Source organism: Somniosus microcephalus, chromosome 18 (assembly GCF_052327205.1).
Source record: "Somniosus microcephalus isolate GS21.2 chromosome 18, FLI_Smic_1.0, whole genome shotgun sequence".
NCBI classification, from domain to species: domain Eukaryota; kingdom Metazoa; phylum Chordata; class Chondrichthyes; order Squaliformes; family Somniosidae; genus Somniosus; species Somniosus microcephalus.
In genome coordinates, this window is record NC_141004.1 from 11555596 (window position 1) to 11627684 (window position 72089).

Sequence of the window (72089 nt, forward strand, 5' to 3'; positions counted from 1 at the left end):
GGGTGATTGGGCAAAAGCATGGCAGATGCAATATAACGTGGATAAATGTGAGGTTATCCACTTTGGTGGCAAAAACAGGAAGGCAGATTATTATCTGAATGGTAATAGATTGGGAGAAGGGGAAGTGCAACGAGACCTGGGTGTCCTTGTGCACCAGTCGCTGAAGGTAAGCATGCAGGTGCAGCAGGTGGTTAAGAAGGCAAATGGTATGTTGGCCTTCGTAGCGAGAGGGTTTGAGTACAGGAACAAGGATGTCTTGTTGCAGTTATACAGGGCCTTGGTGAGACCACATCTTGAGTATTGTGTGCAGTTTTGGTCGCCTTATCTGAGGAAGGATGTTCTTGCCATGGAAGGAGTTCAGCAAAGATTCACCAGGCTGATACCTGGGATGGCAGGAATGACGTATGAGGAGAGATTGGGTCGATTGGGCTTGTACTCGCTGGAGTTTAGAAGAATGAGAGGGGATCTCATTGAAACTTATAAAATTCTGACAGGGCTGGACAGACTAGATGCAGGAAGGATGTTCCCGATGGTCGGGGAGTCCAGAACCAGGGGTCACAGTCTAAGGATAAGAGGTAGGCCATTTAGGACAGAAATGAGGAGGAATTTCTTCACCCAGAGAGTGGTGAACCTGTGGAATTCTCTACCACAGAAGGCAGTAGAAGCCAATACATTAAATATATTCAAGAAGGAGTTGGATATATTTCTTAAGGCTAAAGGGATCAAGGGGTATGGGGAGAAAGCAGGGACAGGGTACTGAATTTGGATGATCAGCCACGATTGCATTGAATGGCGGAGCAGGCTCGAGGGGCCGAATGGCCTCCTCCTGCTCCTATCTTCTATGTTTCTATGTTTCTGTGATTACATTCAGACACCGACTCTATTTTAACTCTCAGTAGCTGTGTTTGCTGCCCGGTGCCAGGCTCGGCAGGGATGCCAAGGGAAAGTCGGCCCAGAAGACAGCCAATAAGCTAAGTTTTGTTAAAAGGTTTCCTTGTGGGGCAGGAACATGGGAGCAGGAGGACACCGTTCAGCCCCTCGAACCTGTTCCGCCATTCAATGGGATCACGGGCGATCTGTATCCTAACTCCATCCACCTGTCTCGGCTTTCTATCCTTTTATACCCTTGTCTTGTAAAAATCTACCGCTCTCAGATTTAAAATTATTAATTGAGCTAGCGTCTGCTTTTTGTGGGAGAGAGTTCCACACTTCTACCACCCTTTGTGTGAAGAAGTGTTTCCTAACTTCTCTCCTGAATGGCCTGGCTCTGATTCTAAGGTTATGTCCCCTTGTCCTAGACTCCCCCCACCAGCGGAAAAAATTCTCTCTATCTACCCTGTCAATTCCTTTCAAAATCCTAATAACCTCAATCAAATCACCTCTTAACCTTCTATTTTCCAGGGAATACAAGCCCCGTTTATGTAATCTCTCCTCATAATCTAACCCCTGGAGCCCCGGGACGTTCTGGTGAATCTGTGCTGCCCTCCTTCCAAGGCCAAGATATCCTTCCTGAGGTGCGGTGCCCAGAACTGTGCACGGTGCTCCAGATGTGGACTAACCAGGGCTTTGACCAGGAGGAGCAGCGGTGCTCCTAACTGGCCCACAAGGAAACCTAGGGCCCCAAAGCTTCCCTCTCCCTGACCGTGATCACTCTACCACTTACCTGACCGTCGGGGTCTAGTCCCCGTGGGAACTGGCCGCGGCTTCCTGCCTCAATGACATCAGGCTGGTGGGCAGGCTTCAGGCGGGAGTCGGTCCTGGTGTATTTAAATGAGGCGCCAGAGTTCAAAGGTCCCGGGCCTCATGTCGCCGAGCTTGATGCTTGCCCTCACCCCAATTATAATCAGGGTTCATGTTTTACTTCTCCCTGAAAGATCAGCGGTTGTGTGTTGCAGGAAAGAAAACTGAAGAACCTTTGCTTCACCGTCGCTCTAACAACAATAACGACTTGCATTTATATAGCACCTTTAACATAGAAAAAACATCCCAAGTTGCTTCAGAGGAACGATTATCAGACAAAATTTGACAGTGAGCCACATAAAGAGATATTAGGGCAGGTGATCAAAGGCTTGGTCAAAGAGGTAGGTTTTAAGGAGTGTCTTAAAGAAGGAGAGCACGAGGTAGAGAGGCAGAAGGAATTCCAGAGTTTAGGACCTATGCAGCTGAAGGCACGACCACCAATGATGGAAAGATGGCAATCAAGCATGCATAAGGGGCCAGAATTGGAGGAGCGCAGAAACATAGAAACATAGAAGATAGGAGCAGGAGTCGGCCATTCGGCCCCTCGAGCCTGCTCCGCCATTCAATGCGATCATGGCTGATCATCCAAACTCAGTACCCTGTCCCTGCCTTCTCCCCATATCCCTTGATCCCTTTAGCTGTAAGAAATATATCTAACTCCTTCTTGAATATATTTAATGAATTGGCCTCAACTGTCTTCTGTGGCAGAGAATTCCACAGGTTCACCACTCTCTGGGTGAAAACATTCCTCCTCATCTCAGTCCTAAATGGCTTACCCCTTATCCTTAGACTGTGACCCCTGGTTCTGGACTCCCCCACCATCGGGAACATCCGTCCTGCATCTAGTCTGTCTAGTCCTGTTAGAATTTTATAAGTTTCAATGAGATCCCCTCTCATTCTTCTAAACTCTAGCGAATATAAGCCTAATCGACCCAGTCTCTCCTCATACGTCATTCCTGCCAACCCAGGCCTCAGCTTAACGCCTCATCCGAATGACGGCACCTCTGTACTGTCCCCCTGGGAGTGTCAGTCTCCCTATGTGCTCAAGTGTCTGGAGTGGGGTTTGAACTTTCTTTCTCTATTACTCGAGACACCGGAGCACAGACATGGATAATCAGACAATTAGATCAGGACTCATGTTTACTGTGTGTGTCTTTATTAAACAGCCAATTGATATTCCTCTTATGTCTTAGCCTGGTCTCATATCTATAAATCCCACACACCGCTGACAGTGATGGGGATTAATGCAAATTCCTACAAGGTTGTTTTAAAGTTTGAGGAATTAGATTTTGAAAGAGATACAAATGCTGCATTTAGGATCCATTTTGATCCAATATAATGTGACATTCAGACAGGCTCTGTGTCGTCAATTCCAAGATGTCAACCCATTAAGCAGGACCTTCTCCATCACCACTCAACTTGCACGTCAAAGCATTATAAAGAATTCAGCTTCACTTGAAAATCGTTCAAGTTTTTTTCCATTTCTGTTCTTTTTCTTTGATGCTGTGTATTTTGCTTCCTCCAACGGTGATCTCAATGAGGGTGCAACATAATCGGTTATTCTACAGGATAGAATCTCGTGGAATTGGTGGGGAGATGAGAGATTGGATTAAGAATTGGCAGCATTCCCGCAGAAAGGCAGTGGCTGTGGATCAGCTCGCCGGCTGGTGACTCATGGTGTCCCTCAGGAATCTGTCTTTGGGCCGTTGCTTTTTTACGACCTTCATTAATGACTTGGTCGTAGGTGTTAGGGGAGTTGTCCTCAAGTTTGCAGGTGATACAAAGATCTGTAGCAAGTATTGGGGCCACGGACAACAGCGACAACTTGTATTTATACAGCGTCTTAAATGTACTAAAAATGTCCCAAGGCGCTTCACAGGAGCGATTATCAAACAAAGTTTGACACCGAGCCACATAAGGATTCATTAGGACAGGTGACCAAAAGCTTGGTCAAAGATGTAGGTTTTAAGGAGCGTCTCAAAGGAGGAGAGAGAGGTAGCGAGGCAGAGAGGTTTAGGGAGGGAATTCCAGAGCTTAGGGGCTAGGCAGCTGAAGGCACGGCTGCCAATGGTGGAGCGAAGGAAATCGGGGATGTGCAAGAGGCCAGAATTAAAGGAACGCAGAGATCTCGGAGGGTTGTGGGGCTGGAGGAGGTTACAGAGAGACAGGGAGGGGTGAGGCCATGGAGAGATTTGAGAACAAGGATGAGAATTTTTAATTTGAGGTGTTGCTGGATTGGGAGCCAATGTAGGTCATCACAGGGGTGATGGGTGAAGGGGATTTGGTGCGAGTTAGGACACGGGCAGCAAGAGTTTTGGATGAGCTGAAGTTTACGGAGGGTGGAAGATGGGAGGCCGGGCAGGAGGACGTTGGAATAGTCGGAATCTGGAGGTAACGAAAGCATGGATGAGGGTTTCAGCAGCGGACGAGCTGAGGCAAGGGCGGAGACGGGCGATGTTACAGAGGTGGAAGTAGGCGGTCTTGGTGATGCAGTGGATATGGGGTCGGAAGCTTAGCTCAGTGTCAAATAGGATGCCAAGCTAGCAAACAGTCTGGTTCAGGCTGGGACAGTGGTGGGGAGAGGGGTGGAGTCGATGGTGTTGGGGAAGTGGTCCGCAAGTTTCTGTGCGAGCGTTAGGACCACACATGGAATTAACCTACTGCAAGTGGATCCTGATTTGTTGGGGGAATGTCCCCAATAACAACAACAACAACTTGGATTTATTCATCCCCTTTAATGTAGTAAAACGTCCCAAGGCGCTTCACAGGAGCGTTATCAAACAAAATTTGACACCGAGCCACATAAGGAGATATTAGGGCAGAAAAGAGGTTGCTTTTAAGGGGTGTCTTAAAGGTGGAGAGAGAGGTAGAGAGCCGGAGAGGTTTAGGGAGGGGTTTTCAAAGCTTAGGGCTCAGGCAGCTGAAGGCACGGCCGCCAATGGTGGTGTGATGAAAATCAGGAATGCTCAAGCGACCAGAATTGGAGGAGTGCAGAGATCTCGGGGGGTTGTGGGGCTGGAGGAGATTACACAGGTAGGGAGGGGTGAGGCCATGAACGGATTTGAAAACAAGGGTAAGAATTTTAACATCGAAGCGTTGCTTAACCAGGATCCAATGTAGGTCAGCGAGCACAGGGGTGATGGGCGAACGGGACTTGGTGCGAGTTAGGACACAGGCTGCAGAGTTTTGGATCACCTCAAGTTTACGAATGGTAGAATGTGGGAGGCCAGTCAGGAGTGCGTTGGAATAGTCAAGTCTAGAGGTAACAAAGGATAAGGGTTTGAGCAGCAGAGGCAGGGGCAGAGTTGGGCGATGTTACGGAGGTGGAAATAGGCGGTATTCATGTGGATAAATGCAGTGTTATGCATGTGGGCACAGCCAAAGCCAAGTCCACTTATCTAAAATAAAAACAGAAGCAGGTCAGGCAACATCTGTGCAGAGAGAAACAGAGTTAACGTTTCAGGTCGATGACCTTTCGTCAGAACTGGAAAAAAGCAGGAAATGGGACAGATTTTTAAGCAAGTGTAGGGGCTGGGAAATGGGGGAGGGGATGAAAGAACAAAAGGTAAGGTCTGTGATAGGATGGAAGGCAGGAGAGATAGAGAGACATTGAGAAATTTTCAAGGCAAGAGGAGATGGTAATGGGACAGGTTAAGTAACAAAGGATGGCTCTAGATGAAGTGTGAATTTCGCTGGCAGAATGAAAGACAGCTGCCATGTGGGAGAGAAGAAAAGACACAAACAAAAAGTGTGGATAAAAAATATATATATGATAGGGGCTGAGGTTATGATCTGAAATTGTTGAACTCTATGTTGAGTCCAGAAGGCTGTAAAGTGCCTAATCGAAAGATGAGGTGCTGTTCCTCGAGCTTCCGCTGGGCTTCCATTTATCTAAAGTCTGTTGATAAACAAAAGTAACATAGTACATCGGTTTTCCACTAGCAAAGCACAGCTCAATACTCAAGCTGTGATCCCAGATTCCCAGACTCTCCCCATTCTCATCTCAACTCCTCTCTGGCTTTGAAATTGGCGACTCTTCCAGTGAATGAGATTATGGCCACTGTCACGTATACCCTAGCAATCAAAAAATCCAAGTTTGCACTTGGCATATGCTACAGATCACTAGGTCAGGTATCACTACTGCCCTGTAGACCATGAGCTTAGTGCCGTGTTTGAGGTCCTGGTCTTCAAACACTCTCTTCCTCAGGAGACCGAAGGCTGCATTGGCACACTGAAGGCAGTGTTGGACTTTGTCATCGACTCAAATATAACAAAACTATGGTCCCACCTTTCCCAGCATTACATGTACCTCATAACAAAAGCTCCTGGCTTTTTTTCTTTTAAATCAACTACAAATCCTACAAATGAACTACAAATCCAGTTTAATAACAGGTTTGTGGAGCCTTCCTGATCTCCTACTTACAGAAGGTTTTGGTGTTGAACCAATTTTCGGGCAGTTTTGTTTTGGTTCCTGTAATGTATATACCTTTAAGGGGGGAACTATGTTTTACAGCTCATGTATACTGCAGTACCGGCAGTGACCACACCGGTATATAGCCCTGAGTAGTAATCTGTACAGATCAGTTGCAGTGTGAGCCACGTTGAGTAAACACCTGTTGTACCGTTCTCCGCAGTCTGTGTCTTATTATACACAGACGCAACAGTTCTGAACTCAGAGATGTAGGAAGGTGCCACCACTCTGTTTCCCCACTTGATACAACCTTGTTCACAGGACAATTCAGTTTGACAGTTATGGAATGGTTTCAACTCTGTGTCCAGACACTGATCAGTCCATCCATTCAGGGTGTTTTCATACACTCTTTTCAGTACTGAGTCCTTTTGAGTCTGATTTGCATTCACGGGAAAGTCTTTGTCAACTGCACCTAGCGTGAAAATCTCAGCTTCACTCCCAACACTCAAGTCCTCATGTGGCAACCTGGACAAGGCGTCTGCGATTGCATTTTGCTTTGAAGTGTGATATTCAATCGTGTAGTCATATTGTGACAACAACACTGCCCAACGTTGCATTCTTGATGTGGCCATTGCAGGGATGGCCGATTTGGGCCCCAATATTGCTAGGAGCGGTTTGTGATCAGATATCAGGGTAAAGTTTCTGCCGATCAGGAACTGTTGAAATTTCTTGATTCCAATCACTATGGCGAGTGCTTCCTTTTCAATTTGCGCGTAGTTACTTTCGCTCTTTGTGAGGGTTCGCGATGCGAAGGCGATTGGTTTCTCTTGGCTGTCATCCATTACGTGGTTTATGACAGTTCCCACATCGTAGCTGGAAGCATCAGATGCTAACTTAAGCTCACGCTCTGTGTCGTAGTGCACAAGTAGAGCCTCACTAGAGAGACTTCTCTTACAAGTGTCATAATCTTCCTGTTGTGCTTTTGTCCACTTCCACTGGACATCCTTCTGGAGGAGCTGGTGTTGCCGGTGGTATCATAGACACTGTAGATGCCTAGGTCTTCAACATCAGGTGTGTTCACTTCAATATTGTGAACCCCTCCCTTTTGTTGTCACTGCTTTGCATTGCCACGAGAACGGTTCTTACTTCCTGCTTTCGATCTAGCTCTGCAAGCTGTTGAAATATGGCCTTGCTTCTGGCAGTAAAAACACTTCGCATTTCTGTACTGGCAGGACTGTGATGAGTGATTTCCATTGCAGCAATAACAATTCACTGAACTGCTCTCACCGACATGCTTTTGACTTGGTCTCACAGCTTTCGGTTTGTTGGTGGCTTCGAGACTGTAGGCCTCAGCTGCACTAGTCACTTGAGTTGGACGGAGCTCCTGAGCATTCTTAGACGCCATCTCCATAGATAGGGTAACTTTGCATGCTATGTCAAACGTTAGGTTCGGAGTGTTGAGTAACTTGGACTGTGTGCGCTCATCCACCAGTCCACACACAAACTTATCTCGCAACGCACGATCCAAAAATGTGCCAAAGTTACAATGCAAAGACAGGTTGTTAAGAGCTACAATGTCCTCACTGATGGTTTCACTTTGTTTTTGGTTTCTGGTACCAAACTTATAGCTCTCTGCTATTTTTAATGGATTTGGGTTGAAATGTGTTAGATCCGTGTGTTAATGGAGACACGGAATGCAGGAGTTGATTTAACAAGTGTTTACTGAACAAAGTCTGGAGGTGAACTAACTACACAAGCCGCTACACAGGCTTATATACCCGAGTGGTCACTACTGGTACTACAGTATACAGGGGCTTCAAAAACATAGATCCTCTTAAAGGTACATATACTACAATTCCTCCCCTTTTAGATAAATAGTACATAACATTTTAAGTAATCATTAAATAACATTTTTACAAGAACAATAATATACACATTTGTTGAAGTTAATCAATTACAAATTCAGTCTCTCTGGAGGCTTCCTGACTCGGTCCGGATAACGCCTCGGTGGTGTAGTAGGTTCTTTTGGCAAGGTCGATCCGGCTTCAATGCTAGTGTCGGGTTCATCTGGTTCCAGTATCACCGGATCGGAGGTAGATACTATGGGTATCTCTGCTTCATCACTAGGCATATAGAGTTGTGGTGTAGGTTGTCCTTTTTCGGATGACTCTATGATCTGGTCAGCATGGCGCCTTATTATGCTTTCTCCAATGTCCACGGTATACATCAGCGGTCCTAGTCGTGTGCAAATAGTTCCAGGCTGCCATTTCTCGGTACGGTAGTCCCGGGCCAAAACTGGTTGACCTATCTGGAAGGTTCTAGTTGGCCTTTCATTCATGCTTTGAAATTGCCGGTTCTCTACGTCCCTTCTGACGTTTGGCTTGACCAAATCCAGCCGGCATCTTAGTCTTCTATTGAAAAACATCATGGCGGGGGTTTGGTTTGTAACCATATGTGTTGCATTCCTGTACGCAAACAAGAAGTTATCTACCTTATGTTGTAGATTTATGTCTTCATTACCCATGGCCTTTATGGCCTTCTTGAAGGTCTGGACAAACCTTTCAGCCAATCCATTGGTGGCGGGATGGTATGGGGCGGACGTGTAGTGCTTAACCCCATTGTTTATTAAGAACATCCTGAATTCTTCGGATACAAATTGCGGTCCATTATCAGAGCAGATCTGTTCAGGCAGCCCATTCCTGGCGAATATGGTCCTTAATACTGTGATGGTCTTTTCCGTGGTGGTGGAGGACATCTTTATTACCTCCGGCCACTTGGAGTGTGCATCCACCACGATTAAGAACATTGAGTCCATAAATGGACCAGCAAAGTCGATATGTACCCTTTGCCATGGAGATGAGGGCCACTCCCATGGATGTAGAGGGGCTTGTGGTGGGGCGTTTTGGACCTTCTGGCATACTAGACAGCTCTTGGTCATTTCTTCGATGTCTCCATCGATACCTGGCCACCACACAAACGCTCTGCCTAAGTTCTTCATTTTCACTCCACCCAGATGACCCTCGTGAAGCTCCTTTAGCACTCTATCCTTGAGTTTGGGTGGAATCACCACTCTGGATCCACACATCAAGGTTCCTCGGCACACTGACAGCTGTTCTCTTCTTTGCGAGAATGCTGGCAACAGTGGTTCGCCATGTGCTGGCCATCCCTTCACCGTTAAATCGTAGACTCGTGAGAGAGTCGGGTCATTTCGCGTTTCCTTTTCAATGGTAGAATTTGTCACCGGTAGACATTCCACTATGATCGAGTGGAATATCTCCACTGTGTCCACTGTAGGCGCCTCTTCCACCGTTGGCAACGGTAGGCACGATAACCCGTCAGCATTCCCATGCTGTTTTGTTTCTTTGTACTCTATGTCATATTGGTGTGCCCCTAGGAAAAGGGACCACCTCTGTAGCCTTTGCGCTGTCATAATGGGAACGCCCTTTTTAGGGTTGAATATGGAGACGAGGGGTTGATGGTCAGCCAACAAGGTAAACTTTTGTCCGTGTAGGTAATGGTTGAATTTCTTCACCCCCCACACCAGGCTGAGTGCCTCCCTGTCGATCTGGGCATAGTTACGCTCAGCTGAGTTCAATGAGCGTGACGCAAAAGCTATCGGCCGCTCCGAGCCATCAGGGAATCTATGCGATAATACCGCTCCCACGCCGTAAGGGGATGCATCGCACGCCAGTCTGATTGGCAGTGATGGGTTGTAATGAGCCAACACTTCCCTGGACGTGATCAAGCCTTTGCATTTATGGAAGGCACATTTACAGTCTTCGTTCCATTTCCAAACTACTCCCGTTTGTAGCAGTGCGTTAAGCGGGTGCAGGACCGTCGACAAGTTTGGTAAAAATTTATGATAGTAATTTACTAATCCCAGGAACGACCTTAATTGTGAGACATTTTCAGGCGCTGGGGCCTTTACGACCGCTTCAATTTTTTCAGGTGACTTATGCAACCCTTCTTCATTAATGACATGGCCACAATATGATATTTGTTTCTGGAAAAATTCGCATTTGGGGCGATTTGCTCGTAGGCCCCGTTCTCTCAGCCTCGTGAGCACCTGCTCCAAGTTGGCAAGGTGCTCGTTGTCGTTTTCTCCTGTTACAAGGATGTCATCTAGGTAGCATTGAGTCCCCGGAATCCCTTGCAGGATTTGCTCCATAGCTCTTTGCCAGATAGCCGGAGCTGATGCCACTCCGAAAACCAGTCGATTGTACTGGTACAGGCCTTTGTGTGTGTTTATCGTGAGATACTTTTTAGAGGCCTCCTCAACCTCCATCTGTAGATATGCCTGTGCTAAGTCAATTTTGGTGAAACTTTTCCCTCCGGATAGTGAGGCGAAAATATCTTCTATCCTCGGAAGAGGATACTGTACCATGTGAAGAACCGGGTTTACAGTCACCTTGAAGTCCCCACAGATGCAAACTTTTCTCTGATCTTCAGATTTATCATTATTCAACGTTTTCTTCATGACCAGAACGATGGGTGTTGCCCACTCGCTCCAATCTACCTTGGAGAACATGCCTGCTTTTTCCAAATTCTCCAGCTCTGCCTCGACGGCTGGACGAATTGCATATGGCACCGGCCTTGCCTTAAAAAACTTGGGAATTGCCGCATCTTCCACTTTTATTGAGGCGGTGGCGCCTTTCAGGATTCCTAGTTCCTGTTGAAACACTTCTTTGGCGTTAGCCAAGATTTCTTTTAATCATCCAGGTATGACATCATCATCGTTTTTTTTCTTACTGGTCACCGTCAGTGCCTGAATGGAGTGCCAGTCTAAACGTATCTTTCTGATCCATTCACGTCCCAACAACGGCGGACCACCATCTTGCAGAACGTATAAATACAACTTCTGTATTTCCTTGCCGTTGTATACAACAGGCACCCTTATTTTCCCTCTGGTGTATACTTTCTGCCCCGTATATGTCTTCAAGACAATGGATGTGTCTTTCAAAGGTATATGCGGAAATAGCCGCTCGTAATCCCGTCGACTCATGACCGTCAGAGCTGATCCTGTATCTAGCTCCATTTTGACTGGGGACCCCGCTATCGTGAGGTTAACCCAAATGGTCTGGTAATCTTCTTTGGCAATTACATTATGTAATTTGAGACAGCTTAGTCTCTTGTTTCCGGAGTCGCTATCGCTCTTCTGGTCTTCGGAGCTACTGTCCGTCATCATTTGTACCTTTCTGTACTTTTCCATATTGACCTTTTTACTGTCGGCGGATTTCTTTCCAGATCTGCATACACATGCAATGTGTCCCATCTTTCTGCATTGCCTGCATGCTTTGTCCTTGACCCAGCAGTCCCTCTGGTCATGGGTGGATCTGCCGCAGCGATAACATCTCTCGAAACCCTGTGTCATTTCATGGGTGCCGAAGTCCTGTGGCTATTGCTGTATCTCTGCAGCTCCTCTTGCTGCTGCTTCGTATGATACAGCCACACTGAAAGCCTTGTCCAGTGTCAAATCTTTCTCAGAAAGTAGTCTTTTCTGTGTTCCTTCGCTTAGGAGACCGCAGACGAATTTGTCTCGTAGAGAATCTGCCAGTCCTGCCCTGAATTGGCAGTGCTTTGACAGCTTTCATAATTCGGTGAGGTAATCAGCGTTACTTTCATTCTTGTGCTGATTCCTCCTGAAGAATTTGAATCGTTCCGCTATCAGCAGTGGTGTTGGGTTTAAGTGCTCCTGTAAGGTATCAACAATCTCCTTAAAATTCTTGTCCATCGGTTTGGCTGGAGTGATCAAGTTTCATAACAGCCCGTATGTCCTTGCGCCCATCAGATTTAGAAGTACCGATGCCTTTTTATCATCCGCTACTTCATTCGCCTTGCAATATACCTCCACTCTTTCCACATATGTGGTCCAATCTTCTATATCACTATCGAAAGCAGTAATATTGCCAGTCTTCGGCATCTTGAAAATCTAAAATGGCGCTTCCCGCGCTTTTCTTTCTTCCCTGCCGAGTTAAGATGGCGCCTCCGCTGCCGCTGCTGCCAATGCTGTTCTCCGCGGTTCCCATTGTGACCTGCAGCTTTTCGCGGTATTTCTATTTTTTTTAATATATCGCTTCAATAGTTTCTCCGTTACTTGGAGAACCGTTCCCGTCGTGGAGCGGACCCTCTGGGACTTTCCCCTCCCTCTGCTTGGTCCGAACGCCGACCTGCTTTGCAGCACCGGCGCGCCTCTCTCTCTCTTTGCTTCTGCTTCCCGACTCGCTGCCTGGCCCCGTTGCAGAGCCACCCGATCGAGCTGTAGCCCGCCGCAGCCCAGGAAGGATCAGTGCACTACCTGCCACCAGCCCGTTTAGCTGGGGAAACCACAGACTGGAGACCAAGCCTGGCCCTCGTTTTCGAGTTTCTTCGAGTTATTTTTTTTAATTTATTTATTTATTTATTTATTTTCTTCTGGCTTCGACCTTCGTCTGAGGAATCGATCCCCTTGAGGTGTTGCCGAATTGCAGGTAAGTTTGTTTCTAACTCGTCGCCACTGTTAGATCCGTGTGTTAATGGAGACACGGAATGCAGGAGTTGATTTAACAAGTGTTTACTGAACAAAGTCTGGAGGTGAACTAACTACACAAGACACTACACAGGCTTATATACCCAAGTGGTCACTACTGGTACTACAGTATACAGGGGCTTCAAAAACATAGTTCCTCTTAAAGGTACATACACTACAAAATGGTGCTTGGGTTTCTCAACAATGTCTTCAAATGACACATCCTTCGCTTTCCCTGGTGCAAATAGGTTTGTCAACGTCCCGTAGACATTTGACATGATCTCTATTAGAAAAATTGCTTTTTTATGTGTACGAATTTACTTTATTTTGAGCTTGAACATTCTCATCTGCACCGTCGATCTCAATAATGTTATTGGCCTTAAAAAACATCTCCATCCACTTAATGTAAGACCTGAATGGTTCGCGAGCTTGGTCATACAGGCCGAGGCTTCCGATGAATCCCGTAGACGCGGCCATGATTGTCCCGATCCCGTCGAACAGTGACTCAGCCGCTACCTGTGTACCTTAAACTTTTCCACTCAAAGTTTGAACACTATGTCCTTCCATGATCGCTAAAAATGGCTTTGGGATCCCATCCTCATCGCCAAAAATTTAATATATGTGGGTAGAACAAATGAAGGACAGAGGCAGGATGAGTTGCTAGTCAAGGTGCTTGTTTACGAGGCCAGAGCGAACTGAGAATGCTCATACTAAAACCATGTGACAAACCATGTGATAATACATTACAACCACCTCCTCCAAGTTGCCCCTCTAAGTCACACACCATCCTGACTTGGACATATGTCAGCTGTTCCTTCATCGTCGCTGGCTCAAAATCCTTCCTAACAGCAGTGTGGGAGCACCTTCACCACACGGACTGCAGCGGTTCAAGAAGGCGGCTCACCACCACCTTCTCAAGGGCAACTAGGGATGGGCAATAAATGCTGGCCTTGCCAGCGACGCCCAGATCCAAAGAATGCATTAAAAAAAAAAATTGGTGTTGACACAGGGTGGCTAAAATGATGTGGGTTTCCTTCGCCAGCTCATTTTTTGACGAGCAGAAAATTCACAAAGAAAAGTAAATTGCTGCTTTTCAGAGTGCATCACCTCTATTGAATTCTCTCATCCACATTTTTCTTCAAAGTGTTTTTTAATTAAATACAGCCAGAAATTTGTTTCCAAGTGATACTGGCACACCATTGGGTGGTTAATTTCCGATGGGTGCAATTAACTTGAAATTGACGAGTGGACCATGGAAAATGGAATACCGCAACTCTGAATGATATATAATTGATACATATCGCAATCCAGAGGTGCTAAAAACAGAGAAATTGTCTTGTAATTACTTGTTCAAATGGATCTCCTCACTCGGTAATGGAGGCATTTGGTGAACTATTGATATTTCAGTTATTAATTTCAGTGGTTTGATCATTGTAAATGAGTGATTTTCGCGATTTAATGTGATGGGCGTCCCATCTGCGTGAGTGATGCGTGTGCGCGGCAGACATTGTTTCACAACTGATTGCAACTTAAGTGCCCAGATTGGTGGTGGACAGAGCTCCCGGGGTGGTGATGATTTCCCACTCTAAAGCCTTTTCGCTTTCATTGCAGATTGTGAAGGTGACCCTCTGAGAATTTCCGGGATAGTTCTCCAAAACTAAAATGTGCACGAGAGCGTGGAGGCAGAACTATAGCAGGAGTCCAAAAATGCTGTGCGGGACAGATAAAGACTGATGACTTATTCCCCATCTGTTGAAGCAAAGGAAAGAACTGTGCATTTCTATAGCGGCCTTTCACAACCTCAGGGCGTCCCAAAGCGCTTTACAGTCATTTAAGTAGGTTTTGAAGTGTAGTCACTGTTGTAATGTAGAAAACACGGCAGCCAATTTGCGCACAGCAAGCTCTCACAAACAGCAATGCGATAAATGGCCAGATAATGGCTAGGAATAAGGATGTCTTGCGGCAGTTGTACAGGGCCTTGGTGAGACCACACCTTGAGTAGTGTGTGCAGTTTTGGTCACCTTATCTGAGGAAGGATGTTCTTGCCATGGAGGGAGTGCAGCGAAGATTCACCAGGCTGATACCTGGGATGGCAGGAATGACGTATGAGGAGAGATTGGGTCGATTGGGCTTATACTCGCTGGTGTTTAGAAGAATGAGAGGGGATCTCACTGAAACTTATAAAATTCTGACAGGACTAGACAGACTAGATGCAGGAAGGATGTTCCCGATGGTCGGGGAATCCAGAACCAGGGGTCACAGTCTAAGGATAAGGGATAAGCCATTTAGGACAGAAATGAGGAGGAATTTCTTCACCCAGAGAGTGGCGAACCTGTGGAATTCTCCACCACAGAAGGCAGTAGAGGCCAATTCATTAAATATATTCAAGAAGGAGTTGGATATATTTCTTAAGGCTAAAGGGATCAAGGGGTATGGGGAGAAAGCAGGGACAGGGTACTGAATTTGGATGATCAGCCATGATCTCATTGAATGGCTCGAGGGGCCGAATGGCCTACTCCTGCTCCTATCTTCTATGTTTCTATGTTTCTATAATCTGTTTTTAGTGATGTTGGTTGAGGGATAAATATTGGCCCCAGGACGAACTCCCCTGCTCTTCTTCAAAAATAGTGCCGTGGAATCTTTTATGTCCACCTGAGAGAGCAGACGGGGCCTCGGTTTTACATCTCACCTGAAAGACGACACCTCAGCACTGGCACTCGGAGTGTCAGCCTGGATTTTGTGCTCAAGTCTCTGGAGTGGGATTTGAACCCGCGACCATTCTGTTTCAAGAGGCGAGAGAGTGCTGCCCACTGAGCCACGGCCGACACTGTACACTTAAAAAAAAACAGATTATGTGATCATTATCACATTGCAGCTTGTGGGAGCTTGCTGTGCGCAAATTGGCTGCCGCGTTTCCCTACATTACAACAGTGACTACACTTCAAAAAGTACCTCATTGGTTGCAAAGCACTTTGGGACGTCCGGTGGTCGTGGAAGGCGCTATATAAATGCAAGTCTTTCTTTCTTTACATTGCAGTGCAGCTTAGTTACTTGACTAGCAGTTTGTGTCTAAGAGGAGCCTTATCTACCTGCCGGGCCTATCTGGGTTGTGGACAGAAGCAGCCCATTACTTTCCAATGTTCACTGCCTGGGGGTGCGGGAGTGTGAGGTTCCCCACTGGCAATGCAAATTTATAAAATGATGCCTGGATAGCACTCACCATGGTGAGATTTTGATGCCCTTTTGCCTGGCGTTAATGGGGTGGTAACGGCCTCAAAATGAGGATCGTCCATCTTATCGCTCCCGTTAACAACGGCGCTGGGGCCGCTGCCATTTTGAAAGGGGCTTATCGTTGGGTGTCCTAAACACCCGCCTGTTTCAGGCGACAGGGCCCCTTTTAATATGGAAATAGTGGGTCCTAAGACATCAAAAGGACCCCGATTGCAATTTTAGGTAGGACCTGGACTTGCCTACACTCCGACCAGTTGGCACGGGCGATGGAGGAGAGGCCCGGCAATGGTAAGCGTCGAATTATGTTTGCAAGCCTCTCGGAGAGGCAGGAGTTCACTGGGGCCCACAAATATAATCCAGGCCGCTGCTACTGCCGATCTGGGACCCCCACCCTCCATGATCGCGGCCATCAACCGCCCTCCTCCCCCATGTTGCATTGCGTAGGAATATACATAGGCCATTCAGCCCCTCGAGCCTATGCCGCCATTCAATTGGATCATGGCCGATCTGTACCTCAACTCCATTTACCCGCCTTCGCTCCATATCCCTCGATACCCTTACCCAACAAAAATCTATCAATCTCAGTCTTGAAAGCTTCAATGGACTCCCAGCCTCAACAGCTTTTTTTGGGGGGAGCGAGTTCCAGGTTTTCATAATGACAAACAAGCCCACTGACTCCCACAGCTACCTGGACTACACTTCCTTCCACCCCGCCTCCTGTAAGGACTCTATTCCATTCTCCCAGTTTCTCCGTCTCTGCCGCATCTGCTTCGATGATGCCACCTTCCACACCAATGCTTCCGACATGCCTTCCTTTTCCCTCAACCGAGAATTCCCCTCTACCGTGGTTGACACGGCCCTCGACCGTATCCGTTCCATTTCCCGCACTTCTACCCTCACCCCTGCCCTCCCTCCCGGAACTGCGATAGAGTTCCCCTTGTCCTCCCCTTTCACCCCACCAGCCTCCACATTCAACAGATCATCCTCCGCCATTTCCGCCACCTCCAGTGTGATCCCACCACCAAACGCATCTTCCCCTCACCTCCCCTTTCAGCATTCCGTAGGGACCGCTCCCTCCGCGACACCCTAGTCCACTCCTTTATCACCCCCAGCACCCCTTCCCTTTCGCCTGGCACCTTCCCGTGCAAGCGCAGGAGATGCAACACATGCCCTTATACCTCCCCCCTTCCCACTGTCCAGGGCCCCAAACACCCCTTCCAGGTGAAACAGTGATTTACTTGTACTTCTTGCAATTTAGTATACTGTATTCGCTGCTCACGATGTGGTCTCCTCTACATTGGGGAGACCAAACGCAGATTGGGTGACCGCTTTGCGGAGCACCTCCGTTCAGTCCGTAAGGGGGACCCCGAGCTTCCGGTCACCTGTCACTTTAATTCTCCGCTCCATTCCCACTCAGACCTCACCGTCCTCGGCCTCTTGCATTGTTCCACGGAAGCTCAGCGTAAGCTCGAGGAACAGCACCTCAGCTTTCGATTAGGCACTCTACAGCCTTCCGGACTCAACATAGAGTTCAACAATTTCCGATCTTAACCTCGGCCCCTGTCATATATATACTTTTTATCCACACTTTTTGTTTGGCCTTTTCCTTTTTCTTCTCTCCCACATGGCAGCTGTCTTTCATTCTGCCAGCGCAATTCACACTTCATCTAGAGCCATCCTTTGTTTCTTAACCTGCCCCATTACCATCTCGTCTCGCCTTGAATATCTCTTAATGTCTCGCAATGTCTCTTAATCTCTGTTCTGACGAAAGGTCATCGACCTGAAACATTGACTCTGTTTCTCTCTCCACGGATGCTGCCTGGCCTGCTGAGTTTTTCCAGCATTTTCTGTTGTTATTCCAGATTTTCAGTACCCGTTGTGTGAGGAAGATCTTCTTGACATCGTGCTTTGCGGAACAAACCCCCATGATGCCAGAGCACCATTTGTTTAATATTATTTTGCTTGAAGTTCTGTTGGCAAAATTAAATCTACTGAAACACTCCAGTGTAAATGGAATGATGAATTGATTAATTATGTATTATGACTTTTCTTCCAAAACAAACAATTTGCTGTACTGGATGACAGCCCTCAATCAAGCAACGGGTTTGCGAGTGCGTGTGTGGGTTTTTTTATTTTCATCCTGCTGTCGGAATCCATCTGAGCATAGCCTGGCCTGTTTCATATTCTCTAAATGGTGTCAAACAGCCAGCGGTTGATGGAAGGCTTTTCTCAGATCCTGACAGAACTCCAGCGTACACACCAGGCTCAACGTCAATTTAACAATTCAACTAAACGAGTCAGGCTGCTGGACCCAGGGTGCCGAACAGTCTCCAGAGGAATCAAACTCTACCGAGTCCCAGGCGGGTCACTGTTGGGTTTAAATAGGATATTGCCATGTAATCCTATGGCCCTAATGTGGGGCATTATGGGATATTGCCATATACAACAGCTAATTTGCACACAGCAAGATCCCACAAGCAGCAATGTGATAATGACCCGATAATTTGTTTCTTTTAGTGATGTTGGTTGAGGGACACTGGAGAGAACTCCCCTGGTCTTCTTCAAAATAGTGCTATGGGATCTTTTACATAAGAACATAAGAAATAGGAGCAGGAGTCGGCCAAACAGCCCCTCGAGCCTGCTCCGCCATTCAATAAGATTATGGCTGATCTTCGACCTCAACTCCACTTTCCTGCCTGATCTCCATATCCCTTGATTCCCCTAGAGTCCAAAAATCTATCGATCTCAGCCTTGAATATACTCAAAGACTCAGGGCTGGATTTTCATTGAGGAGGCGGGTAGGAGGCGGGACTACAACTTTTGGGGTTGTAGTCCCGACTCCATCGAGTTGTGGCCAACCCACGCGATTTTCCCTTGATTGACCTTATTGAGCCCACCCAGCGGGCTCAGCAGGCCAATTAAGGGCCACCCGACAACAGGTGACGTCACAGATTGACATTTCATCTGTCAAGAGCTTTTGACAGATGAAATATCAGCGTTTGACAGCTCTTTGAAGCTGTCAAACACTGACAATCTGTACACTAAGTTAATTCCTTCCTCTCAGGATGATTTAGAGATCTCTCCAGAACAGAAAGCTGAATGCTGGAACTTTTGACAGCTCGCGGCCATTCTGCTTTCTGTGCCGGTGAGATGAGGGACTCCCGAGACCTGAAGGAAGGAAGGCTGTAAAGGTAAGTAAATGTAAGTAAAACTTCTTTAAACACTTTACACACACCAAACACACTTACCTCTGCACTCATGCACCCATCACTCACCTGAACACCGGACATCTCGAACCCTCCAAGTCCTTCAGTCCGACGGTCCGCCTCGCTAACTTGGCATGGTTTGGAGCCGTCGGGGATCCCACACTTCAGGAATAAAAATAGGGATTAGGCTAAAAACTGCCTGTTAACTACCTGTTAACAGGCAGTTAATTGGCACTAATCCCTTCCCGCCTCGGGGAGGCGGCTCCCAGCACAGGTTGGGTACCCGCCTCCTGTGAAACGGGCATGGAGGCGGGTTGGGGCGGGATGGGTTCGTGCCCCCCCGATTTCGTAATTTTAACCCCCCACACGCCTCCAATCCCGCCTCAACGGCCCAATGAAATTCGAGCCCTCAGCATCTACAGCCCTTTGAGTCAGAGAATTCCAAAGATTCACAACCCTCTGAATGAAGAAATTCCTTCTCATCTTAAATGGCCGACCCCTTATCCTGAGTTTAGTTCTAGACACTCCAGCCAGGGGAAACAACCTCACAGCATCTACCCTGTCAATCCCCTTCAGAATCATTTACGTTTTAATGAGACCACCTCTCATTCTTCTAAACTCCAGAGAGTATCGGCCCATTCTACACAATCTCTCCTCATAGGACAACCCTCTCATCCCAGGGATCAATCTCGTGAACCTTCGTTGCACTGCCTCTAAGGCAAGTATATCCTTCCTTAGGTAAGGAGACCAGAACTGTGCACAGTACTCCAGGTGCGGTCTCGCCAAAGCCCTGTACAGTTGTAGTAAAACTTCCTGGCCTAGAAATTCAGTATAGCCACTTTTGGGGCGGTAAAGTCGGGCGGCCGCTAAAGTTTGCGCCCGGTGCAAAGTCGAGCCCCCTTCGCCGATATTCAGTTGCATCGCCCTAAGAGGTTGCTGCTGCGCTAAAACAGGCGATGCACGACTATCATTAGGCGCTAAGCCGGCAGCCCGGGGCGCTAACACCGGAAGTTGGGCGCAGGGCAGGTGCGGCACTCTGGCTCCGGTGAGCTCTTAAAGGGGGAGGGTGGATTTGTTTTTTTGAAAGGCCGAGACTAGTGTATTTGTGTTTTTGGGGAGGGCTTCTCTCCATCAGTTTGTTATGTGGTACCGTCCTCCTCCTCCTCCTCCTCCTCCTCCTCCTCCTCCTCCTCCTCCCCAAAGAAGGAGTGTTGCAAAACGGCTGCCTTTTCTACTGCAGGAGTGCCCTTTAATTTGCGCTCCCCGCGGCCCGCCTCGGCTGTGTACCGTTCCACTTCACAGTCGTTCGGGCCGCCAGGCGCACAATGGGGCGGCGCGAGTGAAGTTCCGGTTCCGGGCGCACAAAGGGCGTTGCACGACGAAATGACGTCATGATCTGCGCGCGCAGATGAGCGCGCGCAATGACTTTGCACCGGCGCTAAATGTCTACTGAAGTTGGGGCGAGGCGCAGATCGCGCTGCGCCCGGGCGCTAAGCGCCTAGCGCTCGAGATCTACTCCTCCTAAGGCGCTAACGGCTGGTGCAGCCAACTGAATTTCTAGGCCTATTACTCTTATACTCCAACCCCCTTGCAATAACCAACATGCTATTTGCCTTCCTAATCACTTGCTGTACCTGCGTGCTAACTCTCTGTGTTTCCTGTACGAGGACACCTAAATCTCTCTGAAAACCAACATTTAATAGTTTCTCACCATTTAAAAAATATTCTGTTTTTTTATTCTTCCTACCAAATTGAATAACCTCACAATTCCCCACATTATACTCCATCTGGCACCTTATTGCCCACTGAGAGGGCCTCGGTTTAACGTCTCATCCAATAGACGGCACCTCCGACAGTGCAGTACTCCCTTAGTACCGCACTGGAGTGTCAGCCTGGATTATGGGCACAAGCCTCTGGAGTGGGACTTGAACCCACGACACCGTCTGCCCTCTTGGTGATGTAAAAGATCCTATGGCACTATTTTGAAGAAGAGCAGGGGAGTTCTCCCTGCTGTCCCTCAACCACTATTGCCCTTAATTGGAGGTATTATACGATATTGCCATATATCCTTTACCTCTAATACAAGTTCGAGGACTAGGAAACACTGAAATATCTGATTAATACTTTTAATTAAATCAAATCAATGATATAATAAGACCAACCCCTTACATACAGTGTAGAGGAGACTGGCATCGATTTACACTCACGTGCAAAGGACTCATCAGGAGATCGCTTGCGTGTCACTCACTTATTTATTTGGTTATTACATTCCGAACATTCCACAAATGGGTACTCATTAGTGCTCAGTAACATACATAGGCCTAGAAATTCAGTTGGCTGCGCCAGCCGTTAGCGCCTTAGGAGGAGTAGATCTCGAGCGCTAGGCGCTTAGCGCCTGGGCGCAATGCGATCTGTGCCTCGCCCCAACTTCAGTAGACATTTAGCGCCGGCGCAAAGTCATTGCGCGCGCTCATCTGCGCGCGCAGATCATGACGTCATTTCGTCGTGCAACGCCCTTTGTGCGCCCGGAACCGGAACTTCACTCGCGCCGCCCCATTGTGCGCCTGGCGGCCCGAACGACCACCCTCCCCCTTTAAGAGCTCACCGGAGCCAGAGTGCCGCACCTGCCCTGCGCCCAACTTCCGGTGTTAGCGCCCTGGGCTGCCGGCTTAGCGCCTAATGATAGTCGTGCATCGCCTGTTTTAGCGCAGCAGCAACCTCTTAGGGCGATGCAACTGAATATCGGCAAAGGGGGCTCGACTTTGCGCCGAGCGCAAACTTTAGCGGCCGCCCGACTTTACCGCCCCAAAAGTGGCTATACTGAATTTCTAGGCCATAGTCCCATAATGTAGAATGAGTACTGATGTGTGGATATATATTTTAAAAGCTTACTATGGATATTCTACCTGCTCCACCTATACTTACAATCATGGCTCCCTGTCCAAAAATCATCAGCGCCGATTTTAACTTTTCACGGATTTCGGGCTGACTGCCCAGGCTCATCATTTTAATGGTCGTGCCTCATTTCAATCTCATTGGCAAGCCGCCCATGTATTTTCAGTGATGATTAGAGAGCGGGAGTTCAGAGTGCTCGCACCTCTTAAAGCCAGGTGTCGTTTTTATTCTTGCCGGAACTGTTGTCGCAATTCCGAGATTGGTGGCGATGGTCACAATCAAGGTCTAAAGGGTTCAGTGCCACAACTGCAGCGGAGGGTCCTTGCGGAATGAGTCAGGGTCCTCCGATCCTCCAATGACCCGGCAGCTTCCGTGGCAGGTCTGGACGGAGGCAGCAGAGAATCAGAATGCAAGAGGCATCACCCAGAGGGCATGAGCGCAGTACCGCAAGAGTTTCAATGACAGGGGGCGAGAATGATGTTCTGCTGTCTCTATCAGTGCAGTACTGAGGGAGCGCTGCACTGTAGGAGGTGCCGTCTTTCGGATGAGACGTTAAACCGAGGCCCCGTCTGCTCTCTCAGGTGGACGTAAAAGATCCCAGGACACTATTTCGAAGAAGAGCAGGGGAGTTATCCCCGGTGTCCTGGGGCCAATATTTATCCCTCAACCAACATCACTAAAACAGATTATCTGGTCATTATCACAATGCTGTTTGTGGGAGCTTGCTGTGCGCAATTTGGCTGCCGCGTTTCCTACATTACAACAGTGACTACACTTCAAAAGTACTTCATTGGCTGTAATGTGCTTTGGGATGCTCTGAGGTCATGAAAGGCGCTATATAAATGCAAGTCTTTCTTTTTATGGTGGGTGATATGAAAGCCAAAGAGGGAAAGGTTCAGTTTTGGGGAAGCATCAAAAATGGGCACAAAACATGGGCTGTTGGTAACCCCATGTGCCACACACCACAAGAAAGATATATACACACACAGACACATAGAGCTGCATTCTTAGGCCAGCTTTGGCCTATAAGAGCGGAGGCTCCATCATTTTCAGATGCAGGCTCTCATCATATCTCCTTTTGATGCAAGGGAGACCATCTCAATATTCAACACTAAATGGTGGAACTGTGATTACCCACAATATCTTTTTATTGTGTCATGTTTAATTACCCAGGTCTCTGTGGTGGGAATAAACTGCCTCAATGTTCACGCTGACGTGTTTCAAGTCCAGTTCTGAAGACGCTCAATCACCCCACCCGGGTAGATTTTGGCCAGCAGACTGCACCCCACCTCCACCACCCCCCTCGATCTGGTGGGAAGAGATCTTTAAGATTATAAAGGAGTTCGATAGGGTAGACGTAGAGAAGATACTTCCACTTGGCGGGGAGTCTCAATCTAGGGGCCATCAATATAAGATAGTCACTGATAAACCCAATGGGGAATTTAGGAGAAACTTCTTCACCCAGAGAGTGGTGAGAATGTGGAACTCGCTACCACAGGGAGTGGTTGAGGCAAATAGCGTAGATGCATTTCAGGGGAAGCTGGATAAACACACAAGGGAGAAATAAATAGAAGGGTATGCTGATGGGGTGAGATGAAGAGGGGTGGGAGGAGGCTCGTGTGGAGCATAAACACCGGCACGGAGCTGTTTCTGTGCTGTAACTGCTGTATAATTACTAGCCGATTTATCTTGTCTTCTCTAACTATTTTCAGCCTCAATGGAGCCCTGCACTACGAGCCTTGACCTTCACATTAGCATTCTCAACAAAAAAAAATCCTTGTCATTAATATTCAGAGAATTTGAGACCGGGGAGGAGGCCAGCCCGACAGAGAAACCTTGAGAGATTGCAGGAGAGAGTGGCCAGAAGAGGCCACGGTAGGTAAAGTTTTTTATTCTTCGGGTGGATTCCTTGTGGGGGTGGGGGGCGCGTGAGGGTCAGGAGGGGTCCCAGCCCTCCCCACACCGGCATCTTTTTGGAGCCCCTCCCCAGGTAGTTGCCTTGTGCCCCGGGAAGCGTTTCCTTGGGACCCCAGCAGTGGACTGCTCGTGCCCCAATTCCAGCTCCCGCCTGCTGGCCTTTGACATTATTCCCGCCGGCCTGGGGCAGGTCGACCGATTTCAAATATTAAAATGAGGCCCGGCCGTTAAAAATTGAACTGGCCTTGCTGCTCACTGCTCGCTGAAGTTGCGAGTGCGCTGCCGACTTCTGGCCTCCCGCCCTCCCGCTAAGATCTCCCTCAGTGGATCTGTAGTCACCTGTGTTACACAACACATCCGTCGCCTTGTAAAGAGCTGGAGAAAAATGAATGGGAAATTCTACACACAGTGTTGAAGATTGCCCGTTGATTCCATATACAGGTAGTTGTGTTCTGAACCAGCATGTTTCATCTGCATTATAAATTGTGATTAATAGCACAAGAAACTCTTGCGGGACTCAATATGTGGCAGTAAAATAGAGCATAGTGGATTTAACATGTGGCTGAACCTTTTATCTTCACAATATGCCATCGCAGTTGTTGGGTAGTTGGCCAATTTGCGCACAGCAAGGTCCCACAAACAGGCATGAGATAAATGACCAGATAAGTGATGTTGATTGAGGGACATATATTGGCCAGGACACCAGGGAGAACTCCCCTGCTTTTCTTTGAAATACTGCCGCGGGATCTTTTACATCCACCTGAGAGAGCAGACGGGGCCTCAGTTTGACGTCTCATCTGAAAGACGGCACCTCCGACAGTGCAGCACTCCCTCAGCACTGGAGAGTCAGCCTAGAGTATGCACTCGAGTCTCTGGAGTGGGACTTGAACCCACAACCTTCTGACTCAAGAGGAAATGCTACCCACTGAGCCACGCTTGGCACCGGGAGTTGACTGATTCACGCAGTAGGTGGGTTTTTGAAACACATGCCGTTCATGTGATGCTGAAGGCAAGTAACTTTAGACAGCACAACCTGTGCTAACTGGTTCTCAGTCAATTCAATCTCTAGTGACCAACCTGTGTATGAACTGGATCAATAATGTACATCAAACAGACAGATCCGTGGAATGGATCGATACGTTCCAGGCTCACATTTATATTGGAAGGGGGATTTTGGCGATGGTATCAAACCTGCCTATTTTGTTCCCCATGCCCTGGTGCCTCCAGGCTACACACCACCACCAACAACAACAATTTATATATTTATATAGCACCTTTAATGTAGTAAAACGTCCCAAGGCGCTTCACAGGAGCGTTTTAGATCAAAGAATTTGACACCAAGCCACATAAAGAGATATTAGAGCAGGTGACCAAAAGCTTGGTCAAAGAGGTAGGTTTTATGGAGCGTCTTAAAGGAGGAGAGAGAGGTGGAGAGGCTTAGGGAGGGAATTCCAGAGCTTAGGGCCTCGGCAACAGAAGGCACGGCCGCCAAGAGAGCAATCAGCTCGTCCACTTCTACACCTTTTGCCAACAGAGCTGGACTGTAGCAGCGCCACGCGAGTTAATAATCCCTGCAATTTCCACTAGAAAGAAAGAAAGACTTGCATTTATATAGCGCCTTTCACGACCTCAGGACATCCCAAAGCACTTTACAGCCAATGAAGTACCTTTTGAAGTGTGGTCACTGTTGTAATGTAGGAAACACAGCAGCCAATTTGCACACAGCAAGCTCCCATGAACAGCAATGTGATAATGAACAGATACAGGAAACTGGTTTATCCGGAGGTTGTATGTCCGGAAACCTCGATCTACCGGCAGAAATCAGGAGCCGTTTTGTTAGGTTTTTTTTCTTCTCGTGGCTTTTTTTTCAACAGTCAGGCTCTGCAAAGTCTTTCTGAAGCTGTTGCTAAGCTACAGAGACGCTTCTAAGGTACGGGCTGACTGTTTAGAAGCTGTTGCTAAGCAACAGTGTTTGTTGTTAGATACGGAGATGAAAACCTCCGTATGCTTCAACATTAACGCTGGTATGTCCGGCAGTTTTGCTAGATCGGCAACAGCTCAGTCTCGTTGGTGCCGGATATAACAAAGTCTCCTGTAATGTGTTTTAGTGATGTTGATTGAGGGATAAATATTGGCCCCAGGACACTGGGGAGAACTCACTTGCTCTTCTTCAAGATAGTGCCATGGGATCTTTTACATCCACCTGAGAGGGCAGACGGGGCATCGGTTTAACATCTCATCCGAAAGAAGGCACCTCCGACAGTGCAGTGCTCCCTCAGAACTGCATTGGAGTGTCGGCCTAGATTTTTGTGCTCAAGTCTCACTACCTCCTGAGTCCTCTTGTGGGAAATCACCTGCCTACAAGACAGATGAGATTGATAATTATCTGGAACAGGGCAGAAGCATGAAGTCCATGGGGTAGAATTTGCACAGTGCCAGCGCGAACTGGGCACAGCGTTGGAACAACTAGGCCCGAGACCTAGATTGAATTGGGCCTCATCTAAATTAGACCGGCGAGCTGAGGATGCCAGCTGCACGCCCGCCCTGGGACGGCGAAAAAAATGGGCCCCACACATTTAGCCGTGGGACCAACACCTGCGCAGATTGGATACAGGCCGTCCCACTGCTAAATTGGTATGCTCCACGCCCGTTTTACACCCAAACAGATACAACGTATACCAATTTTTACCCCCACATTTTAGGTTATCTTGATGTGAGCTCTGTTATACCATTAAATCGCCCCTTGTGGTTTGCTTTAACTCTTTGAACATGACATGATTAATTACCTTGTGATAAATAACTGTGAGCTTGTAAAGGAAAAAGCCATATTCCAAGAAATACACCATCCTATGAACAGATTCTGATAATAATACATGACATACTGGGGGGAAAATTCAGTTGTTTGCACCTCCCGTTAGTGCCATAAGAGGGCGCTAATGGGGCGCAAAGCAACAAGCGCCCGGGCGCGGCGATGCTTGCGCCGCTCGCGAAATTAACTAGATATTTTGCAGTGGCGCTAAACACTACTGCCACGATCTCCTGCGCCGGCAGATCGTGACGTCAGTCGAGGGCGCAACGCCCCGGTAGCGCCCCGGACCGGATATCGAGTGGCGCCCCCTGCCTTACCGCCTGCCGCTAGCAACGAAAGGTCGAGGGGAGCGTTTTGCAGTCAGGAAGGGACTGGGGGAGCGCTATTTAAAGGCAACCCCTTCCTGCCTTTTTTTGTTGGTGACATTTTTGCACCACGCATTCTGAGAGAGAGAGAGCTGTGTGAAGGAGTTTTGGGTACTGAGCAGCACTTTGCAGCTTAATTTTGATTTGCCCTTCCTTGTATCGATTAAGAAGAGTCTGGTGGATGCACTCTGAGCTCTTTCCCTGGGTCTCTCCATTGTTCTTTCCAGCAGATTTGATGTACAGGTCTCTCCAGGCCGAGATTCAAGGCTGCAAAGAGCAGGGTGTGGATGGAGAGCAAGAACAACCCTCCCCTTTAAGATAAAAGCAAAGAAATGCTGGAGAAACTCAGCAGGTCAAGCAGCATCTGTGAAGAGAGAAACAGAGTTAACGTTTCAGGTTGATGATCATTCATCAGAACTCCCCTTTAAGAACTGGCTGGCGCCATTGTGTCTGTGTTCCATTGCTAACTGACATCACATGAGCTTCGCCAGTGCTCTGAGGTAGCGCATTGCTCCTTGGCCTTTGCACCTTAAGACAGATGTGAAGCACCTGATTTAGTGCTCCAATCACCTCCAGGGGCGATAAAAGCCAAGTTTGCTGTCGGAGGCGATAATTAGCGCCAGGCGCTAAACTTTGCGCACGGCCGATAATGACGCCCCAAACGGCGTGATACCGAATTTCTCCCCCACTGGGTTTAAAAGTCTGGAAAGCCTCGGCGACACAAGTTGTGTCAATACAGGCTTCTGAGATAAAATGAAGTGTTAACACAAGCTGTAAACACCACACAAGCTTTTGAAATGGGAATTGATTGTTAATACTGAGACAAAGACCCTATTGAAGAAGCAAAGGCTTGCTTTCGAAAAGTCTGCAGTTTGGAACCAACACAATAGCAATGCCCAAGTAAAGTGTTAAAAACTAACACTTCGAACAGGAACACAGAATATTAAAAAACCATGTGCCTTTAATAAAAGTAACATCAAATTAAAGACAGGAAACATATGTCAGTAATATAACCAACTAAGTTGGCTAGGAAAACAAACACCCTAGTTGAAGTGTTTTTGATTTACATGTTGTAAAAGGTACCTACAGAACACTTTGAAAATATGAATTCAATAGATACACCAAGCAATTACATTGTGTTTGTGTTGAGCTTTGAACACATAGGAGTCACGACGTCTGATAATAACCAGTTAAGCCAACATTAAGAATTGAATGGAAGACCTTTGATAAGAATGACATCAAAGAGATAAATCTGTTGTAGTCATTTTATGATAAGTTTTGAAACACCTAAACAACAGACAGAAGTCTGCAAGCTAACAGCTAAATTGACAGTAAGAATAGAAAAGAAGTCAACAGAAAGAATGACTAGAGATAATTAGCTTACATCAGCAGAAAACCTCAAAGGCTAAACCACCAAAAAAGGTATAAAAATAGAGCTTTTAAGATGGAAAGTCAGAAGTCGCTGGAAAGAGCAAGCGTTTCTCAACTTCAGAGGCAGTCTCTGTAAGTTTTTAATTAGTTGAGTCTCGGGCATCGAAAAGGTACGCTTATTTGATTTTGGTGGATATTCTGGATTTAGAAATAATAAGAAATGTAAAAATGTATGAAGTTAAGATTTGGGAATAAGGATCTCTGAGAATAAGAAATATAAGCTATTTGTATTTTGAACTGTTAAAGTTGTGATTGACTCAACAGCTGTTAACTGTATGTCGGCTCTTAAATAAATCTATATATTTTTAGAATTGTCTCAAGTAGTATTTCTGTATCAAACTCGCAAACTCAATTTCTGTACACTCTTTTGTAAGGAGTTGCAGAATTCTGGGGGGGGGGGGTTTCCGGGCCCTCATAATATCCAGAAGGTTACAGTCTAGTTAAACTTATTAAAAGTGCTATCTGGAGGACGGTAACATCTTCAGTCATTCCTTTCCTTTAGAGAGAGATATCCTGAACCTTTAGAGCCATTTAAACATCTTATAGAATTCGGCTATCTCTAACTTTAGTTGAAGGTGAACGTCTGGGGAATACGCCTGATCTGGGATAGCCCGAAAAGGGCTTGGACTAGTAATTATCCCTTCAAGCTATCACAACAGCACAGGCACTGAGTACAACATTTTTACTTATAGTTATGTAGCAAGACAACATCTAGTCACCAATATATCCAATAGGGAATTCAAAAGCAATTTCTTTACCTGGAGAGTGGTGAGAATGTGGAACTCGCTACCACAGGGAGTGGTTGAGGTGAATGGCACAGATGCCTTCAATGGGAAGCCAGAAAAGTACACGAGAGAGAAAGGAACAGAAGGTTATGCAGATAGGGTTAGATGAAGGAGAAGGCTCATGAAGAGCATAAACATCAGCACGCACCTGTTGTTCTGAATGGCCTCTTTCTGTACTGTAAATTCTTTGCAATTCTATATAACTGTATGGAACAGATTGGCCTGGAGATAGTGGAAGTGAACACTACCAGCAAATTCAAAAGTTTTTTTTGGCAAAAGCGGTGAATGAAAGGGTATAAAGAGACAAGAGAATTCTGTGGTACTTTTGGGGCTGGCCAGATGATATTTCCAGTCCTGTACATTTCTATATTCCAATGAACAGTGATGGCAGCAATATAACAGAAGATAGGACACCAGGGGGGAGAAATTTGGTTGCTTTGCGCCTCCCGTTAGTGTCTTAAGAGGGCGCTAACAGGGTGCAAAGCAACTAGTGCCCGGGCACAGTGATGCCCACGCCTCCCGCGAAATTCAGCGGGTGGTTAGCGGCAGCGGTAACCGGTAGCGCCCCACGGCGCTGCGTCGCTGGTGATGACACCATCGCTGTGCGCAGCGCCCCGCTCGCGCCCCGGCCGTGATCTTCGGGAGTGCCCCCTGACTTACCACCAGACACTATGTCCGACGGGGTCAGGGTGGCCTACCTGCGGCCTGGGAGGCGCTATTTAAAGGTGAGATGCGGGGCGGCCATTTTTGTTGCTGGCCGCCTACCAGCACCTGCCTGCGCTGCCGTCCCCGGCCTCTTTACCTGCCCCCAGTGCGGAGTGCCCGCTGCGCTCTGTGAGCCCGGCACTTCTCTTGAGTGCCAGGCTCTTTTGCCAGCACTCCGATCACTGCTGGCCCAGCTGGGCCCCGGGTCGCGCTGCACAAGGCCCCTCCCCTTTAAGAAGGGGAGGAAGGTCTGCAATACCACGGCGCATTGCGCCACATTATTGACTCGCTGCGCCCCAAGAGGGATGCGGGGCGCTTCCAGTAGCGTCCCGCTTCCCTCTTGGGGCTGTTGTGTCTGTACCTTTCTACCTAGACACAATTAGGGCTCAGAACCCAGAGATTCAAACATGAGGCTACTTTATTCAAAAAGAAGGTTCCGGAGAGAACAGAACAAAGAGAACAAAAACCCAACCAAGAGAACAAACCCAACCATCCATCTGCTGTGACAGCGCCACCGCAGGTGGGAGGAGAACACACAATACATAACAGGGGCGCTACCACTCATTTTGTGCACAGCAAGGTCCCACAAACAACAATGTGATAATGACCAGATAACCCGTTTTTGTTATGTTGGTTGAGGGATAAATATTGGCCCAGGACACCGGGGAGAACTCCCCTGCTCTTCTTCGAAATAGTGTCATGGGATCTTTTACGTCCACCTGAGAGGGCAGACGGGGCTTCGGTTTAACGTCTCATCCGAAAGACAGCTCCTCCGACAGTGCAGCACTCGTGTGATCTTTAACGCCCACTTGAGAGGGCAAATGGGGCCTCGGTTTAATGTTGCATCCAAAAGGCACTGCAGCACTCCCTCAGTGTTATACTGATGTGTCAGCCTAGGCTGTGTGCTCAAGTCTCTGGAGTAGGATTTGAACCCTACAACCTTCTGACTCAAAGGGGAGAGAGCTGGCACTGAGCCACACCTGACACCATTAAGATTAACATTGTAATATTATACCATCTCCGTGCACGTAGTTTGACCATAAACCCACTCACCAGTGGCCTTTCCACCTTCAGTTGCGGATACATTCGTCAGGCCACGTTGCTGGTTGTCTAGATTTTAATGCAGTTGTGCTGAGCTTTCATCCAATGAGATGCAAACGTGTTGTGAGGGAATAAAACATCACAAGGAACTGAGGGAGATTAAAAGGAATATAAGCAGGCACCTTTCCTTCGAGAAATGGCAGTAGCACAGTTAGTTCTTCACCCCTCTCGCAGCTCAATAACAAGAAGCTACTTCCCAGCATTGGGGGCATTGATTTCATTCTGTAATCTTAATGCCGCCGGCCATTTGGTAGTCCTTGACAACACCGACAGGTCAAAGAAACATCTATTTTTACAGATATGATAGGTAAAACAAAAGATCGTTTTCATAGCATAGAATACAATCATAGAATGGTCACAGCACGGAAGGAGGCCATTTGGCCCGTCGAGCCCGTGCCGGCTCTCTGCAAGAGCACTTCAGCCAGTCCCACTCCCCCGCCCTTTCCCTGGAGCCCTGCAAATTTCTTTCCTTCAGATACTTATCCAACTCCCTTTTGAAAGCCGTGATTGAGTCTGCCTCCACCGCCCTTTCAGGCAGCGCATTCCAGATCCTAATCACTCGCTGCGTAAAAAAGTTTTTCCTCATGTCGCCTTTGGTTCTTTTGCTAATCACCTTAAATCTGTGTCCTCTGGTTCTTGACTCTTCCATCAATGGGAACAGTTTCCCTCTATCTACTCTGTCTAGACCCCTCATAATTTTGAACACCTCTATCAAATCTCCTCTCAATCTTCACTGCTCTAAGGAGAACATAGAGATAGGAACAGGAGTAGGCCATTCGGCCCTTCGAGCCTGCTCCGCCATTCAATGAGATCATGGCTGATCTTCGTCTGAGATCATAGCTGATCTTACCAGTTCAGTACCCCGTCCCCGCCTTTTCTCCGTAACCCTTAATCCCCTTAGCCTTCAGAAATATATCCAATTCTCTCTTGAAAATATTTATTGAATTAGCCTTCACAGCCCTCTGTGGCAGGGAATTCCACAGGCTCACCACTCTTTGAGTGAAGAAATTCTTCCTCACCTCTGTTTTAAATGATTTGCCCGCTATTTTTAGACTGTGGCCCCTGGTTCTGTGCTCCCCGGCCATTGGAAACATTCTCTCTGAATTCAGCCTGTCCAGGCCTGCCATAATTTTATATGTTTCGATGAGATCCCCTCTCAATCTTCTAAACTCCAGTGAGTACAAGCCCAAACTATTTAATCTCTCTTCGTAGGTCATTCCCGCCATTCCAGGTATCAGCCTGGTGAATCGCCGTTGCACTCTTTCCATGGCAAGAACATCCTTCCGCAGATGGGGCGACCAAAACTGTACACAATACTCCAGATGCGGTCTCACCAGCACCTTGTACAGCTGTAGTAAGGTATCCCTATTCCTATACTCGAACCCCCTTGATATGAAGGCCAACATACCATTTGCCTTCTTAATCGCCTGTTGCACCTGCATGCTCTCCTTCAGTGACTGGTGCACAAGAACACCCAGGTCCCTCTGCACTTCCCCATCTCCCAATCTATTGCCATTTAGATAATAATCTACCCTCCTGTTTTTACCCCCAAAGTGGATAACCTCGCATTTATCCACATTATAGTGCATCTGCCACGTATCCGCCCATTCCCCCAACCTGTCCAAATCACACTGTAGCCTCCTGACATCCTCATCAGAGCCCACCCCTCCTCCTAGTTTAGTGTCGTCAGCGAATTTGGAAATATTGCATCCAATTCCCTGATCCAGATCATTTATATATATTGTGAACAGCTGGGGTCCCAGGACAGATCCTTGCGGCACCCCGCTGGTCACTGCCTGCCACTCCGAAAACGAGCCGTTTATTCCAACTCTCTGTTTTCTATCCGCCAGCCAGTTCTCTATCCACGTTAATACTTTGCCCCCAATCCCATGAGCCTTAATTTTGCATGATAATCTTTTGTGTGGAACCTTATCGAAGGCTTTCTGGAAGTCAAGGTACACCACATCCACTGGCTCTCCCCCATCTATTCTACCAGTTACCTCCTCAAAAAATTCCAGCAGATTAGTCAAACACGAACAACCCCAGCTTCTCCAGTCTATCCACATAACTGAAGTCACTCATTCCTGGAATCGTTCTCGTAAATCTTTTCTGCACCCTCTCTAAGGCCTTCACATCCTTCCTAAAGTTTGGTGCCCAGAATTGGACACAATACTCCAGTTGAGGCCAAACCAGTGTTTTATACAGGTTCATCATAATTTCAACCCTTTTGTACCCTATACCTCTATTTATGAAGCCCAGGGTCCCGTAAGCTTTTTTAACCGCTTTCTCAACCTGCCCTGCCACCTTCAATGACTTGTGCACACATACCCCCAGGTCTCTCTGTTCAGGATTGTACCCTTTAGTTTATATTTCCTCTCCTCATTCTTTCTACCAAAATGTATCATTTCACACTTTTCTGCGTTAAATTTCATCTGCCTCGTGTCCGCCCATTTCACCAGCCTGTCTGTGTCTCCCTGAAGTCTATCACTCTCCTCCTCACTGTTCACTATACTTCCAAGTTTTGTGTCATCTGCAAATTTTGGAATTGTGCCCTGTACACCCAAGTCCAAGTCATTAATATATATCAAGAGAAGCAGTGGTCCTAGTACCGACTCCTGGGGAACACCACTGTATACCTTCCTCCAGTCCGAAAAACAACCGTTCACCACTACTCTCTGTTTCCTATCACTTGGCCAATTCCGTATCCATGCTGCCACTGTCCCTTTTATTCCATGGGCTTCATCTTTGCTGGCAAGCCTATTATGTGGCACTTTGTCGAACGTCTTTTGGAAATCCATGTACACCACATCAACCGCATTACCCTCATCAAAGATAAAACAAAATGACAGAGGTGTCAGAGAGCTGGTTGCAGTGAGAGGTGGCAGCATTACTAATGTTCTGAGTGCAACAGGAACATGAGGAGACCTTTCAGCCCCTCGATTCTGTTCCATTATTCAATTAGATCATGGCTGATCTGTCCCTAAACCCCATATCCCTTGATAACCTTTACCTAACAAAAATCTATTGACCTCAGTCTTGAAAGCTCCAATTGATCTTGGCTGATGTTCCCTCTATCCCAGGGTCAGTGGGTAGGGACCAGGAGCAGGGACACTGGCTGATGTTCCCTCTCTCTATCCCAGAGTCAGTGGGCAGGGACCAGGAGCAAGGACCCTGGGTGATATTCCCTCTCTCAGTCCCAGGGTCAGTACGCAGGGACCAGGAGCAGGGACCCTGGCTGATGTTCCCTCTCTCTATCCCAGGGTCACTGGGCAGGGACCAGGAGCAGGGACCCTGGCTGATGTTCCCTCTCTCAATCCCAGGGTCAGTGGGTAGGGACCAGGAGCAGGGATCCAGGCTGTTGTTCCCCCTCTCAATCCCAAGGTCAGTGGGTAGGGACCAGGAGCAAGGACCCTGGCTGATGTCCCCTCTCTCTATCCCAGGGTCAGTGGTTAGTGACCAGGAGCAGGGACCCTGGCTGATGTTCCCTCTCTCAATCCCAGAGTCAGTGGGTAGGGACCAGGAGCAGGGACCCTGGCTGTTGTTCCCTCTCTCTATCCCAGGGTCAGTGGGTAGGGACCAGGAGCAGGGACCCTGGCTGTTGTTCCCGCTCTCAATCCCAGGGTCAGTGGTTAGTGACCAGGAGCAGGGACCCTGGCTGTTGTTCCCGCTCTCAATCCCAGGGTCAGTGGTTAGTGACCAGGAGCAGGGATCCTGGCTGTTGTTCCCGCTCTCAATCCCAGGGTCAGTGGGTAGGGACCAGGAGCAGGGACCCTGGCTGTTGTTCCCTCTCTCTATCCCAGGGTCACTGGGCAGGGACCAGGAGCAGGGACCCTGGCTGATGTTCCCTCTCTCAATCCCAGGGTCAGTGGTTAGTGACCAGGAGCAGGGATCCTGGCTGTTGTTCCCTCTCTCTATCCCAGGGTCAGTGGGTAGGGACCAGGAGCAGGGACCCTGGCTGTTGTTCCCTCTCTCTATCCCAGGGTCACTGGGCAGGGACCAGGAGCAGGGACCCTGGCTGTTGTTCCCTCTCTCTATCCCAGGGTCACTGGGCAGGGACCAGGAGCAGGGACCCTGGCTGATGTTCCCTCTCTCAATCCCAGGGTCAGTGGGTAGGGACCAGGAGCAGGGAACCTGGCTGATGTTCCCTCTCTCTATCCCAGGGTTACTGGGCAGGGACCAGGAGCAGGGACCCTGGCTGTTGTTCCCTCTCTCTATCCCAGGGTCAGTGGGCAGGGACCAGGAGCAGGGACCCTGGCTGATGTTCCCTCTCTCAATCCCAGGGTCAGTGGGTAGGGACCAGGAGCAGGGACCCTGGCTGATGTTTCCTCTCTCTATCCCAGGGTCAGTGGGTAGGGACCAGGAGCAGGGACCCAGGCTGATGTTCCCTCTCTCAATCCCAGGGTCACTGGGCAGGGACCAGGAGCAGGGACCCAGGCTGATGTTCCCTCTCTCAATCCCAGGGTCAGTGGTTAGTGACCAGGAGCAGGGACCCAGGCTGATGTTCCCTCTCTCAATCCTAGGGTCAGTGGTTAGTGACCAGGAGCAGGGACCCAGGCTGATGTTCCCTCTCTCAATCCTAGGGTCAGTGGTTAGTGACCAGGAGCAGGGACCCAGGCTGTTGTTCCCTCTCTCAATCCTAGGGTCAGTGGTTAGTGACCAGGAGCAGGGATCCTGGCTGTTGTTCCCTCTCTCAATCCCAAGGTCAGTGGGTAGTGACCAGGAGCAGGGACCCTGGCTGATGTCCAATCTCTCAGTCCCAGGGTCAGTGGCTAGCCCATGCCCATGCCCATAACAAGGCCAGCATGTCAGTACATCCTCCTCATGAAGAGTTGCAGACTTCAGACATACACAGTGAAGTCTTATTAACCCCTGGAGTACTATGTTTGTAGATTCACTTTCAAACTGCACATTGAGCACTTGTTTACTCAAATGAAATGCTTCTGTATGTACCAAAGAGAGACAGGAGGTAACATGACAACATAAGGATAGACATTTGGTCCATAGAGTTTGCTTCTTTTAACAGATAATGTGCAATAATTGGTAGCACAGACTCCCCCTGGAGAAAGATTGCCTCTGGGTGTAAACATATTTCTAAAGAATGCACGTGTGATTTCTCTCTAACAGCACACAGAGGAAATCCTGTTCCCAATGAATTTAACATCCCGAGAGAGCTAAACAACCAGAAGTAAAGCATCCAGAGAGGATTGCAAAAACCTCTCTGCCTCTCAAAGCAATGAAACTATAGGGCACCAGTCTAATATTACAATCTACATTATGACATCTCTGTGCTCCCACAGGACATGTTACAGAGTTCTGTGGAGTGTTTGCTCACCTACTCCAATGGATCGAAACCCTTCCCGTTCATTCCCACTTCAAATAGATTAAATAGATATCAAATCCTTTCCATTCCAGTCTATGCATACCGTACAATCTACAATCCAATTTCTTTTTTAAAGTGTTGAATGCCTTTGCATCATCAACAACTTGCAGTTATATAGCGCCTTTAACGTAGTACAACGTCCCAAGGCGCTTCACAGGAGCGATTATCAAACAAATTTTGACTCCAAGCCACATAAGAAGATATTAGGACAGGTGACCAAAAGCTTGGTCAAAGAGATAGGTTTTAAGGAACGTCTCACAGGAGGAGAGAGAGAGATGGAGAGGTTCAGGGAGGGAATTCCAGAGCTTAGGGCCTCAGCAGCTGAAGGCACGGCCGCCAATGGTGGAGCGATGGAAATCGGGGATGCAGAAGAGGCCAGAATTGGAGCAGCGCAGAGATCTTGGAGGGTGGTAGGGCTGGAGGCGGTTACAGGGATAGGGAGGGGCGAGGCCATGGAGGGATTTGAACACAAGAATGAGAATTTTTAGATTGGGGCGTTGCCGGACCGGGTGCCAATGTAGGTCAGCGAGCACCAGTTACTGAAAGCAAACATGCAGGTGCAGCAAGCAGTTAGGAAGGCAAATGATATGTTGGCCTTCATTGCAAGAGGATTTGAGTACAGGAGCAAGGATGTCTTACTACAGTTGTATAGGGCCTTGGTGAGACCACACCTGGAGTACTGTGTGCAGTTTTGGTCTCCTTACCTAAGAAAGGATATACTTGCCATAGAGGGAGTGCAGCGAAGGTTCACCAGACTGATTCCTGGGATGGCTGGACTGTTGAATGAGGAGAGATTGGGTCGACTAGGCCTGTATTCACTAGAGTTTAGAAGAATGAGAGGGGATCTCATTGAAACATATAAAATTCTGACAGGGCTAGACAGACTGGATGCAGGGAGGATGTTTCCCCTGGCTGGAGGGTCTAGAACGAGGGGTCACAGTCTCAGGATATGGGGTAGGACATTTAGGACAGAGATAAGGAGAAATTTCTTCACTCAGAGGGTGGTGAACTTGTGGAATTCTCTACCACAGCAGGCTGTGGAGGCCAAGTTACTGAATATATTTAAGAAGGAGATAGATAGATTTCTAGACACAAAAGGCATCAAGGGGTATAGGGAGACAGTGGGAATATGGTATTGAGATAGAGGATCAGCCATGGTCATATTGAATGGCGGAGCAGGCTCGAAGGGCCGAATGGCCTACTCCTGCTCCTATTTTTCTATGTTTCTATGTGATGGGTGAACAGGACATGGTGCGAGTTAGGACACGGGCAGCCGAGTTTTGGATGAGCGTAAGTTTACGGAGGGTGCTAGATGGGAGGCTGGCCAGGAGAGCGCTAGCCATCTATCCCATGGAATCCACTTTCCTAACGTGTGCTCAAAGCACAAAGCCTCGCTTGCCCCCCTCGCCCCCTCACAGAAACATTTATTGGGAAATTGTGGGCGTACATATCATTTTAATGAATGGAAATTAGGTGGGGTGGGGTGGTGTGTCTGTGATTCCTTGTTTTTTGTGTTCCCAGCAGGGATGTCTCCTCACTGGAGGCCTACATTTGGAAAATCATTCCTCACATGTCTACTGCTCTTTCTGGGAAACTTCACTCTGAGTCTCTAGGTTTGGTTGAACCTTGCTAGTTGTCCTTTCATTCTGCAACTGCCCATTCAGCACACAGAGGGCATTATACATAAAAAGAAAAGAAAGACTGGCATTTATACAGCGCCTTTCACGACCACCGGACGTCCCAAAGCGCTTCACAGCCAATGACATACTTTTTGGAGTGCAGTGGTTGTTGTAATGTCGGAAAGTGTGCAGAAGAATGGCATTTTTTAAAATTTGTTCACGGGATGTGGGCGTCACTGGCAAGGCCAGCATTTATTGCCCATCCCTAATTGCCCTTGAGAAGGTGGTGGTGAGCCGTCTTCTTGAACCGCTGCAGTCCGTGTGGTGAAGGTGCTCCCACAGCGCAGTTAGGGAGGGAGTGTCAGGATTTTGACCCAGCGACAATGAAGGAACGGCGATATATTTCCAAATCAGGGTGGCGTGAGACATGGAGGGGAACTTGGAGGTGGTGGTGTTCCCATGCGCCTGCTGCCCTTGTCCTTCTAGGTGGTAGAGGTCGCGGGTTTGGGAGGTGCTGTCGGAGAAGCCTTGGCGAGTTGCTGCAGTGCATCTTGTAGATGGTCCACACTGCAGCCACGGTGCGCCGGTGGTGGAGGGAGTGAATGTTTAAGGTGGTGGATGGGGCGCCAATCAAGCGGGCTGCTTTGTTCTGGATGATGTCAAGCTTCTTGAGTGTTTTTGGAGCTGCACTCATCCAGGCAAGTTGAGAGTATTCCATCACACTCCTGACTTGTGCCTTGTAGATGATGGAAAGGCTTTGGGGAGCCAGGAGGTGAGACACTCGCCGCAGAATACCTAGCCTCTGACCTGCTCTTGTTACCACTGTGGCGGAGCCACCAAAGGACTCAGAGCGGTTGTACATAATTCCTTTAACAGCAACGTAGTTACTGTCTGTGCCTGTACCTTTAATTACACTGTTTGACTGTACAATGTCTAGTTACCTTTACAGCGCGGTTTCAACGTGATGACATCATGCCGTTAGTCCCGTGATGCCCCAATGGCGGGAAGAACGTGATGACGTCATGACGTCAGTGTTCTGACCAGAGGATCAGTCCTCGTGGAGCCCTCAAGGAGAGTAGACCTGTAATCGATGTGTTCTAGCAGTTTCCAGTTTAAACTTGTTTCGTTTCATTAAAGTTCATTGTTTTAATTGCCTGAGTCAAACTCAGTCTTATTGATAAGAACCTCCATTCCTACATTTGTGACCCCGACTTCTACGAACGATTTTCATGGAAGATTCAACATGGACACGAACGCCGTCACGCTGAAACTGCCACAGTTCTGGGAGCAACAACCAGACGCTTGGTTCATCCAGGCTGAAGCCCAGTTCGCCATTAGGAACATCGTCGCGGATCAGACCCGTTATTATTACGTGGCCTCCGCCCTCGACACCGCAACTGCATCACGGATCATCAGCCTCCTCGGTAGTCCTCCTACTGACAGCAAGCATGATGCAATTAAGGCGCGTTTGCTTCAGGTTTTCGGGCTCTCAAAGTTGGAGCGCGCTCGCCGGCTCATCACGCTGCCCGGCCTCGGGGACTCCAAACCGTCCGAGCTCATGAGCCAAATGCTCACGCTCTTGGGTGCTGAACCAGAATGTTTCCTCTTCCGGGAGCTTTTCCTCTATCAAATGCCTGAACAGGTTCAGGCTGCCCTAGCCAGATCCGACATTAAAGACTGCGCCAAGCTTGCGGCCGAAGCCGACAAGATTTTCACGGTTACCCAGCAGTGCTGCGCGGCCACGAGGCGCCCATCCCCCACAGACGCGGTTCCAGCTTCTCCTACAGCGGGCTGGTGCTCCTACATCACCCGTTTTGGCGCAAAAGCACGATGCTGCCGTTCCCCCTGCAGTTTTTCGCCCCCCCAAAAAAAACAAGAAAGCGCAGGCGGCGGCCCTGGCGACAGATGACCAAGTCTAACGGGCGTTCCGCGGTGGTGATGGCCGTCGGTTCTACGGGGAAACTCCTCTATATCACCGATTCCCTCTCGGGCCGCCGTTTTCTTTGTGACACCGGGGCGCAGTGTAGCATTCTACCTGCGTCGAAGCTCGACATGCAGACTGGGAACCTCGGTTTTTCCCTCGTGGCGGCTAATGGCGCAGCAATTCGAATGTTCCGAAAGCGGCGGGTCGAAGTCTGTTTCGGCGGTCAGCGCTTCTTTTGGGAATTCGTCACAGCCACAGTCTCACAGACTATCCTAGGGGCGGATTTTCTGTGTGCCAACAGCCTACTTGTCGATGTCCGGCACTGCCGGCTGATCAACACGGCCACCTTCCACTCGATTCCGTGCTACCACGGAACCTCCGTGTCGCGTTCCATTGCCTGTGCTTTCCCTCCTCTGGATGACTTCATGCGGCTCCTCGGGGAGTTTCCGGAGCTGACAAGGCCCACCTTCTCCTCTTCGGCGACGAAACATGGTGTTGAACATCACATCACCACTACTGGCTCCCCGATTTATGCGTGGGCTAGAAGGCTCGAACCCGGCAAGCTCGCGGCTGCGAAGGCGGAGTTCGACACGATGGAGCGGCTCGGGATCATTCGGCGATCCAAGAGTCCCTGGTCCTCGCGTCTCCACATTGTGCCGAAACCAGGCGGCGGCTGGCGGCCACGCGGTGACTACCGACGCCTCAACGACGCCACCACTCCGGATCGGTACCCGATCCCGCATATCCAGGATTTCTCGGCCCATTTGGCAGGAAATTCTATCTTCTCTAAAGTTGACCTCGTCCGTGGATATCACCAGGTTCCAGTGCACCCACAAGATGTCCCGAAAACCGCAGTCATCACCCCTTTTGGCCTCTTTGAGTTCCTGCGGATGCCATTTGGCTTAAAGAACGCAGCACAGGCGTTCCAGCATTTAATGGACTCCGTTCTTCGAGACCTGCGTTTCATCTTCGTCTACCTTGACGACATTCTCATTGCCAGTGCCAGCAAGGAGGAGCACATCTCCCATTTGCGTTCCCTCTTTACGTGCCTCAGCCAACACGATTTAATCATCAACCCGGCCAAGTGCCAGTTCGGCCTGCAACAGATCAATTTCCAGGGACATCGCGTAACATCGGATGGCGCCGTCCCTTTGTCGACGAAGGTTGAAGTGGTTACCTCTTTCCCGCGGCCGTCGACAGTCAAGACCTTGCAGGAGTTCCTGGGGATGGTCAACTTCTACCACCGTTTCGTCCCCAAGGCGGCTCAACTCATGCAACCTTTGTTCGGGGCCCTCAAGGGCAAGTCCGGTAAGGATCCAATCAGCTGGACAGCCGAGATGGTCCAGGCGTTCGGCGACACCAAGAACGCTTTGGCCAACGCAACCATGCTGGCGCACCCACTTCCAGGTGCTACCATCGCCCTTACCACCGACGCGTCAGACTACGTCATCGGTGCAGTGCAAGAACAGTGGGTCAACGGCACGTGGCAACCGCTGGCGTTTTTCAGCCGTCAACTACGGAAGAATGAAAAAAAGTACAGTACCTTCGATCGGGAGCTACTGGCCCTTTTCCTCGCCATTCACCATTTTCGGTTTTTATTGGCGGGGCGTCCCTTCACGGCTTTTGTCGACCACAAACCCCTTACATTCGCCATGGCCAAGACCGCCGAACCGTAGTCGGCTCTTCAACAACGTCACTTGACGTTCATTTCCGAATTTACCACGGACATTCAACATGTGTCTGGTAAGGACAACCTGGTGGCAGATTGCCTCTCCCGTGCGATGGTCCACACGGTGCACCTGGGGATCGACTACACCCTCATGGCTGCAGATCAGGCCTCGGACTCGGAGGTCCAATCATATAGAACCGTTCCCTTTAGCTTCCAAGCAACCGACGTCATCTTCCAGGTCACAGGCGCTACGCTCCTTTGCGGCGTCTCCATGGGATTTCCTCGACCTATCGTGCCAGTCACATGGCGTCGGAAGGTTTTTGATGCCATACACAGGTTGTCGCACCCTGGGATGAAGGCTTCGCAACGGCTTATGTCGGCTAAGTTCGTCTGGAAAGGTATGCACATTGATGTCCGTGACTGGGCTAATACTTGCGTCGTGTGCCAGAAGGCCAAAGTCTAGCGTCATGTCAAGGCTCCAGTGGCTGCGTTCACTCTTCCGGAGCGTCGTTTCGACCACGTGCATGTGGACCTCGTGGGGCCGCTTCCGCCTTCTTAGGGTTATACTCATCTCCTCATCATAGTGGACCACACCACTAGGTGGCCAGAGGCAATTCCTTTGGTTTCCACCACTTCGGCAGACGTCGCTAGAGCTTTCATCTCCTGTTGGGTTGCCCATTTCGGGGTACCGGCAGGCATCTCTTCTGACTGCGGGCCGCAATTTTCCTCGGAGCTTTGGAATGCTGTGGCTCAGGGGCTCGGCACCAAACTTCATCGCACCACCGCCTATCATCCACAGGCGAACGGCCTTTGCGAGCAATTCCACAGGTCGCTTAAAGCCTCTCTTCGGGCCAGTCTTCAAGGTGCAGGATGGGTGGACAGACTTCCCTGGATCCTTTTGGGTCTTCGTACGGCACCCAAAGACGACCTACAATCATCTTCAGCTGAACTCGTCTATGGCCAGCCGCTCCGTGTACCAGGGGATTTCCTCCCTTCTCCCACGGAGCCATGGTCCGCCTCCCAGCAACTCGTTCGCCACCAGGAAGCGGCCAGATGCTTCGCTCCGATACCTACGTCCAATCATGGTTTGAAGAACACCTACGTGCCACCGGGACTGAAGAATGCGGAGTATGTATTCATCTGCCACGATGCTCACCGGGATCCGCTCAAGCCCCCTTACACTGGTCCTTTCCGCGTCATCGAACAGGAGACAAATCCTTTTCGGTTGACGTCGGAGGGAAGCCGGATCACATCTCGGTGGACCGCTTGAAGCCGGCTCACCTGGACCAGGACCACCCTGTCGTAGTCACTCAACTACCCAAATGTGGACGACCGCCCGCAGCCGCCGCACCAGATCGACCAAAGCCGCCTGCCAATTCGACCGCGCTTGCCGCGCCTGCTCAACCACAACCGACTGCCAACTCGACCACCGGTCATCGACTTCCTCTACCAGGGTATCGAAGTCGATCGGACAGGCTTGTCAGGCCTCCTCCTCGCCTCACTTTTTCTGTTAAAGACGATTCTGGGGGGCGCATGTGGCAGAGCCACCAAAGGACTCAGAGCGGTTGTACATAATTCCTTTAACAGCAATGTGGTTACTGTCCGTGCCTGTACCTTTAATTACACTGTTTGACTGTACAATGTCTAGTTACCTTTACAGCACGGTTTCAACGTGATGACGTCATGCCGTTAGTCACGTGATGCCCCAATGGCGGGAAGAACGTGATGACGTCATGACTGTTAAGTCTGTGTGTTCCAGTTGTATTAAGATTAATTACTGACACAGACTACAAGAATAAAGTTCAACAGGTCTTTACTAGTTGGAGGTCAGGACTATACTAAATACAATATCACTACACAGTAATTATATACCGGTGGTCACCACCGGTATTACGTATACAGCAGCCAGAGAAAGTAGTACATCTCTTAAGGTGGAACAGGCTTAAGTTCTCTTAAGGTGGAACAGGTTACATACACCACAATCCTCCCTTTTTAAGCTTAACAGTCATATCCCCATTTAACATAACATCATATCATATATACATATATAACTTCAGGTATAAACAGTTCAAAGATTCAGTCTCTCAGGAGGCCTTCTGATTCGGTTTGGATAACGCCTTTCAGTGGTCTCTGATTCTTGTTGCTGAGGTGACTCTTCTTGTTGGTTTCCTATGTATTGGACGTCATCATCAGGTACAGTCCCTGCCGAGGTAGATGCTTCAGGTTCATTAACGTCTTCCACAGTTGTCTCTGTCGCAACCATGGGTTCGACCCTTGCTCTCGATTCTACCAGTTGATCCGCATGACGCCTGATCACATTGTTACCAATATCTACTGTGTACATCAGAGGTCCTTGTTTGGCCCGAATTGTTCCGGACTGCCATTTTTCGTTTCCATAGCCCTTTGCCAACACTGGTTGTCCTACGTCGAAACTTCGAGTGGACTTGTTATTAATATGCCGGAACTGTTTGTTTTCCACTTCCCTCCGCACATTTGGTTTTAACAAGTCCAACCTGGACCGCAACCTCCTGTTATAAAACATCATGGCAGGACTTTGGTTAGTCACTTCTTGAGCGGCGTTTCGATATGCCATTAGGAAATTGTCCACTTGTGTTGTAACGGAATCTGATCATCGTTCATGGCCTTTATTGCCTTTTTGAATGTTTGGACAAATCTCTCGGCCAACCCGTTTGTCGCCGGATGATATGGGGCAGAGGTATAATGTTTCACCCCATTCTTCATTAAGAATTTTTGGAATTCTTCCGACATGAACTGTGGTCCGTTGTCCGAACATATCTGTTCTGGCAATCCGTTCCTTGCGAATATTGTTCTTAACACCGCAATTGTCTTTTCTGAAGTAGTGGTATTCATCTTGATCACTTCTGGCCATTTGGAATGTGCGTCCACCGCAATTAGGAACATGGAGTCCATGAATGGACCAGCAAAGTCAATATGTACGCGTTGCCATGGGGCTGAAGGCCATTCCCATGGGTGTAGCGGTGCGATCGGAGGTGCATTTTGCACTTTTTGGCACCCCACGCAGCTTTTTGTCAACTCCTCTATCTGTTGGTCAATGCCCGGCCACCATACATAAGCCCTAGCAAGACTTTTCATCTTAACTCCCCCCAGATGACCTTCATGCAGTTCCTTTAGAACTCTTTCCCGTAACTTGGGAGGAATAATCACTCTTGTCCCGTACATCAAAGTACCATGGCAGATGGACAGCTGGTCTCGCCTTGCCGAGAATGCCGGTAACAGAGGATCACCATGTGTTGGCCATCCCTTCACTGTCACCTCGCAAACTCGGGACAGTGTCGGGTCGTTCCTGGTTTCTCTTTCAATACTTGCATTGGTGACTGGTAAACACTCGATGATGGTCGAATGAAATAACTCAACAGGGTCAACTTTCGTCGTCTCTTCTGCTTCAGGTAGTGGCAGGCGCGACAGCCCATCAGCATTGCCATGCTGCTTTGTACCTTTGAATTCTATTTGATATTGATGTGCCCCTAGGAAAAGGGACCATCTCTGGAGTCACTGTGCTGTCATCACCAAAACACCCTTCTTAGGGTTAAAAATGGATACCAATGGCTGATGGTCTGTCAGAAGTGTGAATTTTTGGCCCTGCAGGTAATGATTAAACCTCTTCACTCCCCATACAAGGCTGAGAGCCTCCCTATCGATCTGCGCATAGTTGCGCTCAGCGGAGGTCAATGATCTGGATGCAAACGCGACTGGCCTTTCCGTGCCATTTGGCAACTTGTGTGAGAGTACTGCCCCAATACCATATGGAGAAGCATCACAAGCCAACCGAATAGGCAGTGTCGGGTTGAAGTGAGCCAACACTTCCTCTGAGGTGATCAATTCTTTGCTTTTGCGAAATGCCTTCTTACAGTTTTCGCTCCATTCCCATGGTACCCCCTTCTGTAAAAGAGCGTTCAGCGGGTGCAGTACCGTGGATAGATTCGGTAGAAACTTATGGTAATAGTTAATCAATCCCAGAAACGACCTCAACTGAGAGACATTATGCGGAGCGGGAGCCTTTACAACTGCCTCTATCTTTCCGATGGGGTACACTCTTTGCCCCGTGTATGTTTTCAATATAATCTCCGTATCCCGTAGGGGAATATGTTGGAATAACCTTTTGTAATCTTTCTTATTGATGACCGTCAATGCCGATCCAGTGTCCAATTCCATCTTTACTTGGACTCCTGCTATCTGAAGAGTGACCCAAATTGTCTGGAGATCTGCATCCTTACCAATGTTGTGTACTCTTAAGCTACCCAGTTCATTACTGCTAGCGTCTGAATCTGACTTCTGTTCGTTCGAACTGGTCTTTGTCACCTTGTGCACCTTTATGTATTTTCCTTGCGGTGACTTTTTGTTGCTGGTCTTCTTTCCTGACCGGCATACTTTAGCTATGTGGCCAAGCCTGCCACACGTTCTGCATTCTTGGTTTTTAAACCAACACTGGTTCTGATCGTGTGTTGTCTTTCCACAACGATAACATTTTACAGTACTCAAACCCAATTTATTTGTACTGTGTCCCGGTGACCGTAGCTGCATTACTGCCGTGCCTCTCGCTGCGGCTTCGTGTGCTGCTGCCATAGTGACCGCTTTCTCAAGCGTCAGCTCATTCTCCTCGAGCAGTCGCTTTTGTGTATCTTCTTTTAATAATCCACACACAAATTTATCTCTTAGCGCTTCTGTTAGTCCTGTTCCAAACTGACAGAACTTTGCTAGCTTACACAATTCCATTAAATATTCAGCATTGCTTTCATCCTTCAGCTGCCTTCTGCTGTAAAATTTAAATCGTTCCGCTAGCATCAGCGGCGTGGGGTTTAGATGATTTTTCAGGACAGTAACAATCTCCTCGAGCGTCTTATCCGCCGGTTCATCTGGTGATAAAAGGTGTTTCAATTGCCCGTATGTCTTCGCACCCATTAAGTTCAATAACGTTAGTGCTTTCTCTGCATCTGGGATTTTATTTGCTTTACAATAATTTTGTATGCGTTCTACACACATGCCCCAATCTTCGATGTCGCCATCAAAGGTATCAATGTTCCCATGTTTAGGCATCGTTGCAATTTATTTTATCCCAAGATGGCGGCTTCCCGCTCTTGTCTTCATCCTCCGCCTACAAAATGGTGGTTTTCCCACGCTTGGCGGTCTTCACCCACTGGCTGCAATGGCGTTTGGCGTGCCGCTGCTGCTCCCCTTTCCCAGCGGTTAGTAACTCCCCCGACGCTGTCTCCGCTTCACTGCGGCTCTCGCGCCTTCAGTCGCCCCAGACGCTGCGCCTTTTTGGCCCGAAAGCGGCCCGGCCCTTATCACCAGCCACGATCGATGTCCCCGCACTGCGCCTTTCGGCCCGAATGCGGCCCGGCCTTTATCTCCGGTCGCGATCGATCTCATCGCCCTTATTCCTCCGTCTTCCTCCCCCCGTCTGTACAGCCAACGCGGCCGACTTTCTGCTCGCGTCGCTGACTGGCTTACCCACCACCGAGGTAGAAAGAAGATAGCTGACTGCCGCTGATGGAGGCTTCGAGTTCAGGATGTCTTCTGCACTCCGGGTTCTCGATGCCTGCCGCGCGACGTGTCTTCCAGCAGGGTGATGAGGGTGGATGCCTCTCTTCGACGCCCGTTCTGTGGACGAAGCCGCCGTGGATATAAACTGCCGCAGGGTAAGAATCGGACTCGTCGCCACTGTTAAGTCTGTGTGTTCCAGTTGTATTAAGATTAATTACTGACACAGACTACAAGAATAAAGTTCAACAGGTCTTTACTAGTTGGAGGTCAGGACTATACTAAATACAATATCACTACACAGTACTTATATACCGGTGGTCACCACCGGTATTACGTATACAGCAGCCAGAGAAAGTAGTACATCTCTTAAGGTGGAACAGGCTTAAGTTCTCTTAAGGTGGAACAGGTTACGTACACCACAATGACGTCAGTCTTCTAACCAGAGGATCAGTCCTCGTGGAGCCCTCAAGGAGAGTAGACCTGTAATCGATGTGTTCTAGCAGTTTCCAGTTTAAACTTGTTTTGTTTCATTAAAGTTCATTGTTTTAATTGCCTGAGTCGAACTCAGTCTTTTCGATAGGAACCTCCGTTCCTCCACCACAGTATTTATGTGGCTGGACCAGTTAAGTTTCTGGTCAATGGTGACCCCCAGGTGTTGATGGTGGGGGATTCGGCGATGGTAATGCCGTTGAATGTCAAGGGGCGGTGGTTAGACTCTTGCTTGTTGGAGATAGTCATTGCCTGGCACTTGTGTGGCGCGAATGTTATCAGCCCAAGCCTGAACATCATCCAGGTCTTGCAAAAAATCAGTTAGTAGAGACCTACTCAGCAACAACAAATTGCATTTATATAGCGTCTTAAATGTAGTAAAACATCCCAAAACTCATGTATAAGCTATAACATGGTGTAAAATCCAAACATGAATGGGCCAATATTCCTTTGGAAATGTAATTTCCACATATAAAAGCTGGACTTGAAATTATAGCCAATTGTGGCCAAAATGTTTCAAGAATAAAGATTAAATATTGGTGACGTGACACAGGAATTAGGATAGCAAAGCTGATTGCAAATTCCAGCCTTAAAGTAGATGTCAACAGATGCCAGGTGCTGTTGATGGGGGTCACTGGGGTGAGTAATGACCCTTCACCCCAGTGAGACGTTGTATTTTATGAGGCTCTTCAGCAGGTCAGAAGAGAGACTACAGCTTAAATGGAAGAGACATTTGAATGATTTCTTCTATCGCCTTCCCATTTCTACTCAAATTATGTTTACAGTTCAGTCGCATTTCTTCAATTGCATGCCTTTCTTGCACTGGTGCATCCTGGTCACTCCTATTCATTGCACATCCAGCAGCCGGAGCATGTACCTTGCATGCAATGACATTTACAGAAGTGAAGACTCCCGAAGGCTCAGCTTTGATCAGGTTGTCCTCCACCGCCAGCAGAATTTGTGATTTAATGCATAAAATTTCTCCTCTTTCTACAGCAACTCAATCGATGACATGAAGCGATAAGCACCAATACAGTCAACATATACCTTACTGTGTTTGGAAAAAAACTCCATACAGTTGATATAACAACAGAAAATGCTGGAAAAACTCAGCAGGTCAGGCAACATCCGTGGAGAGAAATTTGAGTTGACGTTTCAGGTCGAACCCTTGAAGGGTTCGACCCGAAACGTCAGCTCAAATTTCTCTCCACGGATGTTGCCTGACCTGCTGAGTTTTTCCAGCATTTTCTGTTGTTATTTCGGATTTCCAACATCTGCAGTATTTTGCTATCGTTCCATACAGTTGATTGTGGGCATACGCGGAATGTACAGCACAGAAACAGGCCATTCGGCCCAACTGGTCCGTGCCGGTGTTTATGCTCCACACGAGCCTCCTCCCACCCTTCTTCATCTCACCCCTTCACCGTAACCTTCTATTCCTTTCTCTCTCATGTGTTTATCCAGCTTTCTCTTAAATGCTATTCGCCTCAACCACTCCCTGTGGTAGCGAGTTCCACATTCCCACCACTCTCTGGGTAAAGAAAGTTTCTCCTGAATTCCCTATTGGATTTATTAGTGACTCTCTTATATTTATGGTCCTAGTTTTGGTCTCCCCCCACAAGAGGAAACATCTCTACATCTACCCAATCAAACCCTTTCATAATCTTAAAGACAGCTATCAGGTCACCCTAACGGTTCAATCTTTCCTGATAAGTATATCCTCTCAGTTCTGGTATCATCCTTGTTGTAGTGTATGTACCCGTCTACCTTTAAGAGAACTATTGTATGTAACCGTCCACCTTTAAGAGAACTACTTTAGGTGTTGCACTACTTTGTTGGCTTCTGTATACTGTAATACCGACGGTGACCACACCGGTATATAAGTGCTGTGTCAGGAGTTATTGGGCAGATTCGCCCTGACCTTCGAATAGTAAAGTCCTGTTTTAAGTTACTCTTGGAGTCTGTGCATTAATTAACTAAACAACCCACAGACTTTACAGTGGCGACGAGTCCGATCGTACCCTGCGGCAACAATACGTCCGAAGCAGTTAACGAGCGTCGAGAAGAGGCAACCGCCCTCGTCGTTCTGCTGGGAGAAAACTCGAGGCTGCAGAACTAGAAAGGAGGAAGAATTTAGAGACAAAGACTTCCATCAGCAACAGGCACTGACTGTCCCTTCTGCCACGGTGAGGAGTGAGCCGATCAGCACGAGAAGCAAGGCGGCCATGATGACTGTGAGTAAGGGAAAGTAAAAAGAATAACCGGAGGATAAGGGCGGTGCACTCGGCCACGGTCGAGGGGGAAAGGAGCCGGACAGAAGTCGGGTCCAGAGGCGCTGAGACTGGGGCAGCGTGGAGCAAGGAAGCCGCGGTACAGACAGGCTGGGGACGCAACGGCGTCGTGAGACAGCTAGACCGCGACCGGTGAAAAAGGCCGGGCTGCGACCGAAGCCACGAAGCGCTGCGACCGGGAACGTAGGCGTGGGAAGAGATAAACTCAGCCGCAGCCGGGGAGGGAAGCACCGGACTGCGAGAGGGCTGGGAGGCGCGATTGGGAGCCGAGCGAGCGGGAGAGGCAGAGCCGACCAAGGGAGACTGAGCGAGAGCCAGTCCAGCGGCTGAAACTGTTCTCCGTCAACGGGGTGTACCCAGCGCCGGTAGAGCCGAGCGAGCGGGAGAGAGACAGAGCCTGAGCAAGGGAGACTGAGCGAGAGCCAGTCCAGCGGCTGAAACTGTTCTCCGTCAACGGGGTGTACCCAGCGCCGGTAGAGCCGAGCGAGCGGGAGAGAGACAGAGCCCGAGCAAGGGGAACTGAGCGAGAGCCAGCCCAGCAGCTGAAACTGTTCGCCGTCAACGGGGTGTACCCAGCGCCGGTTGCCCTGCCGAGAAAAGGGAAAGCACTGAAGCCGACGCGCAGGCTGTGAATCTGAAAGCCAGCGGCCGTCGCCCGTGGGGAAAGTGTGCCCCTCCCGCCAGGGGAAGAAACGCGGGAAACCGCCATTAGGCGGAGAAGAAGACAGAAGCGGGGAACCGCCATTGAAGTGGGCGGGGAGAGAAGATAAGCGCGGGAAACCGCCATTTTTGCGGGAACCGCCATCTTGAAAAAAAAAGAAAATTTAAAGAAATAATCCGTGGTGTTATCAGGAAGAGAGGAAGATGCCTAAGCGTGGTAACATCAACGATTTTAACTCCGAGGTAGAAGACTGGGCCACGTATGTGGAACGCATTGAGAGCTATGGTGAGGCCAATAAAATAGAAGAAGATGACAAAGGTATAACCTTGCTAAACTCGATGGGCGCGAAGACATACGGGCTCTTGAAGCACCTACTAGCACCAGCTAAACCGGCGGATCAGACTTTCGATGATATTGTTGCTGTCCTGAAGGATCATTTTAACCCCGCACCACTGATGTTAGTGGAACGATCCAAATTCTATGCGAGAACGCAAAGGAAAGACGAAAGCAACGCAGAATACTTGGTCGAACTGCGTAGACTAGCGAAACACTGCCAGTTTGGAGGGAATCTGACGGAGGCATTGCGAGACAAGTTCGTGTGCAGGTTGTCAAAGGAAGGAACGCAAAAGCGACTACTCGAAGAGAACGATCTTACACTTGAGAAGGCTGTCCTTATTGCTGCATCGAACGAAGCTGCAGCGAAAGGAACGGCGGAAATGCAGCTAAAGGCAGCGGCACTCAGGGTGCAGCAAATTACTTCGGGTACAACGAAATGCTATCATTGTGGGAAGACAACACATGACCAGAACCAATGCTGGTTTAAAAACCAGGAATGTAGGAAATGTGGCAAGCTCGGTCACATAGCTAAGGTATGCCGGTCAGGAAAGAAGACCAACAATAATGAGTCACCACAAAAGAGGTACAGAAAGGTACATGAGGTGACTAGGAGGAGTCCGGAAGAACAGAATTCGGACTCACACTCCAACTGCAAGGAACTGGATAGTCTGAGAATTCACAATGTGAGTAATGAAGCTGACCGACAAGCTATCTGGATCACACTACAGATTGCAAAAGTCCAAGTGAAAATGGAAGTGGACACCGGATCGGCGTTGACGGTCATGAATAAGCATGGTGTGGAGATGCCGGAGTTGGACTGGGGTGGACAAATGTAAGAAGTCACACAACACCAGGTTATAGTCCAACAGCTTTATTTGAAATCACAAGCTTTCGGAGCGCTGCTCCTTCTTCAGGTGAAGTGGAGAAATGCATAAAGACACAGCTTATATAGTCAGAGAATCATGTCAGATGTTTACAGGTAATCTTTCCAACTGCCATTTATCACACCTCGGCAGAGAGATAATCACAGCAGTCAAAGGTGTGAATGGTGTCCAAACAGGTCAGTCAGGGAAACATTACATCAAAGAACAATGAGGTGGGGTCACAAGGGGTCAAATATTGCAGATGCTGGGGTCTGTATGAAAAACAAAAAAACAGACAAAAAACATTTTTTTTTTTTTTTTTGGCTGGAAATCACAGCAGGTCCGGCCGCATCTGTGTAGAGAGAACAAGCCAATGTCGACTCGAGTCTGGATGACCCTGCATCAGGTGGGGTTACATGTAGCGTGACATGAACCCAAGATCTCGGTTGAGGCCGTCCTCATGGGTGCGGAACTTGGCTATCAGTTTCTGCTTGACGATTTTGCGTTGTCGTGTGTCTCGAAGGCCACCTTGGAGAATGCTTACCCGAAGATCGGAGGCTGAATGTCCTTGACTGCTGAAGTGTTCCCCGACTGGGAGGGAACACTCCTGCCTGGTGATTGTTGCGCGGTGTCCGTTCATCCATTGTCGCAGTGTCTGCATGGTCTCGCCGATGTACCATGCTCCGGGGCATCCTTTCCTGCAACGTATGAGGTAGACAACGTTGGCCGAGTCACATGAGTATGTACCATGTACCTGGTGGGTGGTGTCCTCACGTGTGATGATGGTATCTGTGTTGATGATCTGGCATGTCTTGCAGAGGTTGCTGTGGCAGGGTTGTGTGGTGTCGTGGTCGCTGTTCTCCTGAAGGCTGGGTAATTTGCTGCGAACGATGGTCTGTTTGAGGTTAGGCGGCTGTTTGAAAGCGAGTAGTGGAGGCGTGGGGACGGTCTTAGCGAGGTGTTCGTCGTCATCGATGACATGTTGAAGGCTGCGAAGAACATGGCGTAGTTTCTCTGCTCCGGGGAAGTACTGGACGACGAAGGGTACTCTGTTGGTTGTGTCCCATGTTTGTCTTCTGAGGAGGTCTATGCGATTTTTCGTTGTGGCCCGTCGGAACTGTCGATCGACGAGTCGAGCGTCATATCCCGTTCTTACGAGGGCGTCTTTCAGTGTCTGTAGGTGTCCATCGCGTTCCTCCTCGTCTGAGCAGATCCTGTGTATTCGCAGGGCTTGTCCATAGGGGATGGCTTCTTTAACGTGGTTAGGGTGGAAGCTGGAGAAGTGAAGCATCATGAGGTTGTCCGTGGGCTTGCGGTAGAGTGAAGTGCTGAGGTGTCCGTCTTTGATGGAGATTCGTGTGTCCAGGAATGAGACTGATTCTGAGGAGTAGTCCATGGTGAGTTTGATGGTGGGATGGTCTTTGATGTAATGTTTCCCTGACTGACCTGTTTGGACACCATTCACACCTTTGACTGCTGTGATTATCTCTCTGCCGAGGTGTGATAAATCGCAGTTGGAAAGGTTACCTGTAAACATCTGACATGATTCTCTGACTATATAAGCTGTGTCTTTATGCATTTCTCCACTTCACCTGAAGAAGGAGCAGCGCTCCGAAAGCTTGTGATTTCAAATAAAGCTGTTGGACTATAACCTGGTGTTGTGTGACTTCTTACATGAATAAGCATGATTATAAAAAGTTATTCAAGCATATTCCCCTACGGGATACGGAACTAGTATTGAAGACATACACGGGGCACAAAGTATACCCCATCGGAAAGATAGAAGTCAAGGTGAGATACAAGGACAAAGAGCACCAAAGGATGGACCTGTATGTGTTGCCTGAGGGAGGTCCACCACTTCTGGGACGGGAGTGGATCAGGAAAATAAAGATAGACTGGCATTCACTAAACACCATGACGGTAGATTCCGGAAAGGAAGATGTCAAACCTGAACGGTTGTCCAGAATATTAGACGAAGCTAAAGAGGTATTCCAGCAAGGACTGGGAACACTGCGAGGAATTAAAGCAAAGGTTAAGATTGCAGAACATGCAAGCCCAAAATTTTTCAAAGCCAGATCGGTACCTTACGCGATACGACCTGCTGTGGAGGCAGAACTGGAAGAACTTGAACGATCAGGGGTACTGTCAAAAGTGGACTGGAGTGAGTGGGCCACGCCCATTGTTCCCGTCATGAAGTCTTCACCAAGTGACAAGCCAGGGGGACCGGGGAAGGTCCGCATCTGCGGAGACTTCAAGATCACAGTGAATCCGGTGCTTCACACGGTACAATACCCGCTTCCGCGGATTGAAGATATCTTTGCTTCATTGGCTGGAGGGAAACACTTCACCAAGATAGACCTGGCACAGGCATACTTACAAATGGAAGTCGAGGAAGAGTCGCGTCAGTACCTCACCATCAACACACACAGAGGCTTGTATCGTTATAATAGACTGGTTTTTGGGGTAGCTTCGGCTCCAGCAATTTGGCAGAGGGCCATGGAGCAGGTATTACAAGGAATTCCAAGCACGCAGTGTTACTTAGACGATATCCTGATTACGGGAGAAGACGAGGAAGAACACCTCACAAATTTGAAACTGGTGCTCACTAGGTTGAAGGAATATGGCCTTCGAGTTAATCGCAAGAAATGTGAGTTCTTCCAAAAATGGATCTCGTACTGCGGTCATGTTATTGACCGAGAGGGGCTGCACAAGTCACCTGACAAGATAGAAGCTGTCGTGAAGGCCCCCGCTCCGGAAAACGTATCACAGTTAAGATCATTCTTGGGGTTGATTAATTATTATCACAAGTTTCTGCTGAATCTATCCACGGTGCTGCATCCGCTGAATGCTCTGTTGCGGAAAGAAGTACCATGGAAGTGGAGTGAGGAATGTAAAAAGGCCTTTCGCAGAAGCAAGGCGTTGATTACCTCTGAAGAAGTGTTGGCTCATTTCAACCCAACGTTACCTCTTCGTCTAGCTTGTGATGCTTCCCCCTATGGAATTGGAGCAGTACTTTCACACAAGTTACCAAATGGCTCGGAAAGGCCAGTGGCATTCGCGTCCCGATCATTGACCTCCGCGGAGCGAAATTATGCTCAAATAGATAGGGAGGCCCTCAGCCTTGTGTGGGGCGTAAAGAAATTCAATCATTACCTGCAGGGCAAGAAGTTCACATTACTGACAGACCACCAGCCGTTGGTGTCCATATTCAACCCTAACAAGGCCGCTTCCACCATGACAGCGCAAAGGTTACAGAGGTGGTCCGTGTTACTTGGGGCACACCAATATGACATCGAATACAAAAGGTCCAAACAGCATGGAAATGCTGATGGGTTATCATGCTTGCCATTGCCGATAGTAGAAGAAGCGACTACAGTGGACCCGGTAGAGATGTTCCACTCATCCATAGTGGAATGTCTACCAGTAACAAATTCGATGATCGAAAACGAAACAAGAAATGACCCGACTCTCTCACGAGTCTATGATTTAACGGTGGAGGGATGGCCTGCACAGGGCGAACCAACACTGCCAGCATTTTCGCAGAGAAAAGAACAGCTGTCAGTGTGTCGAGGAACCCTGATGTGTGGATCTAGAGTGGTGATTCCATCCAAACTTCAACAGAAGGTGTTAAAGGAGCTGCACGAGGGACATCTGGGTGGAGTGAAAATGAAGAACCTAGCAAGAGCGTTTGTGTGGTGGCCAGGCATTGATGGGGACATCGAAGAAATCACTAAGAGCTGTCTAGGATGCCAGAAGGTCCAAAACGCGCCACCACAGGCTCCTCTGCATCCATGGGAGTGGCCCTCATCTCCTTGGCAAAGGGTACACATCGACTTTGCTGGTCCATTTATGGACTCAATGTTTCTAATAGCGGTGGATGCACACTCCAAGTGGCCGGAGGTAATAAAGATGTCCACCACCACCACGGAAAAAACCATCACAGTGTTAAGGACCATGTTTGCTAGGAATGGGCTGCCGGAACAGATCTGTTCTGATAATGGACCGCAATTTGTGTCCGAAGAATTCAAGAAATTCTTAAAGAGCAATGGGGTTAAGCACTACACGTCAGCCCCATACCATCCCGCCTCCAATGGATTGGCTGAAAGGTTTGTCCAGACCTTCAAGAAGGCCATAAAGGCCATGGGTAATGAAGCCATTAACTTACAACATAAGGTGGATAGCTTCTTGTTGGCGTACAGGAATGCAACACATGCGGTCACAAATCAAACTCCCGCCATGATGTTTTTTAATAGACGACTAAGATGCCGGCTGGATTTGCTTAAGCCAAACGTCAGAAGGGACGTAGAGAACCGGCAATTCCAGGGCATGAATGAAAGGCCAACTAGATCTTTTCAGATAGGTCAACAAGTTTTGGCCCGGGACTACCGTACCGAGAAATGGCAGCCTGGAACTATTGGAAAAAGGCTAGGGCCGTTGATGTATACGGTGGACATTGGGGACAGTATAATAAGGCGCCATGTTGACCAGATCATAGGGTCAGCCACAAATGGCCAACCTACTCCACCACCTTACACGGTTAATGTTGAGACAGAGATACCCAGAACACCTACCTCCGATCTGGTAATACTGGAATCAGATGAACCTGACACTGTCCTTCAAGCCGAATCGACCTTGCCAGAAGCACCTGCTACCCCGCCGGGAGTTACGACACCACCGAGGCGTTATCCGGACAGAGTCCGGAAACCTCCAGAGAGACTGAATCTGTGAACTGTCTTGCATCAAGTTGTATATATGTTATAATGTATGTTTAATGGGGAATCAGTATGTTGTAAGCTAAAAAGGGAGGATTGTAGTGTATGTAACCGTCCACCTTTAAGAGAACTACTTTAGGTGTTGCACTACTTTGTTGGCTTCTGTATACTGTAATACCGACGGTGACCACACCGGTATATAAGTGCTGTGTCAGGAGTTATTGGGCAGATTCGCCCTGACCTTCGAATAGTAAAGTCTTGTTTTAAGTTACTCTTGGAGTCTGTGCATTAATTAACTAAACAACCCACAGACTTTACACTTGTAAATCTTTTTTTCCACATTCTCCAGTGCCTCTATATCTTTTTTATAATATGGAGTCCAGATCTGTGCTCAGTACTCTATGTGGTCCAACCAAGGATCGATACAAATTTAACATAACTGCTCTGCTTTTCAATTCTATCCCTCTAGAAATGAACCCTGGTGCCTTGTTTGCTTTTCTTATGGCCTTATTACCCTGCATCATTACTTTTAATGATTTGTGTGTCTGTACCCCTAGATCCCTTTCACCCTGCACCCCATTTAGACTCTTAGGAGCATGTGGCCCCCTTATTCTTCCTACCAGCTTCCAGCATAGAGTTTCATTTTCTCAAATCACTTCGCTCTCAGCCCATTGTGTAGAACTTGTTGTTATTTTCTCCTATGGTACGGAGTTCTAATTGTCCAAAACGTTTCTGAAAATAATTCTATTGCATAGAATCCCAAAGGACCCAACCTCTTCCCATTCACTTATATTGTTCAGCATCGTAATAGGTTTATAATGAGAAGAGGTTTCTTCTTCTTCTTAGGCAGTCCCTCGGGAACCAAGGATGACTTGCTTCCACATTAAAAATGAGTTCGCATTTCAGAAGAGAAGAGGTTTGATCTATCATTCACTCTCAATTTATAGAATTCCAATGGATCAAACCCCTTCCCATTCCTTCCCACGCTGTAGAGTTCCAATGAACCAAAATACCTGTCAATTCACGGTCATTGCATCAATTTCCAATGGATCAAACACTTTGATGCTCACTTGCATTGTACTGAATTCCAATGGAGAAAACCACTTCCTATTCACTGCATGGTACAAAAATGCATTGGAAAAAAAATACCTACTCATTCAATTCGATTCTACAAAGTCGCAATGGGCCAAAGCACTTCCTATTCACTCACACTTCCCTGAAATTATAAATCAAAAGGTCGAATATTGCTCAATGATTCTGATTGGAATGCTGAGCATACCAGGCAAGGATCAACCCACTTCACTTCCAGACAAGACAACGTATTTACAATCTGCTCACATTACTGTGAGAGGCTTTATTTTCATCCTGAGGGTTAGATGTTGCTGAAATGCTGAATGAATGAATGATTCAATGGGTCAGCAGTTTGCAAATTGGTGATTTTTTGCTTGCACTTTACAGAAGCGGTTACCCAGCGATGGTGCTGATTCTGGTCAGAGTACAGCTTTGTAAATAAGTCAAGCACTTATCGATGTGGATTTTAAAATGTGTCTCGATGATATGACCCTTGCATTTAGACCGCGGGCAGACTCAGATCTACGGGATTTAATCTTTCTGCTCAGATATTATATTCACAAGGGTAACACAGTCAGCAGGCTAGTCCTTCCGACTGCATATTAGGATTTTCCAGCAATGTATATTTTATGGAAGCATTATTAAATAAGAGTGCTGTGGACAACTGTGGAGTCATTAAAAGAAGCTTCACCAGTCAGTCATAAGCTTGCAATTGCTCCAGTCAACATTTTATATCACCTCAATTGCTTTGTTTATCCTACATTTTGTGACTGGCTCAGTTATTGCCCAACATTTGCCATTACTGGGATTCTCTCTGATAACTAAACACAAATATTCACAACAACAACTTTTTTCAAATTCGTTTATGGGATGTGGACGTCGCTGGCAAGGCCAGCGTTTATTGCCCATCCCTAATTGCCCTTGAGAAGGTGGTGGTGAGCCGCCTTCTTGAACCGCTGCAGTCCGTGTGGTGAAGGTGCTCCCACAGTGCTGTTAGGGAGGGAGTTCCAGGATTTTGACCCAGCGACGATGAAGGAACTGCCAATATATTTCCAAGTCAGGCTGGTGTGTGACTTGGAGGGGAACTTGGAGGTGGTGGCGTTCCCATGCGCCTGCTGCCCTTGTCCTTCTAGGTGGAAGAGTTTGTGGGTTTGGGAGGTGCTGCCGAAGAAGCCTTGGCGAGTTGCTGCAGTGCATCTTGTAGATGGTACACACTGCAGCCACGGTGCGCCGGTGGTGGAGGGAGTGGATGTTTAAGGTGGTGGAGGGGGTGAGTGTTTAAGGTGGTGGATGGGGTGAATGTTTAAGGTGGTGGAGGGAGTGAATGTTTAAGGTGGTGGATGGGGTGCCAATCAAGCGGGCTGCTTTGTCCTGGATGGTGTCAAGCTTCTTGACAGTTGTTGGAGCTGTACTCATCCAGGCAAGTGGAGAGTATTCCATCACACTCCTGACTTGTGCCTTGTAGATGGTGGAAAGGCTTGGCATAACTTGTATTTATACAGCATCTTTAACATAGTAAAACGTCCCAAGGTGCTTCACAGGAGCGTTAACAAACAAAGTTTGACACCGAGCCACGTAAGAAGATATTAGGAGAGGTGTCCAAAGATTTTAGAAGCGTCTTAAAGGAGGAGAGAGAGGTAGAGAGGCAGAAAGGTTTAAGGGGGGGGGGTCTAGGCAGCTGAAGGCACGGCCACCAATGGTGGAGCGATTAAAATTGGGGATGCGCAACAGGCCAGAATTGGAGGAGCGCCGAGATCACGGAGGTTTGTGGAACTGGATGAGGTTATAGAGAGAGGAAGGGGTGAGGCAATGGAAGAGAATGAAAACAAGGTTGAGAATGTTAAAATCGAGACATTGCCAGACCGCAAGCCAATATAGGTCAGCGAGCACAGGGGTGATGAATACAAATCACTGGTTAAGCCTCTGCTGGGGTAGTGTATCCAATTCTGGGCACCACACATCAGGAAGGATGCCAAGGCCTTGGAGAGGGTGCAGAAGAGATTTACTAGAATGGTACCAGGGATGAGGGAATTCAGTATGTGGAGAGACTAGAGAAGCTGGGATTGTTCTGCTTAGAGCAGAGAAGGTTAAGGGGAGATTTAATAGAGGTGTTCAAAATTATGTATGGTTTGGATAGAGCAGTGCTTGCATTGGCAGAAAGGTTGGTAACCACAGGACACAGCTCAAGGTAATTGGCAAAATCAGAAGAGGGGAGATGAAATTTTTTAATCAGTCAGTTGTTGTGATCTGGAATGCACTGCTTGAAAAGGCGGTGGAAACAGATTCAATAGTAACTGTCGAAAATAATTGGATATATACTTGAAATGGAACAATTTGCAGGGCTATAGGGAAATTAGAGCAGGACTAATTGGAGAGCTCTGTCAAAGAGTTGGCGCAGGCACGATGGGCCGAATGGCCTCCTTCTGTGCTGTATCATTCTATGATTGATTCAGAAATGTTTTGATACAGGAAAAGCAGTGAGCGTGGAAAAGTGCTTAAATTGCAATGACAGCAAAACCCACATTATAATTTTTGAAAACTGTTTGGACAATGTTTTTTCTTTCCTGAGGATCCCAATCATCCTGGTGTTGATTCCCATGGGCGTCAATAGTCTAGTCCTACCTCACCCGAGCAGTCATTGTTCATATGGTGGCCCAGACAGTGGGTAACGATGGGTTATTCAACCCGGGAGAGCATTGCTTCAATGGGTTATTCAACCAGGGAGAGCATCACTTTGATGGGTTATTCAACCAGGGAGAGCTTCGCATCAATGGGTTATTCAACCTGGGAGAGCATCACATCAAAGGGTTATTCAACCAGGGAAACCATCGCATCCAGGCCTAATACAAGACTCATCCAACATTCACACTTTCCATTAATAGTCCCTGCATGGTAATTATGAACAGGAACCCCAGCTGTAATTTTTTCTCCCCCCTCCTCGCTAAATGAAGGGACCTGAGGGCATTTGCAGGGCTGCTACTGTTGCCCAGCTTCTCCCATCCGAAGGGACTGGTCGCAACATCTAACACCCGCTGTCTCTCGGTGATCTTCCTTCTGGATGTTCATCGGGAAGAAGCCGAGAGAAATGACCCGGGGGGAGTTTTGAGGTCAACCCCATCTCAGTACTATTGCACTGAAAATAGCTTCCCGCTCACACCAAGGGATGATCAGGAAATGCGGGTCAAGTGGAAAGGGGGCAAGGCCCTGCTGTAATGGATCTGCACCCAATATCCTCTACCTAATGCCCCAGGAACAGGCACTCAACCAGGAGCATTCAGCAGCGGAATATCAGCTCCATTATGCCGACAGAGCCTGGGCTGGATTAAACTCAGCTCAGAGAGGTGGAAAGAAATTCTTTTAAATTTTAATAGACTAGTACACAGTATTGCACCGACACTGTTCACCCCTTCTGCCGTGGCTTAGTGGTAGCGCTCTTGCCTCTTGGGTCAGAACGTTGTGGGTTCAAGCCTCTCTCCATAGAAATTCTACTCTGACACTCCAACACAGCACTGAGGGAGTGCTGCACTGTCAGAGGTGCTGTCCTTCAGATGAGATGTTCAACCATAGGCCCCGTCTGCCTTCCCAGATTGGCATAAAAGATCCCCTGGCACTATTTTTGAATAGCAAGGGTGTCCTGGTCAATATTTATTCCTCAACAGACGTCACTAAAACAGATGATTTGGTCATTACCACATTGCTGTTTGTGGGAGCTTGCTGTGTGCAAATTGGCTGTCCCGTTTCCCTGCATTGCAACAGTGAGTTCACTTCAAAAGGTCCTTCATTGTCCGTAAAGTGTTCTGGGACGTCCCGAGGTTGTGAAAGGCGCTGTAGAAAGTCTTTCTTTCTGTGAACCGAGCTGATGAAGTCGCTTGACATGGTAAAGTTCTCGCAGTGTTTCTCATCTCAAGCTCCTGGCATCATGCCAGACTCTCACTCCAGGAGGCGCTGGTTCTTTGGCTGGTCATCTGGAGGACATGGCCTGAGGACTATCAGTCTCACAGGGTGGGGCCTGAGGACTGTCAGTCTCACAGGGTGGGGCCTGAGGACTGTCAGTCTCACAGGGTGGGGCCTGAGGACTGTCAGTCTCACAGGGTGGGGCCTGAGGACTGTCAGTCTCACAGGGTGGGGCCTGAGGACTGTCAGTCTCACAGGGTGAGGCCTGAGGACTGTCAGTCTCACAGGGTGGGGCCTGAGGACTATCAGTCTCACAGGGTGGGGCCTGAGGACTATCAGTCTCACAGGGTGGGGCCTGAGGACTATCAGTCTCACAGGGTGGGGCCTGAGGACTGTCAGTCTCACAGGGTGAGGCCTGAGGACTATCAGTCTCACAGGGTGGGGCCTGAGGACTATCAGTCTCACAGGGTGGGGCCTGAGGACTGTCAGTCTCACAGGGTGGGGCCTGAGGACTGTCAGTCTCACAGGGTGGGGCCTGAGGACTGTCAGTCTCACAGGGTGGGGCCTGAGGACTATCAGTCTCACAGGGTGGGGCTTGAGGACTATCAGTCTCACAGGGTGGGGCTTGATCTATTTCACAGTGAGCAGCATTTCGTTTAACCATTTCGGGGCAAGCGTGCGAATAAGGGGCAGGAGGTTTAGAGGGGATTTGAGGAAAAACTTTTTCACCCAGAGGGTGGTTGGAATCTGGAACTCACTGCCTGAAAGGGTGGTAGAGGGAGGAACCCTCGCAACATTCAAGAAGCATTTAGATGAGCACTTGAAATGCCATAGCATACAAGGCTATGGACCAAGTGCTGGAAAATGGGATTAGAATAGACAGGGCTTGATGGCCGGCGCGGACACGATGGGCCGAAGGGCCTCTTTCTGTGCTGTATAAATCTATGACTTTATGACTCTACGTCGCAAAAAAACCAACACGGCTCAACATTTGTGATCAGAGGCTTCCCGCGGGTGGATGCCTCCGACCTGTAAGAAAAATCTACGCATTTACCTGGTGGCCCCGGAGATGTGGAGGCTCGCGATCCTGGGCCTCTCTGGGTCCGCGCGGGCAGAGGCCCACGTATCCCAGGGGCGCAGGCGGTTCACGTGGGCCGGCCCAACCAATGAAAGAAGGGAATCCCCATTCATACTGTTGTGTATGTAATATGTGTGCTACTTTGAACCTATGGACAGGACTGCACTACTTGTTGGGCGTAGTGATACGCAGTACCACTCCTGGCCATAGGGGTATAAATAGTACTGTGGGTACTGATCCCCCTCAGTTCCCGCCTGTGGGCATGAAGTAAAGACCTATGTATAGTCCCTACCTCCAACCAGTAAAGACCTGTTTGAGTTATACGTTTAAGTCTTTGTGTTAATTGTTCAATACAATACACAGACTTAACACTGGCGACGAGTCGGTTCGAACCCTGCGGCAGTTATTCCACAGCGGCTTCGTCCAAAGACAGGACGTTGAAGAGAGGTTCCAATCCTCAACACCCCACTGAAAACTGAAGGGCAGCAGAAATCCTGACAGCTTCCAGCGACTGGAAGCGACAGGCATTAGGACCCTGAAGCCTCCATAACCTCGTGGGTAAGCCAGAGCCCGGGAGGGCGCGAGCGGGTAAGCCAGAGCCCGGGAGGGAGCGAGCAAGAGCTGCCGAGCGGGTGAGCCAGAGGCCGGGAGCCGCTTCAAGCGGGAGGCGCTTAGCGGGCCAGCGATCGCACCGGTGATAAGGGCTGAGAACCGTTTCGGGCGGGCGGCGCACCAGCGATCGCACAGGAGATAAGAGCCGCAGTCGGGCTGAAAGTCAGCGATGAGAAGCGCGGGAAAACCGCCATTGAAGTGGGCGGGGAGAGCGAGAAGCGCGGGAAAGCCGCCATTTTTCGCGGGAAAACCGCTGGGGAAGAAGGCAGAAGCGGGAAAACCGCCATTTTGTGGGCGGAGGACGACGGCAAGAGCGGGAAGCCGCCATCTTGGATAACAGTAAAAAAAAAAAATCTGAGAAATTGCAAATCTGATAAAGTACTACAATGCCTAAACACGGGAATATTAGCAACTTTGATAGTGACATCGAAGATTGGGCCATATATGTTGAACGAGTTAAAAATTATTGTAAGGCCAATAAAATTCGTGAGGCTGATAAAGCACTAACATTATTAAATTTAATGGGTGCGAAGACATACGGGCAATTGAAACACCTGTTATCACCAGATGAACCGGCGGATAAGACGTTCGATGAGATTGTTACTGTCCTGAAAGATCATCTAAACCCCACGCCGCTGATGCTAGCGGAACGATTTAAATTTTATGACAGAAGGCAGCTACAGCATGAAAGCAATGCTGATTATTTGCTGGAATTGCGTAAATTAGCGAAATATTGCCAGTTTGGAACGGGACTGACAGAGGCACTTCGAGACAAATTTGTGTGTGGTTTATTTAAACAGGATACACAAAAGCGACTGCTCGAGGAGAATGAGCTGACGCTTGAGAAGGCGGTCACTATGGCAGCAGCACACGAAGCCGCAGCGAGAGGCACGGCAGTAATGCAGCTACGGTCACCGGAGCTCAGTGCACACAAATTGGGTGTGAGTTCTGGCAAATGTTATCGTTGTGGAAAGACAACGCATGATCAGAACCAGTGTTGGTTTAAAAACCAAGAATGTAGAACTTGTGGTAGGCTTGGACATATAGCTAGAGTATGCAGGTCAGGGAAGAAGACCAGCAACAAGAAGTCACCGCAAGGAAAATACGCAAAGGTACACAAGGTGACCGAACAGGAGTCCGATTCAGATGCTAGCAGTAATGAACTGGCTAGCTTAAGCTGTAATGAACTGGCTAGCTTAAGAGTACTCAACGCTGGTAAGGGTGCAGACCTCCAGACAATTTGGGTCACTCTTCAGATAGAAGGAGTCCAAGTAAAACTGGAATTGGACACTGGATCGGCATTGACGGTCATAAATAAGAAAGATTACGGAAAGTTATTCCAACATATTCCCCTACAGGATACGGGGATTATATTGAAAACATACACGGGGCAAAGAGTGTACCCCATCGGGAAAATAGAGGTTGCAGTGGTCCACAAGGGCGAAGACAGTCAAATAATGGACTTATATGTGATATCTGAAGGAGGTCCTCCACTACTAGGACGGGAGTGGATTAGGAAAATGAATATGGACTGGCATTTCCTACAAACAATAACGAGTGAGAACTCGGTGAAGATAGTCAGCCCAGACTCTGGAACGGATGATGGTAAGCCCAACTCAGGTGCAAAAGACAAAGTTTCAGCACAGAATTCCACTGAGCAACAACAACATAGTTTAACTGTGGATTCTGAGTCTGGCAAGTCTACTGATGTGCCCATTTCTGAGGGACACCGGGCTCGAACTCAACTCCATTTCAAACTACAACAGCAATTAGAACAAATGCTTCGCCGTTTTGAGCAAGAGTTGAATGCAACGAAAGAGTTCTTTGATATAGAGTTGGAGAATCTGGAAAGACAACAGAAGCAGCTGATGGAGAAAATGGAGCAGGAGCACACAAAACGTCTGATGTCAGAGGAGTTAACGGTCAGCCAACTCCTGCATATGCTGAAGGACAGGACTCTGAAATGGGAAAAACTTGAACATGAACTTCAATATTCAAACGAAAGGGGTTCGGAGCTCTCAAAGGTTATTGGAAGAGCTGAGGTGGCAACACAGACTGAGATGACTGCAACAGAGCAGCCCTTGGATGCCAAAAGTACGCTGACTCACGTCAACGTAGAACAACAGACCGCTGAAACAGCTGCTCCGGTAGAGGGATTGCATAGTCCGATCAATCAATCTCCAAAGGAAGTTGAAGTATTAAAATCACAAATGAGGTCACTAGTAAACGACTTGCTGAAAGCCCAGAAAAAGCTGGATGCAGAGGTACACATGAAGAAGTCTCTTCAGGAAAGATGTCTGGATTTGGAACAAGAGCTGGCTAACGTCCAGCTGGGTATGGAGGAAATAGACGACCCTCTCACTGGTCTAGCTCAGGACGACACCGAATATTACGATGTCCTGTCCTGCCCAGCTTGTAACTTCGACTCCCAAAGTGCAGAAATCATGGAGGAGCACCAAAAGTCTACGGAACATCGGGAGAAGCTGGCTCTACGACGGAAACAGGAGGAAGAGAAGGAGGAACTGCGCATGCAGCTGGCAGCTGTGGCAGCTGACAATGGAGCCCAGAGAGTCTCCAAGAAGCAGAAAAGGAAAAGTAAAAACAGAAGATGACCCATCTGAACCATTATCACCTCTACCAGATCACACACGTGGTCCCTCCGAACGGAGCCAATTCAGTTCGGAAGTTCAAACTGTTAAATCCATGGAAGGACTATTGAATGAGTCACTCCAGCAACGTGAACCGACTACACCACAGAGACTGAATCTGTGATCTGTTTTGACATGAAGTTATCTATGTATCTATGTTATTCTGTTATGTAAACCTGAAGTTATATATGTATATATGTTATTACGTTATGTTAAATGGGGAGATGACTGTAAAGCTAGGAAGGGAGGAATGTTGTGTATGTAATATGTGTGCTACTTTGAACCTATGGACAGGACTGCACTACTTGTTGGGCGTAGTGATACGCAGTACCACTCCTGGCCATAGGGGTATAAATAGTACTGTGGGTACTGATCCCCCTCAGTTCCCGCCTGTGGGCATGAAGTAAAGACCTATGTATAGTCCCTACCTCCAACCAGTAAAGACCTGTTTGAGTTATACGTTTAAGTCTTTGTGTTAATTGTTCAATACAATACACATACTTAACACATACTTTTGACAGTTTCGTACGTACGGAATCCTCATAAGTATGAATGGGGATCACTTAAAAAATACATCAACACATGAAATAAAAAAAAATTTAATTACATATTTAAAATGAATTAAAATGCCATTTAATTAAATATTTTAAACAAAAATTTAATTTTTTGAAAAACTTTTTATATGTTTTAATGGGGCAAAAAATAAACTTACTTTATTGGACAAGGGTTTTTAATGTGTAAATGAGTGATAACATTTTGGGGGAGAAATTCAGTTGTTAGCGCCACCCATTAGCGCCTTAAGAGGGCGATAAGTGGGGCGCGATGCGGCTAGCACCCGGGCGCAGCGAGACCTGCGCCTCTCACGAAATTGAGCGGACATTTAGCAGCGGCGCAAAACCGCAACGCCCGCTCAGCTGTGCACGTAGATACTGACGTCATTTCATGGTGCAACGCCCTTGGGGCGCCCCGAACCGGAACTTCAGTGGCGCCCCCCTCCTTTCTGCCTGGCGCTCCCAGCGACTGGTTGACTGGAACGGTTCCCAGTCGCTGTGGGGCTGGAGGGGCGCTATTTAAAGGGGGCTCTTCCTGGCTTCTTTGTGGTAGCCATTTTTGGACCACTCCTTCTGTGAGAGAGAGAGAGATTTGCAGAGAGACAAAGGGAGAGAGATTTCTGCATTAAGTCAGCGCTCGCACAGGTACTTCTGGCTTCAGCCCAGAACTTTGTAGTTGGTTTGATTTTTCACTGGCATAACCTTGAGTGGCCACATACTATGGGGGCTGCAATGGGTGGAAACGTTGGGTTTCTCCATTGCATTGAGAGGGCTCAGAGATGCTGAGAGAGAGTGCCAACCATGGCCAGATGGTGGAGGGCCAACAGGCGTCGGCACAGGAGACCTTACCCGTCCCAGGGTTTTCCGCCAACAGTTCTCATACCTCAACATGTCTGAGGAGCAGTGTTTTCGGAGGCTTCGATTCAGCAGGGAGGTGGTCACTGAGCTCTGCCATCTGCTTCAGCCAGATCTGCAGCCTCAACTGAGGAGCAGGACGTCTCTGTCGGTGGCAGTGAAGGTGCCAGTGGCTCTCAACTTCTATGCCACCGGCTCCTTCCAATCCGCTACTGGGGACATTGCCAATGTCTCCCAGTTCGCGGTGCATTGCTGCATCCGCCAAGTCATGAATGCCCTCTTTAAAAGGAGACGTCAGTACATTTCCTTCCCCATGACCCTGGACAATCAGCAAGAGCGCGCAATGGGATTTGCAAGAATAGCGGGCTTCCCCATGGTCCAGGGTGCCATTGGCTGCAGGCATCTGGCTTTGCGGGCGCCGCAAGAGAATGCCGAGGATTACCGCAACCGGAAGGGGTTCCATTCGTTGAACGTCCAGTTGGTGTGTGACCACAGACAGCTGATACTAGCTGTCAATGCCCGCTTTCCAGGCAGGAGCCACGACACCTTCATCCTGAACCAGACTTCTGTGGCAGACCTTTTCGAAGCCCTGGCTCACCCAGGAGGCTGGCTTCTCGGGGACAAGGGCTATCCTCTGTGCACCTGGCTGATGACCCCGCTCCGTGCGCCCAGCAACCCTGCTGAAGAATGATACAATGAGAGCCATCAAGCGACCAGGAACATTATTGAGCACACAATCGGCGTGCTAAAGCAACGGTTCCGCTGTATGGACCATTCCGGGGGAGCCCTTCAGTACTCACCTGAGCGAGTCTCCCATTTCGTTGTAGTGTGTTGCATGCTGCATAACCTGGCAATCCTCAGGACTCAGCCACTGCCACCAGACATTGAAGCACCAGCAGAGGAGGTGGAGGAGGAGGAGGAGCACCAAGACGGGAGGGAGGCACAAAGTGCAAGGGCCGTCCGTCAGCAGCTTATTGCAAGTCAGTTCTAGGCCCCTTCTGAGGGAATGGCTTCTGCCATTGAAAGAACATGAATGGAACCGTTCCGCAACCCCTGAGCCGGTCAAGGCAACAAATAGTTCAAAGAGCAAACATGCACAATCTGAATAAAGACACTTCTTTATTTAACAAACTGTGTGCCCTTCCCGCATGACAAAGTAATAGAGAGAAACCCCCAAAAAAGCAGTCAGACACATAACTGGCTCTCACAACCTGGAGACAATGAACAAAAGAGTAAACAAAAAATGACCAAGATCCTCGGCCTTCACTAAAAAAATTAACAGCATTTTGCCACACCTCCTACTTTTTGCCCTTCGAGGGTGATCTGCTTCACTTGCGAGATTGGCCCCTTCCCACCCTGCAGCTCCTCTGCAATGGGACCCCAGTGGCTGCAGCAAAGCTGGGGGAAGGCTGCTGAGTGTCAGAAACTGAGTCGGCAGATGCTCTTGAGGTACGGCCTGGACCAGCTCTGGGCCTGGAGGACCCGGCTGCTGACTGCTCCAACTCTGCATGGGTGGCAGCAGTCTGTTCTACAGGTGGTGGCAGCTGCAGTGGAGAAGTGACAGTGTTGGCAGCAGGAATGCTGCCATCCTGACAGAGGACAGCCACTCCCTGGTCGGACAACACACTGGCACTCCCACGGGGCAGCACTGCAGCATGCGGAGCAATCTGCTGAAGCACAGACTGCTGGCCTGCTGCAGCGCGATGAGGGCCCCAGCGATTCGTGCCTGATCCAGCGAGGGTGGCAGCAGTCAGTGCTCGTGTGGCCTCAATCTGCGTCTGCATCAGACCAGCCACTGACTGCATTGCACCACTAAGCACTTGCGTGGAAGCCGCCTGTGCTGCGCCGAAGTCCTGCAGACTCCTTGCCTGTGCTGCACCGAAGTCCTGCAGACTCCTTGCCTGTGCTGCACCGAAGTCCTGCAGACTCCTTGCCTGTGCTGCACCGAAGTCCTGCAGACTCCTTGCCAGTGCTGCGCCGAAGTCCTGGCCAGTGACTTAATGGATTCGGGCATCCTTGCCACTGCAGCCATGAGCTCAGTGTGCCTGTGCTCCGCCTGGGTGCCCATTTCAGCGAGGAGCCGCACCTCTTCTGCGCTCACTGTAGCAGGACTGGCATGCAGGCCAGACTCTCCCTCCGGGGAGAAGGCCGCCGAGCTTCCCTAACCACCCCACCCCCCCGCGTTGCTGCAGCCCACTGGGCCCCGGAGCTTCACCCTCCTCAGACCCTTCCCCCCTGCTCCCCTCCAGGGAAGACATGTCCCCATTATGGCCATGGGCTGCCTCGGCTGAGGGTGGCACTGATGGTCCGGCTTCCTCTTCCTCCTCGCCTTCAGAATCACTCACAGTGGCAGCTTGAGGGCCCGCCTCCTCACCTGGCGAATCAACATCTGAAAGCAGGGAGGTACAAGAGTTGCTTTAGCGTGAGGACAGGGCAGCAGTGAGGGAGGCATGAGTGCTGCGATGCACTGTATTGGTTCGATAGTGGCAAAGGATGCTGGTGTGAGGCACAAGTGGAAGGAGAGATGTCAAAAAGGTGATGACCTTGCCATTGCTGTCCAGAACGGGGTCGGCATCTCCAGTGGCGATGGGGCCAATCATCCGGCCTGCCATAATCCACTGGACTCGCTGCTCCAGATCGCTGAGGTCTTGAAGGTGAGGCCGGCCTCCCCCGGTCCGTTGCTGCTGCCTCCTGTTATGGGCCAGCTTGCCCTGCAAGAGAAAGGACGGGCTCTGAGTACAGCGTGAAGCCCTGATCTTGGCTGCACTGCCTCCCATGGCCGATTAGCCCTTACAGTGTGAAGCCCTGATCTTGGCTGCACTGCCTCCCATGGTGAAATAGCCCTTACAGTGTCAAGCCCTGATCTTGGCTGCACTGCCTCCCATGGTCGATTAGCCCTTACAGTGTGAAGCCCTGATCTTGGCTGCACTGCCTCCCATGGTGGAATAGGCCTTACAGTGTGAAGCCCTGATCTTGGCTGCACTGCCTCCCATGGTCGATTAGACCTTACAGTGTGCAAAGTGCTGAATGTGCATGTGAGTTTCATGAAAGGCCCATAGGTGTTGGATGAGGGCTGGGCATTGGGGCTTTCAGGACCCTTTGGCCATAAAGTGAGGTGCACATGCAGGGATGAAGAGGATACTGAAAAGGGTACTCACCCTGACGACCCAAGTGAGGTCGTTGAACTTCTTCCTGCATTGCACAGGGGTCCTAGGCACCATGCTGCTGGAGGTCACTCTGTGAGCCACCTCCCTCCAAGCTTTGCGATAGTCATTGGGCAGCGGCCTCCTGCCACTGTCCGGAAACAGGATAGATCGCCTGCGCTCCACTGCGCCAACCAGAACCTGCAGGGCACCCTCACTGAACTGCTGCGCTCGCTCCCTGGCCCTCTCCATGGTCCTAGGCGTTAGAATGTGGCAGCAGATCTGTCCAGGCTGAGAATCAGGGCTCCGATGTGTAGGGTGTGGCTGCAATCCAAGATCGAACCACCCCTTTAAGAGCTGACCGGCACCAGCGTGTCTGCGTGCAATCGCTAACTGGCCGCACCTGCGCTGTGCCCGCCCTCGGTGGTAGCGCCTCGCTTCTCCGGCTTAGCGCCTGAAGACAGTCGTGCAGCGCCTGTTTTAGCGCTCCAAGCACCTCCTGGGGCGAAGCAGGTCAATTTAGCAGTAGGTGGCGATAATTTGTGCCGGGCGCTAAATTTCGCGCCCGCTCGAGTATAACGCCCGAAACGTGGCAATACTGAATTTCTCCCCCTTGATTTTTCTATTTTTTAAACTCTTATGCTGGTGAAAGCAGGCCTTATGCAAAATTAAGGCACATGGGTTTGGGGGCAAGGTATTGACTTGGATAGAGAACTGGTTGGCGGACAGAAAGCAAAGAGTTGGAATAAACGGGTCGTTTTCCGAGTGGCAGGCAGTGACTAGTGGGGTACCGCAAGGATCGGTCCTAGGACCCCAGCTGTTCACAATATATATTAATGATCTGGACGAGGGAATTGGATGTAATATCTCCAAATTTGCAGACGACACAAAGCTGGGTGGGAGGGTAAGCTGTGAGGAGGATGTCGTGAAACTCCAGTACGATTTGGACAGATTGGGTGATTGGGCAGAAACATGGCAAATGCACTATAATGTGGATAAATGTGAGGTTATCCACTTTGGAAACAGGAAGGCAGATTATTATTTGAATGGCAATAGATTGGGAGAAGGGGAAGTGCAAAGAGACCTGGGTGTTCTTGTGCACCAGTCGCTGAAGGTAAGCATGCAGGTGCAGCAGGCGGTTAAGAAGGCAAATGGTATGTTGGCCTTCGTAGCAAGAGGGTTCGAGTACAGGAACAAAGATGTCTTGCTACAGTTGTACAGGGCCTTGGTGAGACCGCACCTTGAGTATTGTGTGCAGTTTTGGTCGCCTTACCTGAGGAAGGACGTTCTTGCCATGGAAGGAGTGCAGCGAAGATTCACCAGGCTGATACCCGGGATGGTAGGAATGACGTATGAGGAGAGATTGTGTCGATTAGGCTTATACTCACTGGAGTTTAGAAGATTGAGAGGGGATCTCATTGAAACCTATAAAATTCTGTCAGGTCTGGACAGACTAGATGCAGGAAGGATGTTTCTGATGGCTGGGGAGTCCAGAACCAGGGGTCATAGTCTAAGGATAAGGGGTAAGCCATTTAGGACTGAAATGAGGAGGAATTTCTTCACCCAGAGAGTGGTGAACCTGTGGAATTCTCTGCCACAGAGGGCGGTGGAGGCCAGTTCATTAAATATATTCAAAAAAGAGTTGGATATATTTCTTAAGGCTAAA